Raw genomic sequence first — 56,936 nt, forward strand, 5'->3', positions numbered from 1 at the left:
AAGTTAGGAATTGTGGGGGGCGGGTAGGCGGAGAAAACTTCCAAAGTAGAATTACAACTTTTCCTGGGCCCCACTCCCCTCGGGCATCCCTAAGGAGGCACACTTGCTTTCCGAAAACTTCGCTTGGTTCTTTATATCGCCTAAGTGTAAAGCGCGCGAGGACCGCATCGCCTCAGTCCAGCCGAACGCGAGGACCCCGAAGTCTACCGGAAAAATCAGGCGCTAAAAGCAAGCCTCTTCCAGCCCAAGGCACGCTTAGACTCGCCCCTCCCCGCAGGGTGTACCTAGGCGGGTCCATCGCCAGGTGGGGAGAGGGGTGTGGGCGGAGAGGGAACAGGTGCGCGGCGGCGCCCGCCTCCCTCAACAGGTGAATCACTCCAGTTGAGTCTCGATTCTCGGTGATTCACACCCCGCGCGGCATGACCTGAGCAGAAGGGGGCCGGACGGGATCCCTAGTCTGCAGGCGCCCTCCCGGCAGGCTGGTCACTTGGTTCCGACCCTCGGGGGCCGGAACGCACCTGGGTCAGCCCACTTCCGGGGAGGGAGGTGGAGGAGCCCCTCCCCGCCGCCCACCCCCTAGCCCTGCCCTGTGTTCTCACCCTGTGTACCTGGGCCGATCCATTCCCCAGAGCCACGGGGGGTGGAGTGGCTCGGAGATCCACAGCGGGTCAAGCAAGTTTCTCCCCGAAAGCTGGAAGCATGCTCTTCGTCCACGATATGTCCTCTAGTTAAAATCCTAGAACAGGGTGGGCTTGGAATAGGAACAAGGAACGGAAGGAGGAAGGGGAGGAGCAGGCACCCCTCCCAGTCTTGGTGCGTGCCGCGCCCCCTACCCTCCGGGTACCTGGGAGGGGACGCTCGGGCCCAACTCGCCCAGACCGGCGAGATGGCGCCTTTGGCCCGCCGGCCCTTCTGGGGGCGGCTGGGCTCCTGCCTGGCCACGCCGGGCTGGGGTACTGTCGTCTTCGTGTGGCTCTTTCTCAGCACCTTGTGCACAGGTACGGAGAGCGGGGTCCCTGGTGCCGCGGAACGGCGGGAGGGCACTGTAGAAGGGCGATGGATGGAGTTCTCCACTGCCCAGGAGGCAGGAGAACTGGGGGAGGGGGAGCGCAGAGACTAAGACCTCCTGATCCCCAAGTCTCCGGAGATCCCTTGTGTGCCAGAGAAGAATTCTCTATTCGTGCCTGAGAGCGCTCCCCCGCCCTTGTTCAGAGATAGCAGGAAGTGAAACTCCCGGGACAGCGAATCCGGGAGCGGCAAGGAGAATGGGACCCTTTGTGGGGTAGGGGTGAAGGACCACCGATCACTGGGAAAGGCCGGGATGAGGACTCGGTAGCCCGCCGAGATTTCTAAGTCTTGGGGTAACGGGGAGAAGGCACTTGAGCGTTGGAGTAGAAGATTCCTAGGGGGAGAGATCAAGAAACAGCGCCCAGGCATTGGGTGGGTGCGGTATTGGAAACTCCCCACCCCCCAACCCAACCATGTCCGAAGTATCTGTGCGTAGGAGTCTGGTGGAAGGGACTCAAGGACTTGTTTGGAAACCATCTTCTGCTGGATCTGATGTTTGTTTGGGTGGGGGTATCAGAGGTACTTTACTTTTCAGCAGGCACTTTGGGCGTGTTCATTTGAGATGCTTTTGGGTGGGCCGAGGTGGGAGGCTGGTGGAGACATTACAGGGGGGCTTTAACCATTGTATGCAAAGCAGTCCAAACAACTCCAAAATCCCCCCCTCCAAATTCACAGAACCCGGAGTAACTTGGAACACTTGGTGGTTGTTTTTGAAGGGGGGCCTTGAGCACTGTGGGCTTTGTGGGGGGCCATTTGGGCTTGCCTGCACGGGCCACAGAGAGGCCCTTTCCATGACAGAATGGGCAAGGGAAGAGGGGGCAAGGGCGGTTCCGAGGTCACACTCTGGGAAGAGGGGTGGACAGGATGTTCCAAGAAATCTGGCCAATGTGACCTTGCACCGGCCGCTTCAGCCCCCTGGGTCTGTAAAATGGGCATGATTATCGGAGCTATCTCACCGGTCTTGGGGATTAAGGAACAATGTGTGCCAGGCACTTTGTAAAACCGTACACTTGTAAATGTCAAGCTGGTGACAAGTAATGTTGCTCCTTCCTGCTGAAGCACCTCCTTGAGCTCACAGCGGTCCCTCTGCTGACTCTCCTTGCCCTCAGCCCCTGCCAGCGCCATCCAGGTGACTGTGACAGACCCCTACCACGTGGTGATCCTATTCCAACCCGTGACCCTGCCCTGCTCCTACCAGTCGACCACGACCCCCACGGCGCCCATCGTGATCTGGAAGTACAAGTCTTTCTGCCGGGACCGCCTTGCTGACGCCTTCTCCCCAGCCAGTGTTGACAACCAGCTTAACGCCCAGCTGGCGGCTGGTAACCCGGGCTACAACCCCTACGTGGAGTGCCAGGACAGCGTGCGCACCGTCAGGGTTGTGGCCACCAAACAGGGCAATGCCGTGACCCTGGGAGACTACTACCAGGGCCGGAGGATCACCATCACAGGAAGTACGTGGGGTCGGGAGGGGGGAGGCAGGGGGTGGGCTGGGGCTGGACTGGGTGGTGGTGCTGGCTTCCTCATGTCCAACCTGGAGTCCCCACCTGGAAGTTCGTCAGCGCCAGTGTCTGAAAGGATTGACAGAGGGAGGGATCCTTTCTTCTACCCATCCGTCCCTTCCTTTATTTAACAGCAAAGGTTTATTGAGCACCTAACATATACCAGGCACCATTTGAGGCCTTGGATATACAGCAGTAAACAAAATCATCAAATCCCTTCCCTCCTGGAGCTTGAATTCCAGTGAGGGAGACAAATAAGATAAACACAACACATACTATCAAGTGCTTGAAGATAAAGAAAAGTGGGTAATGGAGGGAGAGGCGGGGTTCTATAATAATACTAGTAGCATCAGCAATAATAAGTAGAACGTATATAAGTAACAACTCTTAAAGAGCCTCCTGTGTGCCGGGCTCTAATCCAGTTTGACATGGATTAACTCATTTAGACCCACAGTAATTGAGTGGCTGGATTCTGTTATTGTCATTTTACAGAGACCCAGAGAGGTCAAGTGACTTGCACAAGGTCACACAGCTGGTGGGAGTCTAAGTCAGACACTTTGGGTCTAGTCTTCAAGCTAGTAACCCCTTTGCTTGCCCAGGGAGTTCAGCAAAGAACTCACTGAGGCGGTAACAGGAGTGAACCGAAGGGGTGAGGGATTTTAATGGAGAAAGCCTACAACTTGCCAGGTGCTGTATGCCCACATTTTACACTCAGGACAGCTGAGGCACAGAGAGATAAAGTAGCTTGTCTTGGTGCACAGCCAGTGAAGGGCTGGCGCTGGGATTTGAATTCAGGCAGCACTGAGAACCCTTGTCCTTCACCATAATGCCAGCTGCTGATAGGAGGTGCCTGTTGGAACCGGGTAAAGGGCAGTGGGGAAGCCGTTCATTCATTCATCCATTTATTTGGTATTTATGGGACATCTTCTAAGTGCCAGAAGCTATGGTAACCAGTGCTGGGGCTGCAGGGGTGATCAGGGCAGCCAAGATCCCTGTCCTCAAGGAGGTGATGTTCTCGTGGGATGAGACGGGCAACAAACAAGCAGATAAAGAAGGAGTAAGAGAATTTCAGAGAGTCCTGCAAAGTGCTACAAAGAAAACAGACCTGGGTGATATGTGATAATGACTCGGGGCTCACCCCTTAAAACCGCTGCAAATATGATTTGAAGAGGAACTGGGACTGTGCCCTAAAGAATCTAGCCGTCAGAGAGGAGGGTGATGGGCAGCAGTGGGTGAGGGACGAAGGCTCACCTGCTTCAACAAGGATTAGAGTTTCAATCATGGGCATGGGGGCTGAGGAGGGAAGGGGGCATCCCTTTACCAACTCCAAGAGACCAGGCCTTGGAACACAGTCCTCCCCACCCTCTGTCTAGACCATGGGCAGGGACCTAGCGTGTCAGTCTTGTTTTGGGGAGGGACCGGCCCTGCTGGCTCTGAATTTCCACGGGCAGCGAGCCCAAAGCCTCCTGCTGTTCTCGTGGATAAACGGCTTCTTGCGGGTTCAACCTGTGTAGGCCCCTACCCCATAATCCAGGGACTTCTCCAGCCTGGACCAGGTTATGACCGGACAGCCCTGTCAGGACAGCTTCAGTCCTGAGAGTGCCCTTGAAGACTGGCTGGAACTGTGCCCCATTTGCTGAGTCCAGAACTCAAGTGACCTTCAGGCTGTATCTGGGGCAGATTCTTCCTGCTCCAGAGGCCCCACAGGCCCAGGTCTTTCAAGTTGCCTTGACCTGGGCCCATGTTTGATATAGGCCATGATTTGTAAACATCCATTGTGTGTATGTCCTTTCAGGAAGCCCAGTAGCCATGGGAGCTTCCTCCATTTCAGCTTTGAGGATGGAGAAAAGCAGAGTTCTCTTTGGAATTCCTAGGGCCACCAACGGCCCAGGTTTTAAAAGTGAAAGTCATCCTGGGAAAACCAGAGCAGTGTCCCTCAGCTTGGGTGGGTCCCGCTTCCCCTTCCGTTCTTCCGTCCTTTGGGTGATGTGGGCGCCTGGATTGGGGCCCTGTTTCTACCTCTTCAGGCTGTTTGGGGCCCATGTGCCCCCAACTCAGTAGCGCTGGACCTGAGAGCTCATGGGACCCCCTCCTGAGATCACCAGGGCCGCCTCTGCTGTGTGCAGATGAGGAATTAGAGGCCCAGGGAGGTGGAGGAAAGCCCAGCTCCTGTTCCCAAGTGGAGGCCGGGCATTTTCTCCTTGCACCTAAAACAATTAGAGCAATGCCCAGCCCAGGTGATGTCAGGACCAGACATAGACTGGGAACAGGGTGCGCCTTGCAGGAAGGAGGTGGGCCCAGGCCTTAGAACTGATCAAAAGAAGCCGGAAAGTGGTATTTTTCATGGGTTTTGAAAACATTGTGCAGGCCAAACAAAACGCATTGAGACCCAGATCCGGCCCGCAGGAGCCCAGAGTTTAGCTTCTGGCCTAGGAGCTCTTGCTGGCCTAGGGGCTGCCTTCCCGCCCCCCTCCAGCTTTGGGCGGGGCCCTCCTCTTGGGTTCTGGTTTTGGAGAGGCATTTTGAGAGTCTGATTTAAAGATACAAGTGGAAAAAATGATGGGCCAAGAGGGTGTTATGGAGAATCTGGAGGATTTGGGAGAATGTAGGTTAGAGTTTTAGGATGATTCCATGAAAGAACATATGCAGAGGGACCCAGCACATAGTAAGAGATCAATAACTGGGGGCTGGATACGTGACCACGAAGGAGTGTCTGCGCCCAGGGTCACCCTACCTTTCGGGTCACTTAAACTCTGCACGGTCCCCACCTCTACAACAGAGGCACTTCCTGTCTGCCTTCTATTACTGCTATCACCATCTGATCCTCGATATGTTTAAATTTTTTATTTGTCACTCTTTCCCAGTTAGGATCTGAGCCGTGTAAGGGCAGGGGTTCATACCTGTCCTCTACAGCAGTGGTTCTCAAACGTGTGGGTCTTAGGGCCTCCTTACACTCTTAATTACTGAGGTCCTCAAAGAGCTTTGTTTTTACAGCTAGAAAACTGAGAAGATAAAAAACATTTTTTAATGACGATAATAAACTCTATAGATTAGTAGAAATAACATACTTTTATGAAAAAATAACCGTATTTTCCAAATGAAAAACTCTAATGAAAACGTATGGCATTGATTTTATGTTTTTGCACATCTCAGAGTCTGGCTGAATAGAAGCTGGCTTCTCAAAGCTGCTTCTGCATTCGATGTATTGTGATAACACACGCGTGCAGCCTCTGGAAAGCTCCGCACTACACTCACGAGATTAAGTGAAAAAGGCAACTATCTTACGATTATTATGAAAATAACTTTGACCTCAGGGATCCCCTGCAAAGGCCTGGCGGAACCCTGGGTCCCACGGATCCCACTTTGAGAACTGTTGCTCTTCAGTACACCAGGTGCCTCATTTACTGCCTGGAACATCATCAGATGCATTCAGTAATCGTGTGTCGCATATTGAATGACTGTATCGGGCGCCTATTCGGATATAGCCACATGCCCAGAACACTAAGGAAGGTCAGCATGGGGAGGGAAGGGGTTCGTTCCCAGATCCTGGCCAGGCCCCGGAGGACTCAGCAGCGACCAGGACAGACCAGGCTCTGCTTGCCGGGAGCCCGCTTCCTCCTGGAGATGGGATCGTGGCCAGTCAGCCCCTAAGCTGGCTGATACAATTAGGCAGTCTGGCAGGGGAGCTGTGCCAGCAGGATGGAACCAGCCCCCCGAGGGTCTGTGAACACAGAGCCAGGCAGAGGGAACAGCAGGAGTGCAGGCTGAGGCAGTTGTGAGCCCAGCACGTGGGGGGACAGTGAGGCGGCCAGTGTGTCTGGAGTCTAGTGAGTGAGGGAGAGTTGGGGGGATGAGGCTGGTGTGGTGACCAGTGGCCGTGTGTCACTGCAAGGGCCTTGTGAGCCAGGGTGAGGCGATTGGAATGGTGTAGATAGACATCGAGAGGAGGTTTTTCTATGGATGTGAGGGCTTCCTTCCGAAGAATGAAGGAGGCTCCGGGTCTTTCGTTCCTTTGGCAGTTGACTGATGCCCAGGTGCTGTGGACTGGGGCGCACGCAGTGGCTGCCCTCGGAACTGTCCTGGGGAAGGGCAGGGGTCCGTGGGGCAAGGTGGTAGGCAGGTCTGAGGGAGCCAGAGCAGCTGGGGAGAAAGGCTGTGGGCCTCTGGGGGTGCTGTCTCTGGCCTGTTCCTACCTCCTGTCCTCCGGGGGGCCTAAGGTGGAGTTGCCCCGCAGCCCCATCTCACACCCTGTCCTGCCCTGGTGAATGGCTGGAGGGATTTAACTAATTAGGGCCTGAGGAGCAGAGAGGAAACTGGATGTGCCGAAACACTTTCTTTTCTGGTGTAATTAACAGGCTCCTTGCCCCGGGCTGCTTCACAGAGCGTCCCCAAGCCCTGGGCCTGACCTGGAAGCGGGGTGCCAATGGTGGCCGGAGGACGAGGGAACTAGTCTAAGAGACTAGTCTAAGTCTCTCCCTCACATCCCCGCCTTCTCATGCCTGGGTGACTCCTGATTCCTGGAATCTGGCCTGTTTATCTTTGCTTCCTTATCCAGGCCCCAGGCCCCTGGGTCTGCACTAGGCTCTGTGGTGGGTCGTGTCTTGGGGAGTCGACTTTTGCTTTGGGACATGGGACAGAGGAAGGCGTAAGTCTGAAGTGTTGGCTCTGGAGTCAGACCGTCCCAGCCCCACCACCCCAGTTTTTGCCACAATTGTACAGCTCATCAGTAATTTCACCAGACCTCTTTCTTTTCCCTACAAGACAGGGAAGGTAACAGCGCCATCTGACAACCTTCTTGAAATTCCCCGCATTAAGTGTTTAGAACCAAGCCTAAAAGGTAGAGCACCCTTGGTATGAGTGATTCAATTTTCACTCGTCTGTCTGCAGCCCCCTTCCCCATGTGCTCATGGCAGGGGCTGCGGGCATCAGGCACCCCTCCCCCGAGGTGCCCTCACGCGTCTCCTCCTGACGCAGATGCTGACCTGACCTTTGAACAGACGGCTTGGGGGGACAGCGGTGTGTACTACTGCTCTGTGGTCTCAGCCCAGGACCTCCAGGGGAACAACGAGGCCTACGCAGAGCTCATCGTCCTCGGTGAGTGGGCTGGGCCCTGAGGGACAGGGTCGGGGGCTTCTTCTGCCACTGCTGTATCTGCTCTCTGCCCTCCGGCTCACTCTCTGGGCTCTGTCGCCTGCTCTGTTCTCCCCTCACAGCACCACCAGTCACTTGGGCACATTTGTACCCTGCACCCCAGGCAGGGTAGGGACCCCTCGCCCGCCGCAACATTTCAAATAAACCAGAGCCAGAACTAAGAGTGGAGAGAAATGGGGACTCTACCTCTTCCCAGTCTCCGTTTTTAAAAGTACAGAAACGGTTAGAGTTGATGGGCAGTGAGCGAGGAGGGTTGATGGCGTATATAATTGAGAGGAGGCTTCTGCCCCACCCCCAGAGCCACCTCTCACCCCGGAGTCCCTTGCCAGAGCACGGGAAGCCGGCCCTCTGCCCTGCTGGGATGGCACTGTGTGGCTTGTGTAGTTATTGCTCCCCTTAAGCTCGGCTGCCTCTACAAGCTCAGGGGCAGGCTGGGGTACCCGCCAGCAGCCTCCGCCCGGCTGTGAGCCCCCACCCCCCCGCCATGTGTGGAAGGGATGCTGCCGTTAGCCAGATGCTCTGTTCTAAGCCGACACATACAGTCTCGCGTGGTGTGTGCTCTATGTGAGATGTTGCCATCATCACATGCATGATGCAAGGTGACGCATGTGTGCACGAGCACAGGATGGGGGCGCACGCCCCAGGGTGCTCAGATCATGCAACAGAGTTCATGTCTGGGTGACAGAATGCATGCACCAGTGACCCAGAGAAATCTGTGTGTTCTTTGGTAAAATGCACAATCTACATCAGCATGTCTCAAGTTTAGTCACAGGACCCACGTAAAAGATTATTGAGGAGCTCAAAGAAATTTTGTTTACGTTTCTGTGGGTTATATTTATAGTTGTTTAACATATTATAAATTGAATCCGGCACACAGTCGATTACCATCAGAGCACATGACATCATCACATGTGATGGAGCCTGTGGAAAGCTCCCCTGCCTGCACCTCTACTGGCGAAGGAGAGTGAGAAGGGCAAACGATGGCTTAGTGTCATCAGGAGAGCGGCTTGGCCTCCCAGACAGGACCACACTTTGAGAACCGCTGGTTTATATGCTAGAACCTTCTCCTGGGGGCATGTGGCATGGGGTGCTGAGCTCTGGATAGAGCTTTGTTGGTGTACAGCCAGGTGTGTCGATGCCTCTGAGACACAGCACGCGCGGGGCACAGAGTGCCGGGCGGCACCTAAACGAGACACGAGCTGTGCCGTGAAGCCTGCGTAGGGGACCCCGGTGGGCAGAGAACCAGGGCCACACTGTGACTTTTATGGGTTGTAGGCACTTTCGCCTTCAAGGGCCTCGTCCTCTGGATTAAAAAAACACATTTTATGATTGTGTTGTTATAAAGACAAGTCATTGTTATATATTCAGTATTGTCGTATTTTTTTCTTCAGATTTTAAAATAAAACATTTCTATGGGCCCTAGCATTACTGTGCCTCTTGTGCCTGGTGGAACAGGGACTGCCCCTCTCACCTGGGATGGAACCCTTTGGGGCAATAGGACCTGTGTGTGTGGAAGAGATGGAGTCCCAAACTAAGGTCGATCCTTCAGAACCCATGGGATACATCCTGGAACCCTTCTGGGCAATAGAATCCCCCATGGCGGGAGAGAGTGAGTGAATTACGTGATGGAAATCTTCTGGAAAACAGCACCCACATAGGATGGGGGGATGGGGGAGGAACCACATGCTCGGACCCTGCTAGTCCACCGACCCCACCTCTTCTGCAGGGCATACCTCCACCCTGATGACCCCGGAGCTGGGCTTCAGGGCAGGGGCAGCATAATCTGTCTCTCTTTTGTCCCTCCAGGCAGGACCTCTGGGGTGGCTGAGCTCTTACCCGGTTTTCAGGCGGGGCCCATGGAAGGTAGGGCGGGTGGAGTCCCCCATGTACCACTTACCGCTTCTGTCCGAGTACTCTCCCCCGCCCTAAACGCCGCTCGCTCAGACCCCACTAAAAACGCCGCCTGACTCCGACTCCGGCGCATCTAGTGACCTGGCTCTGGGCCGTGGGGTGGGCTGGGCTGGCTGACGAGGGGCCTGGGGTGTAGGCAGGGGGCTCCTGTGACTGGTGCCTGCAGTGCCCTTCTGGGGGTCGGGATCTGGGCAGCTGGCTCTCTGTCCTCTCTCAAGGCTACAGCCTATCTTGCTCTGGCCGGGTCGCCTTGTGTTCACTGCCTCGTCCAGATGAGCCTGGGGCGAGCTCCCTAACTTTGGGGCCGGCCCGTGTTGTAGAGGAGCGGGCGTCCCTCTGCAGCTGCGCCCCAGCCCCTGGCGCGGAGACTCCAGCAAGAGCTGCAGCTTCCCGGAGAGCTCTGCAGACAGCCCCTGCCCCACCCTCACTCCGCACTGCCCCCGGTGCCCGCATCCCTGTGCCCTCCCCGGCCTCCCAGCTCAGGGCCGGCTCTTGTCTCTCCACAGACTGGCTGTTCGTGGTCGTGGTCTGCCTGGCTGCCTTCCTTGTCTTCCTCCTGCTGGGCATCTGCTGGTGTCAGTGTTGCCCCCACACCTGCTGCTGTTACGTCAGGTGCCCCTGCTGCCCCGAAAAGTGCTGCTGCCCAGAGGCCCGTAAGTGTCCCTCGCCCCTCGCCTGTCCGCCCCCGCTTGGCCTCCCTCCTGAGTCCAAGGAGAGGAGGTGGCCGTCTGCCTGCCTCCCGGGACGGTGCCACTCACCGGTCTGGAGGTTTTTGGCCCTGAGGCATGTGGGCCCTCAGATCCGCGACCCGCACTCTGTGCATTGGAAGGCAAAGTCTTAACCACTGGACCACCAGGGAAGTCCCGGTCTGGAGGTTTTAAGGGGAGCAATTTGGGAGAAAGTGGGCCAAGGAGGACCTGCTGTTTTAGATTATCATTTACATACTTCAGCTCTTCACTTATTTTTCACCTTTCATTTATTTTGAGTCTTTGCTTTTGAAAGTATAATTTATGCACGTGGTAAAAAAAAAAAAAATTCAAATAGTACAAAACATTATTCACCGGAAAGTAAAACTCCCTTTAAAAACAGATTCTTGGGGGCTTCCCTGGTGGTCCAGTGGTTAAGACTCCACGCTTCCACTGCCGGGGGCACATGTTTGATCCCTGGTTGGGGAACTAACATCCCACATGACACGCGGGGTGGCCAAAAAAAAATAAAAACAAAATGTAAGTGAAAAAGGTGAGAAACCAAACAAGGTTGACAGCCCCAGCAAACTCAAGCATCTTTTAACAACCCACATCCACACAAGCACTCCGGATTTCTCACGGATGCCGTTTAAGGACACACCCAGTGCCTCAGAGTGGGCACCTGCAGGCCTGGGATTAGATGTGGGACCAGAGATGGAGGGAGAAGCAGCAAACAAAACAGGGGTGGAAAGGAAGAGAGAGTCTCCCTCCTCCAGCTGCCCCATTCCCCTTCCTCAGGGACCTCAGCACTGCCGGTTCCCTTCCAGAGAGCATCTGGGTGAACCAGCACCTCTGCACTCAGTTGTTGGGAAGTTCGTATGACTATTTTCATCAACTCTGACATGGAAGTTTACACTGGCTACTTTCTTATATTCAGACATATCTGCTCTCTTGTTCCTTGTATTGAAAGTGGGCCATGAAAGCACACTTCCCTACTAGTTCTTAGTGAGGACACCTCACCTTTTCCTTCATCATTGTCAAGTTCACCGTATCTTTACTTGATGAACAGATGATGTTGGTAGACAGAAATAAATAACTTTACGTGTTAGGAGCACCTAGACTATGGGAGACCAAAAGAGGGACGGACCTGCCCCTCTCCTGGCACCCGCTGATTTCTAGGCCAAGGTGGTGGAAAGAATTACCCGTGTAGCTCAGATGGCTGTGTGTTGGCATCCGTATATTTAAGGCTTCCACGTGCCATAACTGCGGTGTGATATGGTCCAGGGAAAATCATAGGCAGTCGTTGCAAGCTTGGGCAGGTAGAGGTTTGAGTCCTGGCTGGACACCTTACCTGTTGGGAAGCCCAGTGAATGACCTCCCCTCTCAGCCCCAGTTTCCTCCTCTGTAAAATGGGGCCATGGTAGAGCCCGCTGTACAGGGTGAGTTGGGATCCGGTGAACTGGTGTGTCCCGCATTAACTGCGGGGCTTGGCCTACAGAGAGGGTTCCCCGCCCACTAGCTGTTGGACATTGCTGCTGTCAGCACTGGTAAATCAGAGCCCTGCCACTCACACCACGTGACCTCAGACGAGCAGCTGGTTTCCTTCTCTGCAAGGTCCTGCCGTCACGGGGGCGTCGTGAGCATCAAGGGAGCACTGTGTATGCAGGCCCAGCACGGGGCCGCATCTCAATCCATGCTGGCTAACTTTACAGTCACTGAATTCAGCGGTGGGCAACCTGCTTCATCGCGGCCCTGAAAAAAGAAATCCACTGCTCTCTGGAGGCCCATGCTGGCCATCCCCTCTCCCTCTCATCATTTTTAGTGAGAGCTTCTTGCTTATTGCTCGGGCAGTGGGTGTTAGTCATTTCACAGGTCGCGTGGAATCCTCAAGGGCTGCAAACAAGTTCGCAGTTACCCCACTAACTAAGGCTGGGACCAGGACTGCAAATGCCAGGCCCAGGGCCCCATTTCCTCCATCCTGAGACCCTGTTACCCCAAAGCGAGGTCCCATTAACTCCCTGCCGGAGGCCCTGTCGTTTCTGTCACAGCCACAGGCCTGCTGAGCTGTCCTGGAGCAGCATCTCCCACAGTTAATTGTAAAAGGGCACATCAGCTGAGCCGCCGAAGGGCTTCTTCAGGGCTGGGTGGGGTGGGGCTGAGCACTGAGCCTTCTGCCTCCCAACTGAATCAGAGGTGAAGGGAGCTTTCTGAGCCCATCTCCCCACTCCATCTTCCTGTTGGAGTCCCGGGGAGGAAGTGACTTGCCCAGGCCCATGACTTTTGCCTCAAAGCAGCCACCAGAACCCAACCTCTTGCCTGGGGAGGAAGGTGGCAGGGCGAGGAGGAGGATTTGCCCTTGAGTTGTCAAGCCTAGAACCAGGCGGGGGCGGGGTGGGTGCGGCCCCCAAGTGGGAAACACTAGAGGAGACGCTTTGCTGCTTCGCTGAGGCAAGTGAACGCTGAGGCTCCCAAGATCGTGCCTCAGACTGAGTCCCATCACCTTTGGGTCTGCAAGACCCTGTGGGGAGGACGGAGCAGGCGTGTGAGGGGAGTAGGCATGGGATTCCCCCCGCAAGATGATCCATTTTTCTAGAGCAAGGGCTCAGCTGCCAAAGGGAATACTTGTTTACCGGCTATAGGGCGCCTCTGCCCCTGTTGCTCTGTAGGAATGCAGGTCCAGGGTGGCCGCATCTTGTGATAAGCTGGCAGGAGAGTTTGATGTAAAACCTTGTCAGATGTTGGCAAACCATCAAACTGTCTAAAACATACTGGCCTACCAGATCGGGGCCGCCGGCTGCCAATATGCACCCCCCCATCCTGAAACTTCTGTGAGGCATGGCACAGGAGGTGTGGACTCCATGAAGCTGATGTCCCCTAACCTCAGGGACCCTGCAGAAACCAACCAAGCACCTAGGGAAGCTCCTCAGCCTGGGGTGGCGGGAGGTGGGGTGGCGGGGGGGGGGGGTGGCGGGGGGAGGTGGGGTGGGAAGAAGGCATGTGGCCCCTGGGGGCCTTCTCATGCTATGCGTGTCCTCCCCAGTGTATGCTGCAGGCAAAGCTGCCACCTCAGGCGTCCCAAGCATCTACGCCCCCAGCACCTATGCCCACCTCTCCCCTGCCAAGACCCCAGCCATGATTCCCATGGGCCCTCTGTACAATGGGTACTCTGGAGACTTCGACAGGAATAGCTCAGGTGAGGTCGGGGGGAGCCAGGAGCAGCTGGGGCAGGGGGTAGGCTGGGTATTTGGCCATTAAGGGGTCTGGGGCTGGAAGGGGGGCTTGGGGGCTGGAATGCAGGGTTTTCCTCCTGACAGCCAGTCTCCCCCAGTTGGTGGCCACAGCTCCCAGGTACCCCTGCTTCGTGACACAGACAGCAACGTGACCTCTGGTGAGAACCAATCCTTATGAGGTTGGACATGCCTGTAGGGGAGGGGGCTGGGTCAGCATCCAACCTCCCGGAACTGATCACCTCCAACTCCTGTCCCCAGAAATCCGTAGTGGCTATAGGATTCAGGCCAACCAGCAGGACGACTCCATGCGGGTCCTGTACTACATGGAGAAGGAGCTGGCCAACTTTGACTCTTCTCGACCTGGTCCCCCAAATGGCCGTGTAGAGCGAGGTGAGGAGCCTTGGGGTCTGAGGGATTCTTGCGGGGGTTGGGGGAAACATGACTCCCTGATACCTGCTCCAAATCCTGGACACAATCCCTCATTCCCTACCATGGCCACAGTGAAGTGTACGATCATCACTAAATAGATGAAAAGCCTAGGGCCCCCTTGAGAGTATATGAGCCAAGTGGGTGACATTGCTGGACCACAGGGCTCCTGACATTAGGTCCTGACCTCCTCCCACCAGTGACACCTTCCTTCCCACAGCCATGAGTGAAGTCACCTCCCTCCATGAGGACGACTGGAGATCCCGGCCTTCCCGGGGCCCTGCCCTCACCCCGATCCGGGATGAGGAGTGGGGTCACCACTCCCCCCGGAGTTCGAGGAGGTGGGAACAAGAGCCCCCCCTGGACCGGCCAGGGAGTGGCTGGGGGGCCGGGCGGCCCCGAGCCCGTTCTGTGGATGCTCTAGATGACCTCGCCCGGCCGGGCTCCGCTGAATCAGGGAGGTCTCCCCCAAGTGGTGGGAGGAGAGGCCGGGCCTGTGCACCCCCCCGAAGCCGCAGCCGTGATGACCTCTACGACCAAGACCAAGACGACTCAAGGCACTTCCCGCACTCCCGGGATCCCTACTATGATGACTTCAGGTCTAGAGGCCGCCCTCATGCTGACCCTAGGGCCCGCTACCACCCCTCCCGGGACCCTCCAGGTGATGGCTCCAGGTCTGGGGACCCCCAATATGATGGGCAGCTACTAGAAGAGGCCTTGCGGAAAAAGGGGCCAGCGGAGAGAAGGAGACCTTACAGGGAGGAAGAAGAGGAAGCCTACTACCCTCCAGCGCCTCCCCCTTACTCTGAGACTGACTCCCAGGCCTCACGGGAGCGGAGGCTTAAGAAGGTGAGTGAACGGCCCTACCTGGCTCTAAGAGCCTTCCTGGACCCTCTTCTCCAGTCCTCCCCAGCTCACATGCTTCTTTCTTTTTCCCTTGCAGAACTTGGGCCTGAGTCGGGAAAGTTTAGTCGTCTGATCTCAACGTTTTGTATGTAACTTTTGTACTTTTTTTTAAATTTGAGGAATTATTGATATTCTCCTCCTAAGACTAATAAAACTTATGATCACAAGTCCCAAGTCTGGAGGGAAGCGTTTGTTTTGCTGCGCGAGGTGGGGAGCCCGGACAGCTGCTGTGTGTGTCTGCAAAAGGCCGCATGTCCAGTTCTCTCTTGGGACTTGCGTCCCGACCCAGGAGGAAAGGACCAGCTCTGCCTTCTCCGTCTCTCGGCGGCCAGGAATACGTGCCCCACGCTGGCTCCGCCCCGCCCTGCGTGCGCGCCCCCGGACCCGCCCAGACGTGCGCATGCGCCTCGGGCCCCCGCCTTCGCGCACCACAGCGCGGCCGCCGGGGGCGCGCGTGCGCGCTCCTCTCCCCTTCCACCCCATCCACTCTTCCCCCCGCCCACGACCTACTTTTCTGTCTCCAAACCCCGCCGCCTGCCTCGTTCCCGGCGACCAGAGCCCCTCCTCCGGGTTCCCCGGCGTTCCATCCGGGCCCGCGTTCCACTCGGGCGGCCCGCCGGCGGGTGCCGGGGCGGCGGCCGCGCTGGCGGCGACGGCGACCTCGCGCCCCGCCGACACCCGGGCCCGCGCACCCGCCCTCCATCGGAGACAGACAGCGCGCGCGCTCCCCGGGGGCTGCCCTCCCCCCGCGCGCGTCGGCCCCGGGCTCGCGCCGCCGCCGCCGCCGCGCGCGCGCAGCTCAAGTAAAGGAGGAAAAAAAAGGGGGAAAAAATAGAAAGCGGCGGCGGCGGCTGCAGCAGCGATCCGCCGCCGCACTGGGCCAGGCCGGGCGGCGGACGCGCGAGCCGGCGACCCAGGGGAGAGGCTGCGGCCATCCAGGGCGGGCCGGGTTAAAAAAAGTCGCGGCGGCGGCGGCTACTCAGGGAAGGAGGCCCGAGGGCCGCGAAGAGCGGGCGGGGGGCGGCTGCGCTGCGTCCCGGAGCCTAGAGCCGCCGGGAGCCGGCCGGCGGGCGAGAGGGCGGAGGCGGCTGCAGGAGCAGCGGCGGCGGCGGCGGCGGCGGCGGCGGCATCTCCTCCTCACATGACCCCACTGTTTGTCCCCGTGATCAGCGCGAGCGGCTCCCGTGTCTCCTCCGTCCCCTCCTGCCGCGCGGCGTGAGCGCCGGGCTCGGGGCCCCCCCGGCCGCCCGCCCCCTCCCCTCCCTCCCTCCCCTCCCCTCCCCTCCCCCCCGGGCCCGGCGCCCCCCCCGCCCCCACCCCCCCCATGGACATGCTGGACCCGGGTCTGGATCCTGCTGCCTCGGCTACCGCTGCTGCTGCCGCCGCCAGGTAAGGGAGCCCGGCCGATCCGCGCCCCCGCGCGCCCTGGCCCCGGCCCTTCGGCCTGGCGGCCGGGCCGCCATGATCCCGAGCGGCCGCTGGGCCCAGCTCAAAATGGAGGCCGCGAGGGAGGGAGGACCCGCGCGAATATCCCTGGCCCCCGGACCTGGCGGTGCCGCAGCCCCAGACTGGGGCGGGCGGGATGGGGGCCCTGCACCTGGGCGAAGGGGCGGGGGCGCGGGCAACCTTGACCCCCTCTTCTTCTTCCCGTCCTCCCCGCAGTCACGACAAGGGACCCGAGGCAGAGGAGGGCGTCGAGCTGCAGGAAGGTGAGTGCTCGCGGGGCCCACCGGGGCCGCGACCTGCGCCCGGGAGGGCACTGGGAGCGCTCTGGCCCGCTCCACCTCTGACCATCCCCCCTACCCTCCTCCGACCGCAGGCGGGGACGGCCCTGGGGCGGAGGAGCAGACGGCGGTGGCCATCGCCAGCGTCCAGCAGGCGGCGTTCGGCGACCACAACATCCAGTACCAATTCCGCACAGAGAATAATGGAGGACAGGTGAGCCTGCGGGCCCGGAGACCGGCGGGCAAGTGGAGGGTTGAGCCCCGGGTAGAGTGGGCGGGCTGGGAGGGGCTCGGACCTGGCCCCTACCCGGGCCCCAGCGCGGGTCTTCCTTCTCTGCCGCCCCCTGCAGGTGACATACCGCGTAGTCCAGGTGACTGATGGTCAGCTGGACGGCCAGGGCGACACAGCAGGCGCCGTCAGCGTCGTGTCTACGGCTGCCTTCGCGGGGGGGCAGCAGGCTGTGACCCAGGTGGGTGTGGATGGGGCCACCCAGCGCCCCGGCCCCGCTGCTGCCTCTGTGCCCCCAGGTCCCGCAGCGCCCTTCCCACTGGTAGGTGCCCAGCAACCCCCTGGGGGGATGGAGAAGGGACACTGCCTCTGTTCTTGGGGGAGCCCCAGGGGGTGGGGCACGTGGGACCAAGATGCTGCCTTCAGGCCCTCAGGTGAAATTTCTGTTCTGCACAGTGCAACCTGGGGCAAGATCTTTGGAACATTTTTTTTGTGTGAAAGGGGCATCACGGTAACAGGAAAGTCTCTTAAGAGTTAAAAGTGGGTCACTTCACTAAGTGATTGCTGAGTATCTGTCGAGTTCCAGGGCTGTGAGGCACAGGGCAGAGTGGCACACACAGAGGGGTTTCCCACTCTCCCTAGAGAATGCAGTAAACATCAAATATGGCAACTAGGGGATGGATTGGGGAACAAAGATGGCTAAGGGTGGCCTCTGTCCTCCTACTCCCTAGGCTGTAATCCAAAATCCCTTCAGCAATGGTGGCAGCCCGGCAGCTGAGGCTGTCAGTGGGGAGGCACGATTTGCCTATTTCCCAGCGTCCAGTGTGGGAGATACCACGGCTGTGTCCGTACAGACCACAGACCAGAGCTTGCAGGCTGGAGGTAAAGGAAGGAAGGGGCCAGGGCGGAAGGCAGGGGAGGCAACAGGCCTAGCAGGGAGGGAAGCTCCCCCGGCCAGGTCTGACTCTGTCCCCAGTTTTAGCACTAACCCCTGCTTTCCCTGCAGGCCAGTTCTATGTCATGATGACGCCCCAGGACGTGCTTCAGACAGGAACGCAGAGGACAATTGCACCCCGGACACACCCCTACTCCCCGTATGTGCAGGAGACCTGGTCCCAGGAGTAGGGGACACTGGGAGGGCCTGGTGTGGGGGCCCAAGGAAGGGAATGTGTTTCTGAAATCGGAGCCAGGCAGTTGAGTACACGGCAGGCAGTTGGTGTATTTTTTGGTCGGTTTTTGTTTCTTTAGTTTAAGTAAAGAAAATGCCATATTCTCTCCTCTCTCTCGTTTTTTCTCTTTCTCTCTCTGCATATGGATACATGTTGCAAAGATCATTTTTAAGTTTGACTCCTTAATAAACGTTTGGACCAATGGGCTGGAGGTAACATGCACCTATTTTTTTTTTTCTTTTCTAGGAAAATCGACGGAACCAGGACACCACGGGATGAGAGAAGGAGAGCTCAACATAATGAAGGTAAGGTCAGGGTGGAGCTGCTGGGCCTCACGGGCACAGCCTGGCCCGGTGCTTGGAGTCACAGATCAGCAGGCATGCGACAAGTACGTGAGAGGTGCTTGTCGAATGCTGGAAAAGCAGAAATGTGGAGGTTCGCTGTCGTGAGCAAATAGGCAGGAGGTGTGAGCTGCAGTGTGTTTAACATCCTGGCTAGTGACTTTGAATTAATTACTAATATTTTAAATGGCAAGTTTCACATTCATGTATGGATTTCCTGCTCCTTTTGGAAAGTTGGGTTGGTCTGGCTCACCTGGACCTGCCTTCCCACGAAGCAGCTGTTTTGCTCAAGCCCTCCCACGCCTCTGCCAGCCTAGCTTCCAGGAGTAGCTCTGGTCTGAGAGAGAGTACATCTGAAGATGAAACTGCGAGAAGTCCATGTCTCTGGCTGAGGCCAGAGCATGTCCAGGGGACACTTCCACCCAAATAGCCATCATTCAGCGGATATTTCCTGAAGGTGGATATTAGGCTGGGCAGTACATGCCCCGTGCCACTAGTCTGGAGTGTCCAGGAAGCTCAGAGTAGTTCAGGCTGTTTGATTGAACACTGACTGGGGGATCAGGTGACGTTTCCCCCAGGGAAGTGGCCTTTGGGAGTGCCTGTCCAGCAGAGGGAAGCACAGGAAGGCAGGGTAGAGTGAGGTTGCTTCGTGGGTGCTGGTTTGGTTAAAGCAGAGGTTCTATGTGGAGTACTTGGGAGGAGAGAGTTGGGAGGGTCAAGGAAGGCCTTGAACGTCAGGGTGAGGACCTGAGAGTCCTGAAGGTGTTTGATTGGGAGGTGGGCTTATGCGGCTGTGATCTAAGCTGCTCAGTGAGTTCAGGCGTTCATTCAGCACATACGTACTGTGTGCCAGCCCCTGTTCTAGGCCTCAGATACAGCAGCAGATAATGGAACAGACACCTTGGCTCTTGCAGGGTGTTCATTCTGGTGGGAGAGACAGAAACTACAGAAAGCTACAATAAGACGTCAGGGAACATAAGTCATGTGTCACGTGAAGGAAGATAAGCCCGGGTAAGGAGATGGAGGGTTATGGCGGCAGTGTGCTCTGTAGGCCTCTCTAGGAGTGACGGCTGAGCAGGGGCCTGAATGGGAAGAGTCCCAGGCAGCGAGGGACAAGCAAGTGCAAACACCCAGGCCTGGGCTGGAACAGACTTGGTGTGTCTGAAGAAGAGCAGGTTTCAGGAAAGATAAGAGGAAGTTGGTGGGGTCGTGGGTGGCCTGGCCAGGGCCAGATCACGTGGGGCCTTGTCAGAGGCCTTCCTGGGGTCCCCATTCCTAGGTTTTTATTCTGCTTCGAGGGGAAGTAAGCAGAGGGATTGTGTGTGGAGGCTGGATGGTGAGGGTGGTGGGGCACCAGAGGTTAGGGAAACGAGAGTTGACTGCAGCTGTGGGCCTCAGACAGGGTGGGGCCTGAACGGGGCTTGTGGGGGCCCGAGCTGTGGGGCGGAGGAGCACAAGGCTGCAGAATCAGGATTTCGTGAATCAGGCTTTCATGACGGGGTCAGGTTCATTTAAAGGGGAGGGTTGAGTGTGAGCTTGGTTTTGGGTGTGATGGGTTTCAGGGGTCTCCAGTTGTCTACCTGGGCAGTCCTGGCTCTACTGCGTACTGGTCGTATGACCTTAGGCTGGTTCTTAACCTCCGCGCCTGTTCAGTCCTCTTAAGAACGCGTTAACGCGACTGACTACCCCAGAGGCTCGTAGTGAGGGTGCAGCGCGCTGAGTCGTGAGCCCCCAGCAGGGTGGTGTGCCGCCTGGTAAGACCACAGCTAACGATCGGGAGACCAGCCAGCCACCCTCCACCCTCCTCGCACTCTGCCTCTCACTGGATTAATCCAGCTCCAAAGTCGTGACTTCTCCTCATCCTGTAAAAATCAGTCTCGCTGCGACCTTGCCCTTGCCCTCCAGCTGTGGCCTGCCCACTCTCTCCTAACCTGCAGTGTTTGACCCACCCTCTGCCTGGCCTCCCCGTACCCTTGGCAGTCTGGCTCATTTCTCTATCAAAACGGCTCTATTTAAGGTCACTCGTGATGACCTCATTGCCAAATCCACTGGCTTCCTTTCCTGTCTGCGCTCCAAGCATCTGACCCTGCCCGTTCCCCTCCTTTCGGGAATGTTCCTTTCTGCTCTACCTGCTCTGATTCTCCTTTCCAGCCTGCTCCTGAGGGCAGGGCTTCACAGTCACGGCTGTCCTCACGAGGTGCTGAATGGGTAGGTCGGAGGGGGAGCTTGGGAGTCCGTGTTTCCACAAGTTCCCCAGGTGACTCTTCACGATGGGCGAGGTTTGGAAAGTGCTTTGGCTGTTAGCGTTTCTGGAGGTCCAGCCCCTTCTTCTAGCGGTCTCAGGAGAGTGAAACATCAGGCCCAGGGATGGTCAGTATCCCCGAGACCCTATCCCCGGTTGTCGGTGTTTGTCATTTCTCCCGGGAGTGCGTCTGCGAGCTTTATCCAGAAAAGTATGTGATTCCAAAAAGGAGAGACTGCCCCCTGATGCCCTCCCAGGGCTTCCCCTGCCCCCCGCACTGCACAAAGCTGTCTTTCTGCTCCATCTCTCTGGATCTCCTTTGCACCCATATTTTGAAGTGCCCGTTCAGAATCTCCATTTTTGGTTGTCCTTGAAACACCTCACACTCAACTTGTCCAAGACAGAACCTTCTGTCCCTCCTTCCCAAAGCCTCCCTTTTCCAGAGTAGCAAAAGGCACCCCTGTCCTGATTACCGCAGCCGGACTTGAGAGCCAGGCCATTTCGGCTCTGCCCTGTTCCCTCCCATCCACAAGCCCTGAGACGCTGTGCCGAAGTGGACTTCAAATCAGCTCTGTCTCCTTTTTCCCTCTTTCCCACATTTCTTGGTACCGCAGGGGCCCATCTCTGGGCCGCAGATGCTTCAGGGGCCTGAGGGAGTCAGGATACTTAGTGTGGCAGAAAGGGGAGTGGTGATCCCTGTGGAGAACTGGGGTCTGTGTGTCTGTCCTGCCTGAAGGGTGACTGCATGGTGCCAGCCATCGCTGCCGTGTCAGAATTTGGGCCCACTACTGCCAGAACCTCTGAGGAGCCAGAAATCTAGGTCTTTATATGAAGTCTGATTTTTGAGTTGCTTTTTCTATGCATCGGTTTCCCCTCGTACTGTTACTAATTTATTTCTTCTGCTTAATACGGGTTTAATTTGCTGCGGGTTTTCCCCGTCTCTCAAGATGATTTTAAGCCTGCCTTTTTTCTCAATTTAAGCCTTTACAGTTGCGAATTCCAGTCCAATGCTGCTTTAGCTCTGTCCCATTTGGATAGGTTGTGCTCTCTTGTCATTCAGTTAAAGATATTTCTAGTTTTCCTTATGATTTCTTTGAGCCATGGCTTATTTGGAAGTGTGTTGTTTAACTACGAATGTTTATGGATTTTTTGGCTATCTTTTTGTTATTGCTTTTTAAGTGAGTTTTGTTGTGGTCAGAGAACATACTCTATGTATATAATTTCAGTTATTTGAAATTCGTTGAGACTTAGTTTTACGGCCCCAAATACGGTCTATTTTGGTGAAAGTTTCTGCGTGTGTTTGAAAAGACAGTGTATCTGCTGCTGTGTGTGGAGTGTTCCGTCGGTGGTATAGGTCAGGTTGACTGACAGTGTTCAGGTTTTCTATCCTCATTTTTTTATCTACTTGTCCTGTCAATTGCTGAGGAGTGTTGATGTCTTACATTTGTGGATTTGCCCATTTCTCCCATTAGTCCTGGCAGATTTTGCTTCTAAATTGTGTTTTAAATGTTGTATGGGTGTGACTTAAGACTTCTGAGAAACGGACATGGCCTTGGTTTTAACTGCTCTTCCTCCATTTCGGTTGTGCCGAAGTGGTCTTCCCAAGCCACAGGCCTGACCGCATTGCCAAGAAAGGCCCTAGACTCGAGGGCCTAGACCCCTAGGGGAAGAGAAGACAAGGTCCAGACCTGCTAGCAGGGCATTCAGGGGTTCTCAACCTGTTTCTGCAATCTATTCCTGCCACCCTGCGCCACCCCCTGCACCCTCCAAGGTGTTTCCATATCACCGTTTCTGGGTTTCTTGATGCCTGTCGGCCTGATGTCCTTCCTCTCAGAAACCAGCCCAAATGTTTCCTTTCTAAATCCTTCTCTGAAGATATGCCCCACCTCACTCCATGCAGAATGCATCATTCCCCAGGCACTCGGTACAGTCTTCAGTTATAACACACAGTCCTGTGGCGTCGGTGTCTCCTGTTCACGTGCATGTCACGCTGGTGCTGTGAGTGCCAGCAGGACAGAGGTTGAGTCCACCATGGACTTCAGCCTCGCGGAGTGCCCTGCACACAGTAGGGCAGGCGGTAAATTTTGAAGAAGCAAATGCGAACTGCTGTCCCCCGCCCCCGCATCCCTGCCCCCGGTGGCTTGAAGTGAGGAGTGTGTGTGGGATGCAGCTGCAGCACGGAGCCCAGGCTCAGGAATGTCGGGCTGCGGGAGGGTAGAGGAAGGAACTGGGCAGCCATCTGCTCTAGAGCTCCTCAGCTGAACCCCTAGAGTGGAGCGCGCTGCTGAGGGACATGGTGGCCAGTGCTGCCAGACCTGGGCAGACCCTTAGCTCCGCTGCTGTTTTGGACCACAGAGTCCCCAAAGACCGTAAGACAGGGTCGTCCTCGCTGGGAAAGTTCGCTCACCACGGTAGTGCTGGGGCCCAGGTCTGCACTCGCTGACCCCAGGGCCAGGGTCAGGTGAAGCTCAATACTGGGCATCATCTTACCGTGGTAGGGGGAGGTTTTGGCGGAAAGAGAGGAGAGGGAGGGAGGAAGCGAGTCCACGTGGGAGGATGTTGTCACCGAGGCCAAAGTGGGGGGCTCTTGGAAGGACCGGTCAGCAGCGAGTGGGCAAAAGCAAGTACCCGGAGAAGACAGCTGGATGTGCCTGTTAGTGGCCAGGCCCACCCTTTGAGGGAGAGTCGGGTCGGGGGGTGGGGCTGGCCTCAGCGGAGGAGAGGAGTCAGGGGCAAGCTTCTGGCCCACCCCATCTTTCTCACGCTCACCCGACCCCTCTCCCAGTCTCCCAACCCTGAGAAAATACCCCTTGGCCCTCCTTGCCAGGTCCCACCTACGGTCCCCGCTCCTCTATAGACACCACCTGCATTTGTCCATGGGCTGCCCTGGCAGGGGGATGAGAGTGTGTGGGTGAGAGTCACAGGGGCAGCTGGGCTTTCTTGTGTGTCCCCAGCAATTGCCTAGTACGAAGGGCTGGGATAGCTTTGTTCAGTGAGCCCCAAACCAGGGGTCTCAGGCTGCCATGCAGGCAGACCCCAGGCCGCCGTCATAGGTCACGACGGGCCAGATGAGAAGACAGGGCAAAGACACATACGAGTCCTGCCTGAAGGGGGCAGCTTCCCCGCAACTCAGCAGACAGAGTGAGGTTGTGGTGTTTTATGAAATAAATCACAAATCTGGACTTTTCAAGTGAAATATGCCAGTAGTTTGTCAAACCTGGCCTTCAAGAGAGGGTTCGTAGCGCTTCTTCCTGGGTGACCCAGTGCCCTGATGGGCCAGGCCCCTGAGAGCCGCAGTGCCAGCCAGGGAAGCTGAGACTTGCTGCGGGGGCCCTGGAAAAGGACTTCCAGTGGAGGTGAGACGTGGTCAGACCGTGATTTTAAAGATGAAAAGAGAAATAGGATCACGGGGCCCAGAGCTGTGGGGAGACCTGAGCACCATGGAGAATCAAATGCAGGGGCTGTGGGGACTGGAGAAGGGTGCCCGGGTCCTGTGTAAAGGGCTCTGGCCCATTCTTGCCTGCCAAGAACACGTGCCCACTGTGGCCACAACTCCAGTTTTCAAAAGAGGCCAATTGTTAGGTGAAGTCTCCTAATTTTTAAATGTTGAATCAGATTTTTGAAAACACGCTGGACGGGTAAAGCGAACCCTGCAGCCCCCCAGCTGTCGATTCTGCCTTGAGGTACGTGTGGCACTTGAGGGTTCCTCTTGAGGAGCGATGTGGAGTGGGCTGGAGCCAGCTGCCTGGGTTCAGATCGGAGCCCCGCACTTGCTGGCAGTGTGACCTTGGGTGGCCTCGGCTCTCATGGCACCTGCCTTAGGAGGTGAATCGCCCGGGCACAGAGGGAGTGCTGTGAACGTAGCCTCGTTCTTGCTGTTCTTGCTGCAGTGGAGCGGAGGCGGAGGGACAAGATCAACAACTGGATCGTCCAGCTTTCAAAAATCATTCCAGATTGTAATGCGGATAATAGCAAGACAGGAGCGGTGAGTGCCCTCCGGCCCTCAGTGCTGTTGCGGCCTGTCCCCAACCCCTTGCGGAGAGTCTGCCTGGCCGCCAGAGGCGGGAGCCGCCCGGGGCCGAGCCGGTGGGCGGCGGGCGGCGGCCAGCGGGCGGTGCTGACGCTCATGCCCACCCCCCAGAGTAAAGGAGGGATCCTGTCGAAGGCCTGCGACTACATCCGGGAGCTGCGCCAGACCAACCAGCGCATGCAGGAGGCCTTCAAGGAGGCCGAGCGGCTGCAGATGGACAGTGAGCTCCTGAGGCAGCAGGTGAGCGGCAGGCCTGGGCGGGTGGCGAGGCGCGCCCAGGAACCCCAGGACGCGGGGAGCCAGCCCCGGCTGCCTGTGCCCCGTCGTGTCTGGCAGATCGAGGAGCTGAAGAACGAGAACGCCGTGCTCCGCGCCCAGCTGCAGCAGCACAACCTGGAGATGGTGGGCGAGAGCGCCCGGCAGTGACGCCGTCCGCAGCGTGCGGCGCGGGCCGCCTCCGGGCCCCTGCCGTCCCTTTCCCCAGCCCTTAGCACAGAGAGGGACAGACGCCCCTCCCCCAGCTGCGTTTTTTATAGTAGATTTTTAACAAAAAACGGGGAGAAATAATGAATTTCTGTGGATAAGCACCCACTGCTCTCCTCAACTTGGAAACAATATCCTCCCTGCCCGTCTGTCTGTCTCCCTTCTCCCGGCCCCTACTCAGCCCTGGCACTTCTAGTGGCCTCACCTGGAGGCAAGAGGAAGGAGGACAGAGCCCCTGCCATACCCCACTGCCTCCTTGGACTCTAGAGGTACTGAGACAGGGTGCTTATGGGAAGGAGGGGAGCCTTTGGGGGGCCAGCCCTGGGGCCTGGACCTAAGCAGGGAGGCCATGTCCCACCCCACCTCTTGTTTCTGGAACCCTGCTCCCCTTTGGGTGTGTGAGTGTGTTCTAATTTTCTTTATGGAAAAAAATGGACAAAAAAAAATAGAGAGAGAGAGAGGTATTTAACTGCAATAAACTGGCCCCATGTGGCCCCGCCTTGTCTGTCTGTGTATCTGTCCATCTCAGGTGTGGGGAGGGAGTCTGGGGTCTGTGCAGGGCTCCTGAGGGCAGGGCTTCCCTCTTGTGTTGGTGGCTGTGTGCTGGTCCCTGCCGTCCAGTACCGCCTGGTACCCAGTCTGTTGGTTGTGTGGATGAAGGAATTAAGGAATGAATGGCCTCGTGGAGGCCCCAGGTGTTGCATATGTGGTGTGGGGGACAGGGGGAGCCAGGGTCAAGGACATGTCCCATGTGTTTGGAGGAGAGGCTGGGGTCTTCGTGTCACCAGTTCCTAAACAGGACTGGCTCCTGGCCCTGCTCTTCTGGGCTGACGCCCTCCCCTCTGCATCAGCCAATGGTGGGGCCTGGCCTTGAGCACCCCCACCCCCAGGGAGGGCAGATGGCCAGGAAGCCAGGCTTGGCCCGTCAGCCTGTCGCCTTGCGCTGCAACTCTGGCGCCTGTGCTGTGACCCCTGCCCCTGGTTGATGATGAAACCTGGCCTGAGTTGAGATGCAGTGATGCCTGGCAGTGCTGGGCGATGCTGCTGTGTCTCCCCGTGCAACTCCAGCCACTCCCAGCATCTAGGCCTGGTCACCTGACTGAGCTCGCCACGCTGCGCCCATCCCAGATGCCCCCAGCTGGTTTCTTCCTTCCAAGGGCCCCGTCTCCTCTCCTCCTCTGTCTGAGAGTGAGGTTGTGTGCAGCTGGAGGGGCCTAACAGAATGAGTGGGGAGGCAAATGGCAGGGAACAGCATTACTTCCCAGGGGCCCCCCACTTTTGTGCTCTTTGAGTGGGCCCTGGCAGCAGTTTGGGGCCAGGAAGAAGAGTTCATTCCTTGACAGCACCATCCCCAGGTTCGTAGGGTTAACACTGGGTGGCCCTAGAGTGAGTCGGAGAGGGAAAATGGCCAAGGGGCCATCTCTGGAGTCAAGGTTTGCTGTTCTCCTGGGCCGTGTGCGCTCTAAGATGGTTCAGGTCATGGGTAGCAATGAGGTTGCCGCAGTCGGGCAGCCTCCGCTCAGCTCCCCTTCGCATGGTGGGCAGGGAGCCGGCCCTCTGAAGGAAAGCCTGGGTTGTCAGTGTTTGCCGACGTCTGTGGCGTAAGGACTCCCACATCAGTGGTTTCAAGGTGCCAACACGATGCCCCTAACTTTGGAGTTGGGATGGGACGCGCACAAGCTGCTCGTTGAGCCATATGGGCCAGGCCCGGCAGACCCACCGTGCCCTCCTGTGTTTTCTGGGAGGCAGGAAAGCCTGGGGATGAGGGCACAGGCCCCAGTCAGGCTGCCCGGGCTGAAGTCCCGACTGCCTCTGGCTGGCCGAGCTTGGGCAGCGCCCTCACCTTTGCCTGCAGCTCCTCTCCTGAAAAGTGAAGAAAGTAAGTCTCAGGTGGGCATGGTGGACTCCTCTCTCAGGAGCAGGATCTAGGAAGCCTGGCCCCTGGGGTCAGTGGCTGAGAAGGCAGCTAGCACCCTGAATACAGAGCAGAGCCCAGGATGGGTCAGGTAGGAGCTGCCCAGAGGATAGGTGGCACAGGCCGAGTTAACCCAAAAGTGAGGCAATACACCTGCCGGCTCATGAGGTGCAGTCAGATGTTAGCTATTACCGTCACCACTGTCTTTTTTGGCCAATAGTTCGCAGGAACATTTCCCAGATACCAGGGCCACATCTTAAGTTTCTGACACTTGAGAAACCCTACAGGTGGGGCTTCCCTGGAGGTCCAGTGGTTAAGACTTTGCCTTCCAATGCAGCGGGTGCGGGTTCCATCTCTGGTCGGGGAGCTAAGATCCCACAGGCCTCATGGCCAAAAACCAAAACAAAACAGAAGCAATATTGTAACAAATTCAATAAAGACTTTAAAAGTGGTCCACATCAAAGAAAAAAAAAAAAGACCCCATACGTGTTCTGGGGGCTCCTGTCGACACAGACTCCTGCACGTGGCCGTCACGGTGTTCCCTGCCCGGCAAGTGACAGCCATATGGCATGTGAATGAGGAGGCCGGGGAAGGGTGGGGAAGGAGGGCGCCTCACTCCTGCTCATCGACCAGTTCAGCTGCTGGGGCAAAAGGTGGAATTTTTTCTGAAATCAACAGGGTGATGTCATGTTGGGGAAAGTGTTTCCCAGGTGGCTGGCAAGAGGCGTGTGTCTGTGGTCGCGTCTGTCCCACCTCCTGGACACACCTCTGCTGGCTGAGGGTGACACAACCCTGTTCCCTGTCACTCTGTTCCCGCTTATCTCTCCCGCCTTTTCGGCGCCACCACCTTCTTGGAAATGAGTTGGGCCAAAGGGGAGGGGGCTTAGCATCCCCGCCCCCCATCCCCCAGGAGGCCCCATAAAAGCAACTGTAACTGGGCTCCCAGACACCAGAGCAAGTCCTAGACGTAACAGAAGGACAGCCAGACGGACGGCACAATGGCACTGAACGCGCAGATCCGGGCCACCTGCCTCTTGCTTCTCCTGGTCAGCCTGACCAGTGGCTTCGTTCTCCCACCCCAGGTGAGAGCCCACAGGGTCTGGGCCCAGGAGGGCAGCCAGAATCGCAACGGAGAGCCAGGCCCCTGGGAGGGGACAGCGGAGGGCAGCAGGAGGCCCCAGCACGGGCCAGAGCTCAGGGCAAGCAAAGGGGGACAGACAGCTGCTCGAAGTGCAGAGATGGGGTACTGAGTAGCAGGGACTGGGGGCCCTGATCTAATTCCACAGTTATTTATTGAGGGCCTACTCTGTGTTAAGTCCTCTTCTAGACAGTGATGACCAAGCAGTGAACAAGGTAGATGAGAGAAGAATCTCGTGGCACTTGCATCCTGGTCAGGGAAATTAGTCAGTGAACTTAAAACAAGTGAACACTTGTGTTCAGTAAATGCTATTCGTGAATAACATAAAAGATGGTGGAAGAGTGGTGATGTGGGTTGGCTTCTTTACCTGGCATCAAGGGCTGGCTCTTTTGTGAGAAAATGTTATTTGACCTATGACAGGGAGGAGAAGAGAAGGGGGCAGCCAGCCAAGACCAAGGTGGGGCAAGCATGGTGTGCCTGAGGACTAGAGGGCTTGGTAAGGGAAGGAGATGGTGCTTCGAGAGGAGACCGAGGGGTGGCCATGCCACGTCTTGTGGGCAACTGTGCAAACGCTGATCTTCCTCCAAGCACAGGGGAAGCCCTGCAGGCTTTTAAGCCGAGATCTGACGGATAACCCATGCGGAACGGGTTGTAAGGGACAAGATACAGGCAGGGGCTGGCCTCCAGGCCACGGAGAGTGCTACGCAAGAGTGAGCAGCTGTGGAGAGAGAAGACAGATCTGGGATGTTTGTAGGCAGGAGAACCACCCGTGGGAAGGTGCGGAAAGGCCACAACGTAAGGCCACTCCTAGGATTCCAGCTGAACCAGCGGACCCAACCCCTGGGGAGGAGCTGGTCGGTGGGAGCGAGACTGAGAGCTCTGCCGGGGCCCTGCCGTCCTCAATTCCCCTTTTGCTTTCACAGACAAGCCAGCTCGCAGACCTCCAGACCCAGGACACAGCAGGAGCTGCAGCTGGCTTGACGGTGAGGTCCCCTGGCACTCCCTTCAGAGCCTCCCACGCCTTCCCATGCCTACGCCCCGCTCACTGCCCTTCTTTCCCACAGCCCGTGCTCCAGAGGCTGAGACGAGACACCCACATCCCCATCTGCACGTTCTGCTGCGGCTGCTGTTTTAAAGCAACATGTGGGTTATGCTGCAGAACATAGAGCAGCCCCTGCTGCCCTGCCCCCAGTCCCTTATTTATTCCTGCTACCCTCCAACCCTCAGTGAACGGTCTTGGAATAAAATGTCCGGTTCTAGCTCTTATTTTCCAAACCAGAGTCTATTGTCTTTTCTCCCTGCCAAAGGCCTATGCCAGAGGCTCGTTGTGGCCCCTGTCTTGGGAGGGCCAGTGCTCGGTGGGGTGTGCGGGGTTGGTGTGTACTGGGGCTTGCAAGGAAGCTTGTTGAGGGATATTTGGTTTCTGTTCTTCCCATCTTTCCCCACTTCAGAAAACGTCGAATTTATGTTGCAACAGCAGGGAATGAAAGTTAAAGTTTCCTCCTTACAATCTTCTGCAATTTACAGGGGTAAATTCACATGCCTAGCAAGGGTTCTCAGAGTAAGGTCTGGGGACTACTCCAGGGCTCCACAAGGTGGAAACTACTAAGATGTTTCCCGTCTTTCTCACTCTCATTCCCTCGTGAGTGGACAGCGAGGCCCCATGACGTGTGAGGACGTCATCCTTCTGACGTCTGGTAGATTGTGTGCTTGTGTATCTTGTGCTTTAAAAATTTCTGTTTCAATTTCTAATAGGTTAAGCATCTATAGATACAACTCACTAGAACACAAGGTTTTTGAAGTTCTCAATAAGCTTTCAGAGTATAAAGGGGTCCTGAGACCAAAACACTTGAGAACCACTGGCCTTCAGGGACCACTAGGTGACGCAAATGAGTGAGATGTGATGGATTTGTTTCACAGGAGCATCTTCACTTATATTCTCTCAATAACAACATACTTTGCATAGGAGATACGTAGGGCAATACTGTTCATCTCCACAAGCGGTTGAATTCCCTCCCTTGCTTCTTGAAAACTGTATCCCTCTCCATTTATCTGATTTCCCCACTTTTGATAGAAGAAATGCAAGATGCATTTCACTATCATCTTAGCCCATGAGAACACCTCAGCGCTAGCGTGACGATAAAGGGCCTCGGCCATTTGGCCTCAATGTTGCATAAAGATAGGGAGTGGGGAGGCCTGGGGCCCCATCTAAAGAGGGCTAAAGAGGGCTGCCAGGCATAGCTGCCGTGCCCACAGGCAGGCGACACATGGCCAGAGCGCCTTTTCAAGAGAAGGTGGCGGGCTTCCCTGGTGGCGCAGTGGTTGAGAGTCCGCCTGCCGATGCAGGGAACGCGGGTTCGTGCCCCGGTCCGGGAGGATCCCACATGCTGCGGAGCGGCTGGGCCCGTGAGCCGTGGCCGCTGAGCCTGCGCGTCCAGAGCCTGTGCTCTGCAATGGGAGAGGCCACAACAGTGAGAAGCCCGCGTACCGGCCAAAAAAAAAAAAAAAGAGAAGGTGGCAATCCTTATTTTATGTGAAATTTCCTGATCTTTAAAATATTGACAACTGATGAAAGGAATCTGATTTTTTAAAAATCAACACCCTAGGAGCCAAACCAAACCCAGCTGGGAGCCAGATCAGGCCCGTACACTACCGACTTCTGCCTCGGAAGCCACGAGAGGTTGGTCCTCTGGGAGAGGTTTTCCTGAACAGAGGCCGAAGGATGGGGAGAGGAAGACTTGGGGAGCTTGGCGTCCTTTTAGCTGCGGGATCTCACAGGCATCCTCCTCTTGCTCTGAAACCCCACTTCCCCATCTGTAAAAGGACAGAAGCCTCCACAGTACTCAGATCGTTGGGCTGTTGAGATGCTCAGAGAGGGAGGAGTGTGAGTGGAAACTGTCAAATACCTCATCAATGCAAAGGATTCGTATTGACAGAGGAGGTGGGGGCCTCTCAGACCCTCCTGATGAATAAACACCGGGAGGTGGGAAACCCAAAATTGCTAATTGCACTTGATGATACCAGTGCTCTTCTCTCACCTTAGCCGGTCCTTCAGGTGGTCCTAGTGATGTGAGGCGGAGGCACCCAAACATTAGCGTGCACCCGACTCTCCTGGAGGGCCTGGTAAAATGCAGATTTGGCAGGTCTGGGGTGGGGCCTTAGAATGTGCATTTCTAACGAGCTCCCAGCTGATACTGCTGCTGCTGGCCTGGGGGCCACAGTTTGAAGACTCCTGCTGTTGAAGCTGCCAACTCTGGCTGAGGGCAGAGAGCGCCTCTGGGTTGGACCAACCACCCACTACCCCTCAAGAGCACGTGCAACGAGTGGGCCTGGGAAGGCTTGATTCTGCCCTGAGATCAATTTTGCTTGGTCTGCACAATGTTTTAGACAAAAATTGGGCTAATATCTAAAGATAGAGGTATTTCACATAAAAATCTGAACTCCTGCTGTTATGGGCTGAACTATGTCCCTCTAAAATTTATACGTTGGGAATTCCCTGGTGGTCCAGTGTTTAGGACTAGGTGCTTTCACTGTGGTGGCCTGAGTTCAATTCCTGGTCGGGGAACTAAGATCCCACAAGCCGCATGGCAAAATAGAATAGAATAGAATAGAATCAAATAGAATAGAATAGAATAGAATAGAAAGAATAGAATAGAATAGAATAGAATAGAAAGAATAGAATAGAATAGAATAGAATAGAAAGAATAGAATAGAATAGAAAGAATAGAATAGAATAGAATAGAATAGAAAGAATAGAATAGAATAGAATCAAATAGAATAGAATAGAATAGAATGATGTATATGCTGAAGTCTTAATCCGCAGTGCGATTGTGTGGCATTTGGTGCTAGGGTCTTTACAGAGATAATCACATTAAAAGGAGGTCATTACGTTGGGTCCTAATACAATAGGACCGGTATGATTATAAAAAGTGGAAATTTGGACACAGAGACCCGCATATAGGGAAAATACCACGTGGACATGGAGACTTCTATCCTCCAGCACTGTGAGACAATAAACTCTGTTTCTTCAGCCACCCAGTTCGTAAGACTTTGTCACAGTAGTCCTAGCAAACTAACACACCTGCCTCGCCTGGAAGGGCCCGGTGATCAGGCAGCACTGGTAGCGGGATCTGAGTAGCACCTCTCCTTTCTCCTGGCACATGCTCTCCGGTCCCCCAGTCCTCCCTTGGGCTGGAGACCCGAGTGCAGATCCCAGCGATAGAGCCCTCTGTGGGACTCACTCATGTGTACATCCCGCCCCCAGGGACAGCCGTCATTCAGTTCACACCCGGAGAGACGATAGACCCGCCCCCCTAAAATGCTCGGGCACAAGACCCCAAGGCGGCTGGCGTTGATGCTGAAGGCTGTGACATGAGTCCCCTAGGATCTCCGTGTCCTCTCCCAGAGCCCAAGCACCACGCCACGCTCTGGTCTGGAACCCTGGCGTTCAAGCCCCAGCCCACTCTCAGTGGGCCTTTGTCCCTGACTGGGAAAGGCACGGGCAGAGTCTGACATCATGAAGCCCGAGGTGGGGGTGGGACTCCCCATCCCCCTCCATCCCCAGTCTGAGGGATTTCCCCACCCATCACCCTCTGCATCTCACCCCCCCACCCCCGGGGCCGGGCTCTCCCTTGGGAGAAAGGACCCTCCCCGCCTCCCTCCCTACTGCCCTGGCCTGAAGGAGGACAGAAGATGCCCCAGTGTGACTAAACAGCTCATGATCAAACCACTACTCCACTTCATCACACCACCATCACCATGCAAAGGTCATGACCAATGGGAGGGGCTGGGGTGGCAGGAGGATCACCGTGGACTCTGCACACAGAGGGTCCCTACCCAGCTCAGAGAGTCAGCACAGCCCTGGCTGAGCACCCTCTGTGCACCAGGCACTGTTCTAGGGGATACAGTGGTGAACAAGACAGACAGACAGGCAGGCGGAGACCTGAGCTCAGATGCCAGTGGGGAAGCAGCTCACTGAGGGTGCAGGTTGGCAAATGGCGTGCTGAGGGCCATAGAGGGACCGGGCAGCATTTAAACAGAGGAACTTGGCTTGGTGAGAGGGGCCGGGCAGGCTTCCAGAGGAAGCAGCGTCCAAGCTGGGAGCCAACAGGCCGCACAGGCTACGGCCAGCAGCGGAGCGGGGAGTGGGACGGGGCAGGGGAGCTTTCTAGGAGGAAGGAAGAGGCGTCAAGGCCTCCGCTCAGGGCATTTGAGGATCACACCCGTGCACCCACTCTGCGTTGACGAATCTTAACTCTGCCAGGAGCCAGCCTCCCGGCAGGCTAGGTTGGGCATAAGCAGCCCATGGCCTGTCCTCCTGGAGGTCATGTTATCACGGGAGGAGAGAGTCAACACATAAGGTTGTTTCCGATGGCAAGAAGTGGCTGGAAGACAATAGACCAGGATGTGGGTACCGAACGCGACACCCTCTAGAGAGGGTGGACGTGACTGGAGCCGAGGGTGAGATGTCCTGCCTCCTCCTCCTGGCCACACCGGCCTCTGTGGCCTCTCAGGCCCGGGGTTATCCCTAACACTGCCACCAAGATCCCCTAGACGCTGAGGACAATGCCTTCTGCTTCTCAGCCTGAGACTCCAGAGATCTTAGAGCATCCTCCCAGGGACCCAGAACCAGGGTACGCAGTGATGGAGGGGGGAATGAGTGAGGCAGCCGCCCCCAGCCCCTCCAGGAAGGAGCTCGTAGAACCCAGGCATCAGGCTGCCCAGTTCAAGCAGCGGTGACAAGGGCCCTTTGTGCCCCCCTCCCCCGGGGGCAGGGAGGAGCTGGGCCTTGGAGGCAGGCGGCCCCTGGCACCCAGGGGGAGGGGAGGGGCTGGTCAGTGGGGGCCTAGACCCTGGGAGGCCAGGGGACTGCGAGCGGGGCCTGCGGAGCAGAGGGTGCAGAAGCAAGAGCATCAGGTGAGTACTGCAGCCGAGAGGGCTGTGGGACGGGGAGGAGAACAGAGGACTGGGGCTGAGAGCACGGGGCAGGGCCGCCCGGGGCATGTGCAGTGCGAAGCGGTCTGGGCCGTGGATGGTGGCTGGGAGCTGCCACTAATTTAGGGTGGGGGAGGGTGCTGCTTAGGATTGCTCTGGGCGTGGGCTGGGACCGTGGCAGGGACAGTGACGGGGCCTTGGGAAGAAACCACAGAGAGAAAGAATGAAGAGCCCTCCTCAGCACCCCTCTGGTGGACGTTCTGCCCTGGGGCTCCTAAGTTTGTGGCAGATGGGGTGGAAGTCATCCAGGGACAGGTGAAGAGTGGAAGGATGCCCGGGTGATCAGACGTCTGCCTCCTGCCATCTGGGAGGGTGCGGGCACAGGGGGCTGTGAGTGAGCAAGTTCCAGCACCTGAGCACCTGATGGGGGCGCGTGTGCACATGCACGTGCACGTCTCTTAGTGAGTCGTAATCCACATCCGTGTTTCTCCACCTTTATTTACACCCCACTAAGGAAAGCTTTTAGACCTGTTTTTCCTAATCCAGCTCCCCCCGTGAGATCTTAATATTACGGATAGACTGTATATGTTTATATACCGTGGTCCTTTAGAGAGCCACAAACCACTGTAATAACTAAGATTTTTCTGGACCCCACCCCAAGAACCAATTTTCACCCCCATTCAGATTGCATGGTCTACACACTTGTTTCACACGTCTGCCCAGGCCCCGTGGCCCTCACCTGTGTCTACCTCCTGTACCTTCCCGTCGCAGGTGCAAAGGTGGCATCTGCCGCGTGTCCATCCGCATGTGTCTGAGTGGGTCTGTCCATAGCCGGTCCGAGTGTCTTTGCGAGCATGGCACGCAGGCAGGTCCGTGTGTATGCCCGATTGCCATGCCTATGCCCGTCCCGGTGTGTGGTGGGCAGGAGGACGCAGGTGTGTGTGTGTCTGCCGCACGGGGGTCTCGGTGCCTGTCGGCGTGTGCAGAGCCCTGACGGGTGTTACGGTGCGAGGCTGCTTCTTCTGGCTGCGTCCAGATCCGTCACATTTCATGGCGGCATTTGCATGTGTCTGACCGCATGCGTCTGTCCGTGGGAAGAGAGTGTCAAAGGCCAGGAAGAGCAGCCACTTGGAAACACTGGGTCCAGCCCTGAGGCGACCCACAGAGGAGCTGGGTGCCAGGGAGTCACTAACCCCAATCCCTGGTCCTTCCTGGCTCCACTCAGAGCCCAGCCAGGCTCGCCCAGCTCTTCCCTCACCCCCATCTACCCCAGAAGCCCCCCAGGACGATGCACCCTCACCCTGAGGGAACAGGGCTCTTTTGTACCGGGCTCTCGCCTCTGGAGGGTGGGGACGCCAGGGGCCATCTGTAGGGTGGGAGAGGGCGGCAGGAATTCACGTGGCATGTTGGGAATGCTGATGATGTGAAACCCAGTCATTGATGGGGCTGGGTCCCTGCCTCCCACCCCCAGGCCTCAGCCGTGGGACATGTGCTCCCTCACCGCGTTCACTGCCCCTGCCTCCCCCCACCCCCAGAGCTCTGCTGCTTCCCTTTCCTTCCCGAGAGTTCTCCTCCATCGCAGTTTGCCTCGGGAGGTGACCACAGAGTAGCTTTCAGGCTGTGTGGGAGGGTCCCAAGCGTCCATGGGCCACAGAGACCGTGTGGGCAGCCTGCAGGATCTACTCACAGTAGATCCGGAAAGTGGACGGGGAGGGGCAGGGGACCCTCAGGCCCCCACCTCCTTGCGCCTGTCTGACTCTTGTTCCAGGTTGGCCGGCTGACAGCTTCAAGTGGGACCAGAAGACATTCCCAACTCAGGGAGACGGAGGTGAGGGGGAGGGTTCCAAATTCCCCTTCCTCCTGGCTTGCCCTGCTTCCTGATGCTGGTCCAGACTTGGCTCTATCCTTACTCTTTGGAGATCCCCAAGGGCAGGATGGTGATGAAGACAATTATTAGCACGTCACTACCACATAGAGTCAGGACAGTTTGGTGGTGAAATCTGCAGACCTGGACAGGCAGGCAGGGCTTGAATCCTAGCTCTGCCACTTACGTGCTGTGTGGCCTCGGGCAAGTTACTCAACCTCTCTGGACCGCAGCTACAAAGTGAGGATAATAATTGCACCTACCTCAAAGAGATCAAATGAATCTGTGTCGTAAAGTACTGGGGGTGGTTCATGGTTGATGCCCATAGATGTGTTTGTGATTATACATAATAATAGCAGCAGTGGCTAACATCTGAACAGGCTGCTTCCTAAAGCCTTACTAGAAGCACCCTTTTCACTTCCCCTGGCCTTTAACCCTCTCCTCTCTTCTCCCCCATCCAGCTGTTGCTCACTTGCTGTACAAAATGATATTCCTCACGGCACTGCCTCTGTTTTGGATCATGATTTCAGGTAATGCCTGGGGGTCTGGGGCTCCTGGGGTCTTGGCCCCTGAGCAGGCTGGGGTTGATTTTGTGGGTCCCTGGACCCCGCCCCCGCCCCGCAGGGCAGTGGAAGCTGATGGGAGCGGGGGGATTGGGGGCATCCGGGCAGGACATGTCCCTCAGCCTCAGCGGTCCTGCTTGCCCACAGCCTCTCGCGGGGGTCACTGGGGGGCCTGGATGCCCTCGTCCATCTCGGCCTTCGAGGGCACGTGTGTCTCCATCCCCTGCCGCTTCGACTTCCCCGACGAGCTGCGGCCGGCCGTTGTGCACGGCGTCTGGTACTTCAATAGCCCCTACCCGAAAAACTACCCGCCGGTGGTCTTCAAGTCACGCACCCAAGTCGTCCACGAGAGCTTCCAGGGCCGCAGCCGCCTCCTGGGGGCCCTGGGCCTGCGCAACTGCACCCTCTTGCTCAGCAACCTCAGCCCCGAGCTGGGCGGCAAGTACTACTTCCGCGGGGACCTGGGGGGCTACAACCAGTACACCTTCTCCGAGCACAGCGTCCTGGACATCATCAGTGAGTTCCCGGGGGCTGTGCAGATGCCGTGGGGCTGGGGCCATGCAGGGGGCGCAGGGGGAGCAGGAAGTCCTCCTGGCACCTTTCCAGGGAGGTCTAGCTGGCAGGACCAGGGACTTGTTGGTTTGGCTGGGGGGAGGGGTGCAACCCCCCCCCTGCCCACACGGCCCAGGCAGATGACTGAAACAGGCAAAGCAGGGCTCTCAGAGGAAAGCAGTGGTCTTACTCTTCCAGAAACACCTGGGGTAAAGGCAGCGGGCCCAGGGGTTGGAGCCAGGCCTCTGGATTCCTATGTTAGCTGGGCTACTGAGGGCAAGTTACTTAACTTCTCTGGGCCTTGTTTTCCTCTTCTGTAAAATAGGGTTAAGAACAGCACTCAAAGTTCAATGAGGGAACAGTTGTCAAGTGGGCAAAGCAGTGCCTGGTACATGACGCCCAGCTCCGTCTAAGTGGTGCTGGGTGAGAAGGCAGGGTCATTGCTGTCAAGCATTCTGAGTTTTCCATTTGTTTGTTTGTTTGTTTTGTTTTGGTTTTGGCTGTGCTACACGGCATGCGGGATCCTAGGGACCAAACCCGTGCCCCCTGCAGTGGAAGCACAGAGTCCCAACCACTGAAACGCCAGGGAATTCCCGAATTTTCAAAGGGAACTGTATTTTTCTATGTTTTTTCAGCATCAGCTGCTGATTCAGATATTTTTTTAAAAAAATACCCTAAATTTAGGTCAAATAAAATGCAGCTCCGGGCCAGTTTGGGCAATTAGAGTAGGGTCTACTGCCTCATTTCTGAGAGGCCCCGAGAGGCATGGAACCCTTAGACTCAGGTTTGCCATCAGCTCTGAGTCTACATGAGGGGCCAGATTACAGCCCTGATGCACAGAGAGGCCCCGCTTCCGCCGCTAGGCACAGCCAGACAGCTCCAGGACACACCACACACACACACACACACACACACACACACGCACTCACGCACGCACGCACGCACACACGCACGCACGCACGTGGAAGCTAAACCAAAGCAAACGTGGGAAGGAGAGAGGTTTCTTGAGGAATATAACGTAGTGTCCAGAGCACAGACGATGAAGCCAGAGCGACAGGAATTGAAGCTCAGTTTTACCCCATGCGCGCTGTGGCCTCAGTTTCCTCATCCGCAAAATGGGCAAAATAACATTACCCACTTTCTACTTTCGGCATGGCTGGAAGGACGGGCAAGTTACACACAGTAAAGTACTCAGACCACTATATTGTTGTTTCCGTTATTATTACATCTGCGGTTGGATCTGCGGAGGGCTTCTGGGTGAAGGGTACCCAGGAGGAGAGAAGGTTGTAGGGAATTCTGCATCCAAGGATGGGGAGGGGAGCGGGTACCAGGACTGGAGTCGGACAACGTGGGGGTCCGATGCTGCTTCCTTCACCCTCCATCTCCCCGTCTCACTTAGACACCCCCAACATCATGGTCCCCCCAGAGGTTGTGGCAGGCACAGAAGTGGAGGTCAGCTGCATGGTGCCTGACAACTGCCCTGAGATGCACCCAGAGCTGAGCTGGCTGGGCCACGAGGGGCTCGGGGAGCCGGCTGTGCTGGGGCGGCTCCGCGAGGACGAGGGCACCTGGGTGCAGGTGTCGCTGCTGCACTTCGTGCCCACCAGGGAGGCCAACGGCTACCGGCTGGGCTGCCAGGCCTCCTTCCCCAACACCACCCTGCAGTTCGAAGGCTACGCCAGCCTGGACGTCAAGTGTGAGCTTGGGTGCGGGCCGGGGTGCGGGCCGGGGGCGGGGTCTGCGGCACGTGCCCGCTGACGTCCTGTGTCTCCGGTGCCGCAGACCCCCCGGTGATTGTGGAGATGAACTCCTCGGTGGAGGCCATCGAGGGCTCCCACGTCAGCCTGCTCTGTGGGGCCGACAGCAACCCGCCGCCGCTGCTGACCTGGATGCGGGACGGCACGGTGCTCCGGGAGGCGGTGACGGAGAGCCTGTCCCTGGAACTGGACGAGGTGACGCCCGCGGAGGACGGCGTCTACGCCTGCCTGGCCGAGAACGCTTATGGCCAGGACAACCGCACCGTGGGGCTCAGCGTCATGTGTGAGTCGCCGCCCCTCCCCGGGGCGGAGCTGGGGGCCCAGTGGGGGCGCGGTCGGGACCATGCCCGTGGTTGAGGTGGAGATGGAGAGGAAGTTGCAGGTTAAGGAGTTCCTTCATTTTCCCCACGAGTATCTGGTGAACACCTACTCTGCACCACTCTCCTCGCTAGGACGAGATGGGAAGAGGCAGAGGCAATCCCTGCCACCCAGGAAAGCCTGTTAAATTCAGTTTCCTGCGGGTAGAGCTGGGCCTGGCTCCGGGAATCTGCATTTTAAAATAAGCCCCATTGCAGTTCTGATGGGAGGGCTGAGGAGAACCCAGGCCTCTCCCAGCCCCCGAACATTATGGGGCCCCAGGGAGAGGGGGCCCGTCAGACAGGATTCTTAACTAGGAGCCAAGGAGAGGTCATTCATTCATTCATTCATTCACAAATATTTATTGAGGCAAAGTGCCCAGGGCTGGGGATAATAAAAATGACAGCACCGGCCAACATTTACTCAGCAGTTTCTGAGTGCCTTCCAGAAATACTCTTCCCCTGGGGCCTCCCCACGGCTGGCTCCTACTCACCTCCTTCTAGGCTCACTGCAGCCCTCCCTCACCATCCTAGTGAAAACCGTCAACTACCCCGATTTCCCATCCCACCTTTATTTTTCTGCAAAGCACTTATCCCCGTCTTGCCAACTATATGTTTGATTTCCTTATACAGCATCTGTCCACACGGGCAGGGATCTTCATCTAACCTTGTTCAGGCTAAAACAGTGCTTGTCACAGTTGGTTCTCAGTGACCCCTATGAGGTTGGGAATATTATTAAGCCCATTTTCCAGATAAGAAAAATGGGGCCCAGAGGGGTTTCGACATGGGTCCACACACAGCTGGGAAGGGGTAGAGCCGGGATTCAAACACAAGCGCTGTCGCTGCAGAACCCCCGTCTTTGTAAACGAGACGCCCAGGCCTGGGGTTACCTGAGCCATCCTGAGCTGGTGTGCCCTGATTAGGGCGTCGGGGGTCACATTTGGGGGTGGGAGCTTCTGACCATCGGCCCCCTGTCCTGCCCCCCAGATGCACCCTGGAAGCCGACGGTGAACGGGACAGTGGTGGCCGTGGAGGGGGAGACAGTCTCCATCTTGTGCTCCACACAGAGCAACCCGGATCCCATTCTTACCATCTTCAAGGAGAAGCAGATTCTGGCCACGGTCATCTATGAGAGCGAGCTGCAGCTGGAGCTGCCCGCCGTCGTGCCCGAGGATGATGGAGAATATTGGTGTGTGGCCGAGAACCAGTACGGTCAGAGGGCCACCGCCTTCAACCTATCCGTGGAGTGTGAGTACTCCCCTGCATCCGCTGCCCCTGCGGAGGGCGGCCGGGCTTGACTCCTGCCCACCCACCCCTGTGGTAGACGGCTCAATGGGGGACACCCAGGTGACCGGGAGGTACCCACGCATCCCAGCCAGGGGTCAGATAAGGATGAGGAAGGGAGGAAAGCGGAACCCACAGCAAGAAAATAAAAGCCCCACCTGAGAATACGGTATCCCCACATCCTGGTGTGGGCTTGTGACCAAGGAGATTTCTGAATCCTGTGGCCACAGCCCCTTTGCATTAACTAAAAGAATAACCACGACCTCCGACCCTTATGGAACGTCGCTAGGCACCAAGCAATGTTGGAAGCTCTGTACAGGGACCCACTCTTTCGTTTTTGTTACATCCGATGAGGGAGGTTCTCTTACTGTCTCCAGTTTCCAGAGAAGGAAACTGAGGTCCTGAGAGGTTATGTCACTTGCCCAAAGTCACACAGCCAGAAAACGGCAGAACTGAGATTCAAATACAGTGGTCTGGTTCCACTCTTCTGTGCTGCCCATTGACTTCATCCTATGTTATGACATCAGAATACATTGATCAAGCCGTTGTTACATGCACGGCCGTGTGGCTCAGTGGGAGGTGGGGGGTAGGACCGAGAGGACACGAAGCCGAAGCGTATTAACAGATAATGGTACAGCCAGAGAGATGAGACGGATGCATATAAAAAGCCAACTGTCTTGGGAATGAAGCCCATTGTTCCACTGCCAACCAGAGCCCTTCCCAACCTTCTGTGGACATCACCGCCAACACCCCACCCCCACCCGGCCGTCACTCGGGTCATAGCTCCCAAGTCGCAGTTTCCACTCCCCCTCCTCCAGCAACTCCCTCTGGAATGTCACCTTTGTAGTTCCATTCCCCCTGCTTCCTCCCCAGCTCCAGCCTGGCCTCTGGCACTTGTCTCCAAATGATTCCACCTACAATGGTCCCTACCACACAAGCTTGCCAGAAGGTTTTGGGCACAGTCCGTATATTCAATATGGCATGTGGCCGTAGTCAGCAGAGACAGATTATTCCTGGAATACCATCTTCCAGGGCAAGGTGATGGCCACCACTGCCCTGCTAACCCTTCCTCTTTGGGCACCTTCCTTCCCAGTCTCTGCTCGCTCGCGGCATCCAACGTGATCATGCATATGGGTGTGCGGGTACCCCGCCTACATGCCCACCCTTCTGCCTCACGCCCACCCTTCTGCCTCACGCTTTTCTCCGTTAAACCTATATCCCAAGCCAGGGGTTCTTAGGTGTAGAGTCAGAGAACCCCCTGAGGATCCGGTGGAAACGTCTGATCATACACGCATCTCCAGCTCACGAATGTTTTCAGTCACAGACCCTCCTGTATAATAAGAGTGGTGGCAGCAAACGATCATTAAGGGCCTACTCTGGGCCAGGATTGCATCCCCTGCACGTGTTATTTTGCTGAGCCCTTGTGGTCGCCCCTTGAAGCAGCTACGTGTTATCGTCATCCCCTTTGAGGAGAAACTGAAGGTCAGAATTCCCCAAGGCCATGCAGCTGGAAGGCTGGCCAGTGCCAGGATTCTTCTGGACTCCTGTCGACCCAGTTCTTAAACCTCTGGCTGCTTCATCTCCCCTGCAGTCCTTGGTACCCAAGGTACTCAAGGCCTTCAGTCAGCCGGAGGGGAGGAGCAGCTGTGCCTCCCACCCCACCCCTGCTGAGCCGGTCACCGGGCTCCAAGGCCTGTGTCGCTGTGCTTACCCTCTGGGCGTCGGGCTTCAGGTCCTTCTCTGTCCCCAAAGTCTGCGTCCCCTAGCAACGGGGCTTCCATGCTCGCTGACGATGGTGGGTGCTCCTGAGCGGGGAGGGGGCGGGGGGGGGCTGTTGGGTCCCAGCACAGCGTGGGACCTGCAGGGCACTCTCCTCACTGAGACCCTGTGATGACTAGAAGACTGGTTTCAGCCCTTTGTGCATATTGACCTATTTCATTCTCACAACAACGTGATTGGGGGCAGGGAGTGCCCTTCACCCATTTAATAGGAGGAAACAGAAATGTTACTGGTGCCCAGTACCCGACAGAGCTGAATCGACCTGGGTCCGAATCCCAGCTCTATCTCCATCTTGTGATGGAGATGTGCTGTGTGATCCCAGACAAGTGAGTTCACCTTTGCTGAGCCCCGATTCTCTTCTCTGAAAAACGGATATGACAGTATAAGGAAATTATGGTGAGCGCCCATAGTGCCCGACATGTCCCATGTGCCCCGTAAGTCTTAGACATCCTCTTAGCTTCCCACTCATCTCTCCTTTGAACTCCTGGCTGGGTATCCGCCTGCCTTCCTGCTGCCAAGGCTTTGCTCACTTGCTTCCTCTGCTGGAATGGTTCGATCCCTGAATGGGATGTTAAGCTTTCTTTTTCTTTTCTTTTCTTTTTTTTTTTTTTCCGCTGCATGGGGTCTTTGTTGCTGCGCGCGGGCTTTCTCTAGTTGTGGCGAGCGGGGGCTATTCTTCGTTGCTGTGTGCAGGCTTCTCATTGCGGTGGCTTCTCTTGTTGCAGAGCACGGGCTCTAGGCGCACAGACTTCAGTAGTTGTGGCTCTTGGGCTCTAGAGCGCGGGCTCAATAGTTGTGGCGCACGGGCTTAGCTGCTCCGTGGCACGTGGGATCTTCCCAGACCAGGGATCGATCCCATGTCCCCTGCATTGGAAGGCAGATTCTTAACCACTGCACCACCAGAGAAGTCCCTAAGCTTTCTTTTCAACAAGCTCATGTGCCCACTTCAGAACAGAGTCCCGTAGCCCCTGGCAAGTCAAGGACCATTACCCCTCTTTGCACACATGAGAAGTTCATCTCGGAGGCCCAGGAAGCTGAGTGGCCTGATCGGGGCGACCGGCCAGTAGATGGCAGAGCTGAGATTCAAGCCAAAGCTGTCTCACCCCAAACTCCCCATCCTTTGTGGGACCTGGGGCTTATCTAGTGTCAATCAGGGTTTCATAGGTCGCGAGGCTGCCGGCAATGCTGCAAAGATGCTGAGCACATGCCACAGGGTGTCAGCGTTCCCGCAACACTGTCACAACAGTACCAGTGGCGCAGTATTGAATGAAAGGATTTTTAAAAAATTAATCACTGTCCGTTCATGTTTGTCATTACTAATTTACTCTGTGGTGTGTTAATTTGTCAATACTACAGCAAGCATAGTGCACGTCTGCCTCAACAGAATTTGGAATATTTAACTGTTCATTTACTAGACGTAGAGATATGTACACATTGAGGTTCCAAATGGGATGATCCCTATTGCCACTACACGGCTCATGTGACTCCCTGCTCCGTCGCTGTTACCTGCATATTCTTTTTTACTGGAAATTGAAAATAAGTGGGGTAGGTGGGCCAAAGATCTTTTGCCCGTGTGGAAGTGGGTTTTGCTCAGGGCTGAGAACCAGAGGTCAGTCTAGAGCAAGCAGAGGGGAATGCCAGACTCTCCATGAGGGAAAGAGAACATAGTTTAAAAAGCAACATTCAATGTTCTATTATAATTTCATATTTTGGAAAATGAAAGGAAAAAAAATACCAGTATCGTTTTTGTAATTTAAATGGCAGCAAAGCAAAGCTCAACAAAATGATATTGGGTGGAGGGTGGTACCTGGTACCACGGGGAATCCTGCGAGGGAGGGAGGGTCAGGATGCAGGGGGCTCCAGGGAGTGAGTAGGGGCATCTGTAGGATGGCCTGGAAGGGGAGCTGGCTGAACGCAGTAGTTCATCCAGCAAGTCTTCCCAGAGCTCCTGCCGGGTGAAAGGGATGTTCTAGGGACTTCCCTGGAGGTCCAGTGGTTAAGAATCTGCGCTTCCACTGCAGGGGATTTGGGTTTGATCCCTGATCAGGGAACTAAGATCCTGCATGTCGTGTGGTATGGCAAAAAAAGAAAGTCATGTTCTAAGTGTGGGGGACAGAGTGGAGACTGAGTAAGAGCCTGTCTCGATGCAAATACAAGACCAGCCACATCAGTGTATAACCCGGGTAGGGATAAGTGCTGGGGAGAAAACTCGAGTGAACAGTTATTGAAGCGAGGTGCAACTTACATGGGGTGGTCAGAGAAATAGACATGGTCTGCGCAGAAGCTGCCTGGAGTGAGGGCGTGAGTTTGGCAGGTGTCAGGGAAGTGTTCCTAGCGGAGGGAGAAACGCAAGACCCCCCCACCCCCGCCCCGGCTGTTGGAAAAAGCTCCACAAGTATGAGAAACAAGCAAGGAGGCTCGTGTGGCTGGAAGGGAATGAGCCAGGGTGACAGCAGGAGATTAGAGCGTGGCTAAGTCCTGCAGGGCCTTGCAGGCGAAGGCAAAGAATTGGGGTTTTATTCTAAGTGACACGGGGAGCAATTGGAGGGGGGGGGGCTTTGAGCAGGCAGCACCGTGATCTATGTTTCACAAGGTGAGCAGAGTTAGAGAGGACGTAAAAGAGAGTGCAGAGGGGAACAGGCAGCTCATCTCTGCGACGGCCAAGGAGCCCCCGAGGCCCTGTCTCTAGCCCGCGGGGTCTTGGTCTTGCCCCTGCAGTTGCCCCCGTGATCCTCCTGGAGTCCCACTGTGCGGCGGCCCGTGACACGGTGCAGTGCCTGTGCGTGGTGAAAGCCAACCCAGAGCCGTCCGTGGCCTTCGAGCTGCCCTCGCGTAACGTGACCGTGAACGAGACGGAGCGCGAGTTCGTGTACTCGGAGCGCAGCGGCCTCCTGCTCACCAGCATCCTCACGCTGCGGGGCCAGGCCCAGGCCCCGCCCCGGGTCATCTGCTCCTCCCACAACCTCTATGGCACCAAGAGCCTGGAGCTGCCCTTCCAGGGAGCCCGTGAGTGGTGTGGCCTGGGGCTGGGCGTCAAGGGACAGACAGGACCCCTCTTGGATCCAAGCTCCCCTCCCCAAGGCTGATCACCAGCGGCTGCGCATGGGTCAGGCTGCGCAGCGGATCGGGTGGTAGAGATGCCCTTTCCAGCCAGTTAGGAGAGGCTGCCCCGAGCTTGCCTGTACTTTACTGGCCCCTCCAGCAGCAAAGGCCTTCAGGCTAGCCAGTCAGTGCAAGGATATGCCAGCGGTGTAAATATTTTCCCTCTCACCCCTGCCCCAGCCTGTCTCCTAAGAACCCAGGTGTCCTCACTCCCACCGGCAGCCCTGAGGGCGCCTGGGTCTTCTCTTTCCTCAGATCGCCTGATGTGGGCCAAGATCGGGCCCGTGGGAGCGGTGGTTGCTTTTGCCATCTTAATTGCCGTCGTCTGCTACATCACCCAGACGCGCAGAAAGTGAGTAGCCTTCCGGGCTGAGCTGGGGCGGGGTGGGGTGGCCTCCAAGGGCAGGGCAGGGGCAGAGCAGTTGGAGGCGGGGGGTGGGCAAGGGAGGGAGGATTCTGCTCTGAGAATGTTCAGCTGGATGGAGGAGAGAGGGCCCCGGCTAACGTGGGCCGCCGTGGTCAGGTCACGCATGCCAGTGCCTGGGCCGAGCACTTCTCACCAGTCGATACCTGTGCCCCGCATCCTGTGCTGTGGCCTCCTGCCGCTCCGGTGTGATGGGGAGAGCCGGTACCCCTGGCTTGCACCCAGAACATCCGTCACAGTTGGTTCCGGAAGCCCCAATGATTACACATATCTGTGGTATCAAAAACACTCCTCAGGGACTTCCCTGGTGGTCCAGTGGTTGGGACTTCACCTTCCAGGGCAGGGGGTGCAGGTTCGATCCCCGGTCGGGGAGCTGGATCCCACATGCCTCGTGGCCAAAAAACCAAGACGTAGAACAGAAGCAATATTATAACAAATTCAATGAAAAGACTTTAAAAATGGTCCACATCAAAGAAATCTTAAAAAAACAGAACAAAACAAGACAAAACAAAACGCTCCGCAGTCCCAAGCCACAGCCACCTGCCACAGGTGCGCCGCTGTTAATTTTCTGCCTTGTGGTGCGCACATCAGCTCTCCTGACAAGGAGTTAACCCCCCGCTCCGCATCGTGGCGGCAAGGGGGTGTGGATAGCCCCAGAGCGAATGAGGAGAGCCTGGAGCAGCCAGGCTGGGGTCCTGAAAGTGGCAGAGACCAGGGCCCAGGTGGCTCATCCTCAGCTGTGAAGCAGAGGAGGGATGGGCAGTGGTGGACAGGAAGAGGCTGCTCACCAAAGGGCCTGCTGCCCATCTTAGAGAGGCGGGTGGGAGCAGCTCTGGGGTCCCTTGGGCCATACTCTTAGGTAGATGGGGTTGCAGATAGAGAGGGGAGTGGGGGGACCTGGGGGTCCCACTGGAGCTGACACGTCTTGCCCTGCAGAAAGAACGTGACAGAGAGCCCCAGCTTCCCGGCGGGGGACGACCCCCCCGTCCTGTTCAGCAGTGACTTCCGCATCTCTGGGGCGCCGGAGAAATATGAGGTGAGGCCAGAGCCCTGTGGTGCGGGGCTAGCTGGAGATCCTGTGCGCCAGGGGCCCCGAGGGCCTGGCGGGGGGCCTGGAGACCCAGGGGCAGAGGGGGCGCCGGCCCCGCAGAAGGGAAGCAGGGGTCGTGCGGAGGGCTGGCTCGGCCCTGGGCTGGGAAGGGGCGCTCAGGCCGAGGCCTGGCGGGGGGCTGTGGAGCTCGCGGCCCAAGGGAAGCCCTCATCCACCCCGCCTGCGTCTATGACTGCATTTCCTTCTCCAATAGTCCAGAGAGCTCTCTACCCTGGAATGAGCACCCCAGGAGGTAGGTTCCGGGGGCCTCAGTGTGCCCACCTCTGGGCCCGTGTTGGGCCCTGGGGTTGGCGTGCATGTGTGTGCGTCCCCGTCAGGCGTCCAGGTTGGTCCCCACTTCAGTCTGGCTCTGCCCAGCACTCCTGGCCTTGTCTAGTCTGTCCCATTGCTGCTCCCCTCTGTATGTCTGTGGCCACTGTCCTGTGTGTGTGTGTGTGTGTGTGTGTGTGTGTCCAAAGGTGGGGGGTAGGGATGGAAAGCGTGACAGGGAAGCCGAAGTTGCACCTGCAGGATCTCCCAGGTGGAGGAGGGGGACCACACCAGACCCAAACGTACTGAGTCGGGCATTTACAAAACTTGGGGAAGGTGGGCACCCGGCCAGGTGGCTTTAATCTAAGGGCATGTTATGGACTGAATTGAGTGCCCCCCCCAAATTCCGATGTTGAAGAAGGCTTCCTGGAGACGTTGCATTTGTGGGCGACTTTCAGGCTTGGCAGCGAGGAGGTGGTTTTGCGTAGTGGGGATCGGCACAGGCAAGAGCTCCAGAGGGGGACTGGGGACCGTGGGGCTGGCTGGGCTGGTGGTCCTCACACAGGACTCAGCTCTGGGAGGCGCAAGCGACTCCAGCCTTTGCATCTGTCAAGGGTGGAACAGGACCTTCTAATGGGTTGGTTCCCTTCATAGAGTGAGAGGCGCCTGGGATCTGAGAGGAGGCTGCTGGGCCTTCGGGGGGAGCCCCCAGAGCTGGACCTGAGCTATTCTCACGCGGACCTGGGAAAACGGCCCACCAAGGACAGCTACACCCTGACGGAGGAGCTGGCCGAGTATGCTGAAATCCGCGTCAAGTGAGGGAGCCGGGGGCAGCCCGGATGGCCACCACCCCTTCAGGACCCTCACTGGCCCCCACTGGCTGTGGGCTTCCTTCCTCCCCAAAGTAGTGGGGGCTGGGGCAGGAAAGGGACGGGGCAGGTGACAGTGAGGTCCTGGGGGCCTGGCCTCCCCCTCCCTCCCAGCTGTCCCCGCCCTGCCAGCGCCCCAGCTCCGCATTGTGGCTCCCCTGTAACCTCCTTTAACCTCATCTGTCTGGAGGGGAGCCCGTCTGTCCGTGTTATTTATTGCTACCCCTGCCTGGTCTCTTGTCCCCATACCTGGCCCCAGGGCCTGTGCGGAGGAACACGAAATAAATGCCCTGAAGTCAAACACCCGTCTAGATCCTGATGATTTCAGACCCGTCCTTGGGGACCCTGCCCCCCGCCTCCTTGCCCTTCCCTGGGTCCTCAGGGATCCTAGCCCTGAGTCCAGGCCAGCCGCCCTTAAGTTGCTTCCACTCCGAGCTGGCAGCTGGTCCACAGCAGGTCATGTTTGACTGCTGGGTGGCTTCACATCACAACCCTCACCCCTGCTCCTGCCACAGGTGGAGCGACTGACAGCCCTGGGCTTGCGCTTACACGCTGCCACATCTCACTGAAAGAGATGGTGGCTGCTTCCTCTGAAGGGGCCTGGCTCCTGACTTGCCACACTGCTCACCATTTCCTGTTGTCCCACACCTGGCTGGCTTCACTCACTGACATCCCCCCCTGTGACCTGCGGGTCGCGGCGGGGGCCTCAGATCTCAGTGTTTCATGAGCCTGTGTCAGTTTGACCGCCGTGCCTCACGTTCATGCTGTACTCTGCAGATTCAATCTTTTTTCCTTTCCTTTTTTTTTTTTAAAAAAATTAATTAATTAATTTATTTTGACCATGCTGTGCGGCATGTGGGATCTTAGTTCCCTGACCAGGGATCGAACCCGTGCCTCCTGCAAGTGGAAGCGCAGAGTCCTAACCACTGGACCACCAGGGAATTCCCAATCTTTCAAACTTCACTTGGTTCAAGAAATATCCATCAGGCATCAGCTGTGTATTGAAGCCCTTTAGGAAGCTCAGGCTATCCTGGGAAGGGACCTCCAGGACAGTCCTGTGAAGATGAGGACGCTGGGGCTCAGGGAAGCCAGGTGATTTTCCCAGGGTCCCAGGTCCAGGAAACAGTGTGGCCAGACCCTGGACTCAGGTCTCCTTGAATTTAAAGAAGGCCGGACTCACTGGCATGAACTGGTATCAACAGCTAACGTGTTTGTTGAGCGCTTACTACGTGCCATGTGGTTCTACCCGGTTTATATGAATTCATCTCCATCTGCTTTCCCTAACGACTACGACAGTGCTTCTCCAAGTGGGGTCCCTGCACCAGCGGTAGCAGCCTCGCCTGGGCACTTGTCAGAAAGGCAGATTCTCAGGCCCCACCCAGACTGCAGGAATCAAAAGCTCTGGGCTGGGGCCCAGCAGTCTGTGTTTTGACGAATCCTCCTGGGGACTCTGATGCACTGACGTTGAGAATCTGGAGGAGGCGAGGCATAGAGGCTGCATCACTTCCTCGAGGTCCCCCAGCTGCAGCCCCGACTTAAGCCCCCGGGGCCTGTCTCTGCAGCCCACGTGCTGACCACTGTACGTCACTGCCGTTTCAGTGAGAAGCAGAGGAAGCTCGTGGGTCTGAAGATGCCGAGGGGGTGGTAAGAATAGAGCCGCAGGGCTGAGGGCGATGCCAGCGAGGTTCCTGAGGAAGGTGGTCCTGCCCTGGTTTTTGAAGAGGGCGGAGGATACAACAGAGGCCAAAGTCAAGGTGTAGAGGCAGAAATAACCGAACTGTGTTGGAAAGGAAGGTGACGAGGCCGCTTCGGCTGGAGTGGGTTGTCCACGTGCATGAGAAAGGAAGGGAGGTCTGTGGTAACAGGGCTGTGGGCAGCGGGGCGGAACCCCACCCTGAGGCCTGCCCTTTCCTCACCGAGCTGGCAGTCATGCAGGGAGAAGGATATTAAATAAATGACCTTAGGCAGAACGGCTGGCTGCAAAGTGGGACCCCTGCTCCCAAGGAGAAGCACAGGGAAGGTTGGTAGAGCCTAGAACGGAAGTGTGACTTAGGGTCTCGGGGTCGGGGAGGCATCCCTATGGAAGGAAAGCCACTCGGGGACGCCCTGTGCGAAGGCCCCAAGTGGGAATGTGTTTGGCAAAGTTCCAGGAGCTGAAACAAGGCTGGAGTGGTCAGAGCCGGTGGCAGAGAACAGCAGGGACTTCACAGCAGCCACACTAGACATTTCCACCAGAGCTCCTGCACACGTGCAGGGGCCCCGCCCTGACACACCTGTCCCCCAACAACAGGCACCTGGCTCCAGCAGGTCTGGCCTGGGAGGAATGACCCGAAGGACTTCACCCTGAGAGGCAGAGGAGTGTCAATAACCAGGGACGTACAGTCAGAGTAACCCTGTGCTGCCCGCGGTGCAGCCCGAGCGCCGCCCGGGTGAGCTGGGTGTCCCCAGGAGGGTTGTGGAGTGACTTTTACATGAACAGTCATGCTTTATTTAGTCTGTATCAGAGCAAAAGGAAAGCAGCACGCCAAACATGATTTTTTGTTTTTTGACGAAAGCTTAGGATGAGACTGAGTTAAAACACCAATCAAGTGTATTGATTTAAAGAAATGTATGAAATAAAAGTGTTTCAGGTGGTTCACAGACAGGATAAAAGTCCTGAAGGTCCCAGGCAAACCTTTAACGTTTGGAAAGCAGTGATGTGATCTGACACAAAGACCATCTCTTAGGAGGGACTAACGTTCAGTGATGACCCACAATTCAGCTACCACACTCCGCCCAGCGCCTGGACTCCCCAGAATTCTGTCCACAGCGCCTGGACTCCCCAGAATTCTGTCCACACGTGGTTACTGAGCACCTACTCTGTGCCAAGCCAGTGCTGGGCTCTAGGGATGCCGCATGGGCCAAAAGAACCACACTCTGACCCGGTGGAGCTGACATCCTGTGGAAGAGATAGACAGAGACCAGATAAACACATGGTCAGATAGCGAGTGTGCTAAGAGAGATAGAAGGACACAGTGTGCTTGCAAGGCGGCCGACTTAGAAAGCGGTCATCTGAGTAGAGACCAGAAGGAAGAGAGGGAGGGAGCTCTGTCGATTTCTGAGGCACGTGGGTCCAGGGAAAGCCAAGATCAGGTGCAAATGCCTGGAGTGGGAACGTACTTGTTATGTTCATGGAATGAGAAGGAAACCAGTGTGCGTGGAGTGGGACGTAGGAGCCAGAGCGGTTGCCCAAGGGAGCCCGATCACAGAGGGGCTTTAGGTCACAGTCAGGACTCAGGGTTTTACTCTGAGTGACCTGGGGAGCTGCTGGAGAGTTATAGGCAGAGGAACGTTATGGAGGGGCCGGAGGTTTCAGAGACCCTGCTGGCAGCTGTGTGGACAGTGAATGCAGGGGATCAGCAGATGCAGGCAAGGGGCTCAGGAGGCCACGGCTCTTGTACAAGAGAGAGGAGAAGTGGACATGTGAGAGGAAAGAGCATCAGGACCTCCTCTAGAGGGGGAACTTATGGGACTGGCTGGTATGGAGGGGAAGGAAGAGAGGAGTCCGAGACACTTAGATGCTTAGATCTAAGGACACTTCCTTGGATGCTGGAGAGGCCGAAGGGAACTAGTTTGGTGGGGAACACAGCATGCTCTGCTCAGCACGTTCAAGGACAGGCAAGGCTGACGGGACCCCTCCCTGGGGATATTTCAAGCTGAGGACGAGTCAGAGTGACTCAGAGGGATGGGGACACGTGCAGGAGAAGAGGTCTGGCTGCGCTGGAATAGAGGCGAGCAGGTCTCACAGTTGTAGCTGTCGGGAGGGATGGGCCACCCGATGCAGGAGGGAGGATGGCCAGGCACCAGGCATGACAACATGGACCACTTTGTCCCTCGCCTCCCGCCAACATCCTGGGTCGCTCCTGGCTGAGAAGAGCCATCCCTGGTCGCCCCCCACGCTGTCCTGAGGACCGGTGCCTGGGGTGGGCAGCTCCATTATCACCATCAATGAAAGGGCTCCAGGCCATGCTGGCTACTCCAAGTCTCCTCCTCTGGGGAGGGGTCTGGGGGGACTCACAACTCTGCCCAGGAGGATCCAAGCCTCCTCCTTTCCCCACCTTCTTCACTCTCAGTTCCCGTCTGCTCCCTGGAAGGGAGGTGACAACCTCAGCTCATGGGCAGGGCAGGAGCCGAAGAGAAGACCCCTTCCCCCACCCCTCCCATCCCCAGAGCTCGGTCTGCCCAGAACATCTTCGCTGGAGAGCAGGAGGGGAACCACTGTTTTGTCTCAAAGGGCCTCTCTGTCAAACTCAGCCTGGAATCGAGCAGCCAAAGGTATGTGACGTCATGTCACCATGGAGTATTGGTCAAACAGAGCAAGGGACTGTTGGTAATAACGACAGCTCACTTTTACAGAGTGCTCATTTCACGACGGCCACGCTGCAAAGCGTTTCACACGCTCGCGGTTGCACACGGCCCACTCAGGGAGTCAGAACCGCCAATGTCTGCATCATCCTTAGACGGGAAACTGAGGGAGGTCACAGCTGACAGATGGCAGGACAGGGATTTGAGCCCAGGTGTGTTTACCAGGTGCTTGTCATTCATATGCGGCTGAGTGCAGCACGTGTGTGACCTCACTAACCCTGTGAGAAAGGCACTGTCATCCCCATCTTTCAGCCTGGACAGTGGGCTCAGAGGGGGCACACAGCTAGGTGCGGGAGGCAGCCCAGGCCTCACGGTGGTGCTCCACTGCTTCCAGGGCAGGGTGGGGACAGCCCAGCCAAGTGACCCAAAACAGAGACCATCTACCTCTCTGGAGGGAAAGATGTGAAGGCACCAGAGCTACATTCTCAGGAGTCCTGCTTCCCCACCCTTTCCTCCTCCGTGCAGCCCTTGGCCTCCAGAAATCACGGCACGTCCATGAACCCCCTGCCCAGTTTCCTCCTGTAGCGGAACCATCAGCAATGCCTGGAGCTGTACCAGCAGAGGCCTCAGACGCTCCTTCTAGGTGATGAGCAGGACTGTGGGTCCCCAGTGGGTCCCAGAAGACTTTTGGGATCTTGTCCCTTGGCCTGGGAGTCCCCCATTGAGATCGCTGGGGTTTGGGTTTTTTTTTAACTTTTTCTTTTGAGATAACTATAGACTTACGGGAAGTGACAAAGATAGAAGAGAGGAGTCTGGCGTGTGCTGTGTTGAGCTTCCTCCCATGGTTACTTGTTACATAATTATGTTTAGTACAACCTGTGCATAGTTCTAAGTCCTTTTATCTCTCGTCTAGATGTATGTAACCCTGCAGTGAAGATACAGAATTATTCCATTACCCCAAAGATCACCCTTGTAGTCACATCCACTTCCCTTTCCTCTATTGTCTCTAACCCCTGGCAACCAGTAATCTGTTCTCCATCTCTACCATTTTGTCATTTCAAGAATATTACATAAAAGGAATCCTATGGTACATGACTCTTTAGCACTGGGTTTTTTTTAACTCAGTAAAATGCCCTTCAGAATTTTCCAAGTTGCTGCCTGTTCAATATCTCATTCCATTGCTACACAGTACTCCACGGAATGGATGTATCACAATTGTTGAAACATTTAACTACTGAGGCACGTGTAGGTTGTTTCCAGTTTGGGGCTGTTACAAAGAAAGCTGCTATGAACGACCGTGTACAGGCTTTGGTGTGGACGTAAATGTTCATTTCTTGGGCATCAATGCCTGGAAGTGCGATTGCTGAGTCATTCGGTAGGAATATTTCATTAGTCTTTCAAGAAAATGACAAACTGTTTTCCAGAGGGGCTGTACCATTTTACATCCCCGCCAGCCATGCGCGAATGATCCAGTTTCACTGCATCCTCACCAGCATTTGATGTTGCTATTATTTTTTATTGTAGCTGTTTCGTTGGTCTGCAGTGATTTGCATGGTCTTGATTTGCATTTTCACTAATGGCTAATGGTGCTGAGCACCTGTTCACAGGCTTATTCGCCATCTGTGTATACTCTTCGGTGGAATGTCTTTTCTTGTCTTTGGCCCATTTTCGAATTGGCCATGCAATCCACCTACTTAAACTGTACCCTTTGATGGTTTTAAGTATATTCACAGCGTTGCACCACCATCACCACAGTCAGTTTTAGAACATCTCATCACCCCAAAGAGAAACCCGAGTCCATTAGCGGTCACTCCTGGTTTCCTCTCGACACCGCTACCCCAGCCCTAGGCAACAATTAAATCTACTTTCTGTCTCTACAGATTTTCTTTTCCTGGACATTTCATAGAACTGGAATCATACAATTTGTGACTTTTCGTGTTGACTTCTTTCACTTAATGTTTTCAAGTTCATCATTTTGCAGGATCTCTACAGTACTTCATTTCTTTTTATTGCCAAATAATATTTCATTGTATGGACACGCCATATCTTCTTTATTCGTTCATCACTTGATAGACATCTCGGTTGTTCCCATTTTTTTGGCTTTTATAAATAATGTGCTATGAACATTTGTGTTCAGATTCCTGGGTGGGTGTGTTTTCATTTCTCTTGGGTATATACCCTAGGAGTGGAATCACAGAGGTAGATGGCAATTCTATGTTTAACCTTTTGAGAAACTGTCTTGAGACTGTTTTTCAAAGTGGCTGGAAAATATTACATTCCCATTAGCAATGTATAAAAGATTCCATTACTACACATCCTTTCCAGCATTTGCTATTGCCACTATTTTTTAATTTTAGCTGTCTAATAGGTGTGTAGGAATGATAGCTCATTGTGATCTTAACTGGCATTTCTCTAAAGGTTAATGACATTGAACATCTTTTTATTGGATTACTTTTTAAATTGTATTTATTTATTTTATTATTATTTATTTTGGCTGTGCCAGGTCTTAGTTGCGGCACTCGGGATCTTTGTTGAGGCATGCAGATTTCTTACTTGCGGCATGCATGTGGCATCTACTTCACAGACCAGGGATCAAACCCGGGCCCCCTGCATTGGGAGCACAGTGTCTTACCCACTGGACCACCAGGGAAGTCCCTATGTGATTATTTTCTATCCGTATAGCGTCTCCAGTGAAATGTCTCTTCATGCTTTTTGCCCACCTCTTTTTTATTTTGCCCATCTTTTTTTTTTCTTTTTTTTTTTTGCGGTACGCGGCCTCTCACTGTTGTGGCCTCTCCCGTTGCGGAGCACAGGCTCCGGACGCGCAGGCTCAGCGGCCATGGCTCACGGGCCCAGCCGCTCTGCGGCATGTAGGATCCTCCCGGACCGGGGCACGAACCCGCGTCCCCGGCATCGGCAGGCAGACTCTCAACCACTGCGCCACCAGGGAAGCCCTCTAGAGTATTTTTAATTTCATTTATTGTGTTGTTCATCGTTGCTTGTTTCATCTTTAGTTCTTCTAGGTCCTTGTTAAATGTTTCTTGCATTTTCTCTATTCTATTTCCAAGATTTTGGATCATCTTTACTATCATTATTCTGAATTCTTTTTCAGGTAGACTGCCTATTTCCTCTTCATTTGTTAGCTCTCGTGGGTTTTTATCTTGCTCCTTCATCCGCTGTGTGTTTCTCTGTCTTCTCATTTTGCTTAACTTACTGTGTTTGGGGTCTCCTTTTTGCAGGCTGCAGGTTCGTAGTTCCTGTTGTTTTTGGTGTCTGTCCCCAGTGGCTAAGGTTGGTTCAGTGGGTTGTGTAGGCTTCCTGGTGGAGGGGACTAGTGCCTGTGTTCTGGTGGATGAGGCTGGATCTTGTCTTTCTGGTGGGCAGGTCCACGTCTGGTGGTGTGTTTTGGGGTGTCTGTGGACTTATTATGATTTTGGGCAGCCTCTCTGCTGATGGGTGGGGTTGTGTTCCTGTGTTGCTAGTTGTTTGGCATAGGGTGTCCAGCACTGTAGCTTGCTGGCCGTTGAGTGAAACTGGGTGCTGGTGTTGAGCTGGAGAGCTCTGGGAGATTTTCGCTGCTTGATATTATTTGGAGCTGGGAGGTCTCTTGTGGACCAGTGTCCTGAAGTTGGCTCTCCCACCTCAGAGGCACAGCACTGACTCCTGGCTGCAGCACCAAGAGCCTTTCATCCACACGGCTCAGAATAAAAGGGAGAAAAAGTAGAAAGAAAGAAAGAAAGAAAGAAAGAAAGAAAGAAAGAAAGAAAGAAAGAAAGAAAGAAAGGGGATAAAAGAAAATAAAATAAAGTAAGGTAAAATAAAATAAGTTACTAAAATAAAAAAATAATTATTAAAAAAATTTTTTAAGTAAAAAAAAAAAACCGACAGATAGAACCCTAGGACAAATGGTGAAAGCAAAGCTATACAGACAAAATCTCACACAGAAGCATACACATACACACTCACAAAAAAGAGGAAAAGGGGAAAAAATCATAAATCTTGCTCTCAAAGTCCACCTCCTCAATTTGGGATGATTCGTTGTCTATTCAGGTATTCCACAGATGCAGGGTACATCAAGTTGATTGTGCAGATTTACTCTGCTGCTCCTGAGGCTGCTGGGACAGATTTCCCTTTCTCTTCTTTGTTCGCACAGCTCCCGGGGTTCAGCTTTGGGTTTGGCCCCACCTCTGCGTGTAGGTCGCCGGAGGGCGTCTGTTCTTCGCTCAGACAGGACAGGGTTAAAGGAGCTGCTGATTCGGGTGCTCCGGCTCACTCAGGCCAGGGGGAGGGAGAGGTACGGAGTGCGGGGCGAGCCTGCGGCGGCAGAGGCCAGCGTCACATTGCACCAGCCTGAGGCGCGCCATGTGTTCTCCCGGGGAAGTTGTCCCTAGATTCCGGGACCCTGGCAGTGGCGGGCTGCACAGGCTCCCCGGAAGGGAGGTGTGGAGAATGACCTGTGCTCGCACACAGGCTTCTTGGTGGCGGCAGCAGCAGCCTTAGCGTCTCATGCCCGTCTCTGGGGGCCGCGCTGTTAGCTGAGGCTCGCACCCGTCTCTGGAGCTCCTTTAAGCAGCACTCTTAATCCCCTCTCCTTTTG

At 56.0% G+C, this 56,936-nt stretch overlaps 4 protein-coding genes across 9 annotated transcripts; all 4 read left to right on the forward strand.

Moving 5' to 3' along the window:
- The first annotated feature begins 864 nt into the window (after positions 1–864).
- LSR (lipolysis stimulated lipoprotein receptor) lies at positions 865–15,049 on the forward strand. Of its 4 annotated transcripts, XM_073796530.1 has the most exons (10): positions 865–998; positions 2,178–2,522; positions 7,545–7,664; positions 9,528–9,584; positions 10,139–10,285; positions 13,359–13,511; positions 13,647–13,706; positions 13,807–13,938; positions 14,195–14,823; positions 14,918–15,049. In XM_073796530.1, the coding sequence occupies exons 1-10, from the start codon at positions 887–889 to the stop codon at positions 14,951–14,953; spliced, it is 1,791 nt and encodes a 596-aa protein (XP_073652631.1). In that variant the 5' UTR covers positions 865–886; the 3' UTR covers positions 14,954–15,049. The 4 variants fall into 4 exon arrangements, with proteins under 4 accessions (XP_073652631.1, XP_033700814.1, XP_033700812.1 ...); XM_033844923.2 differs by lacking the exon at positions 9,528–9,584; XM_033844921.2 differs by lacking the exon at positions 7,545–7,664.
- Positions 15,050–16,106: 1,057 nt separating this feature from the next.
- On the forward strand, positions 16,107–25,603 carry USF2 (upstream transcription factor 2, c-fos interacting). Of its 3 annotated transcripts, none has more exons than XM_033844972.2 (10): positions 16,107–16,269; positions 16,543–16,589; positions 16,700–16,818; positions 16,955–17,155; positions 17,565–17,715; positions 17,840–17,927; positions 18,249–18,307; positions 24,408–24,570; positions 24,727–24,855; positions 24,952–25,603. In XM_033844972.2, the coding sequence occupies exons 1-9, from the start codon at positions 16,205–16,207 to the stop codon at positions 24,845–24,847; spliced, it is 1,014 nt and encodes a 337-aa protein (XP_033700863.1). In that variant the 5' UTR covers positions 16,107–16,204; the 3' UTR covers positions 24,848–24,855; positions 24,952–25,603. The 3 variants fall into 3 exon arrangements, with proteins under 3 accessions (XP_033700863.1, XP_019796620.2, XP_033700864.1); XM_019941061.3 differs by having other exon boundaries at positions 24,476–24,570; XM_033844973.2 differs by having other exon boundaries at positions 16,955–17,074; positions 24,476–24,570.
- A 132-nt stretch (positions 25,604–25,735) lies between these two features.
- On the forward strand, positions 25,736–29,553 carry HAMP (hepcidin antimicrobial peptide). The gene is made up of 3 exons (XM_033845031.2): positions 25,736–28,095; positions 29,075–29,134; positions 29,216–29,553. The coding sequence occupies exons 1-3, from the start codon at positions 28,012–28,014 to the stop codon at positions 29,315–29,317; spliced, it is 246 nt and encodes an 81-aa protein (XP_033700922.1). The 5' UTR covers positions 25,736–28,011; the 3' UTR covers positions 29,318–29,553.
- Positions 29,554–36,680: 7,127 nt separating this feature from the next.
- Positions 36,681–48,296, forward strand: MAG (myelin associated glycoprotein). Its single transcript, XM_033844916.2, has 8 exons — positions 36,681–37,028; positions 38,464–38,760; positions 38,847–39,104; positions 40,165–40,425; positions 44,959–45,246; positions 45,598–45,694; positions 46,703–46,802; positions 47,781–48,296. The coding sequence occupies exons 1-8, from the start codon at positions 36,689–36,691 to the stop codon at positions 47,943–47,945; spliced, it is 1,806 nt and encodes a 601-aa protein (XP_033700807.2). The 5' UTR covers positions 36,681–36,688; the 3' UTR covers positions 47,946–48,296.
- The last annotated feature ends 8,640 nt before the right edge of the window (positions 48,297–56,936 follow it).

This window comes from Tursiops truncatus, chromosome 19, assembly GCF_011762595.2.
Source record: "Tursiops truncatus isolate mTurTru1 chromosome 19, mTurTru1.mat.Y, whole genome shotgun sequence".
NCBI classification, from domain to species: domain Eukaryota; kingdom Metazoa; phylum Chordata; class Mammalia; order Artiodactyla; family Delphinidae; genus Tursiops; species Tursiops truncatus.

Excerpts from the sequence above, each read along its gene's own strand:
- LSR (XM_073796530.1), top strand. The coding sequence starts at position 887 with ATGGCGCCTTTGGCCCGCCGGCCCTTCTGGGGGCGGCTGGGCTCCTGC. Across the intron at positions 999-2,177 it reads TCTCAGCACCTTGTGCACAG|CCCCTGCCAGCGCCATCCAG; the intron begins GTACGGAGAGCG and ends CCTTGCCCTCAG. Across the intron at positions 2,523-7,544 it reads GAGGATCACCATCACAGGAA|ATGCTGACCTGACCTTTGAA; the intron begins GTACGTGGGGTC and ends CTCCTGACGCAG.
- USF2 (XM_019941061.3), top strand. The coding sequence starts at position 16,205 with ATGGACATGCTGGACCCGGGTCTGGATCCTGCTGCCTCGGCTACCGCT. Across the intron at positions 16,590-16,699 it reads GGGCGTCGAGCTGCAGGAAG|GCGGGGACGGCCCTGGGGCG; the intron begins GTGAGTGCTCGC and ends CTCCGACCGCAG. Across the intron at positions 24,571-24,726 it reads ATAATAGCAAGACAGGAGCG|AGTAAAGGAGGGATCCTGTC; the intron begins GTGAGTGCCCTC and ends CCCACCCCCCAG.
- HAMP (XM_033845031.2), top strand. The coding sequence starts at position 28,012 with ATGGCACTGAACGCGCAGATCCGGGCCACCTGCCTCTTGCTTCTCCTG. Across the intron at positions 28,096-29,074 it reads GCTTCGTTCTCCCACCCCAG|ACAAGCCAGCTCGCAGACCT; the intron begins GTGAGAGCCCAC and ends TTGCTTTCACAG. Across the intron at positions 29,135-29,215 it reads GAGCTGCAGCTGGCTTGACG|CCCGTGCTCCAGAGGCTGAG; the intron begins GTGAGGTCCCCT and ends TCTTTCCCACAG.
- MAG (XM_033844916.2), top strand. The coding sequence starts at position 36,689 with ATGCCCTCGTCCATCTCGGCCTTCGAGGGCACGTGTGTCTCCATCCCC. Across the intron at positions 37,029-38,463 it reads CAGCGTCCTGGACATCATCA|ACACCCCCAACATCATGGTC; the intron begins GTGAGTTCCCGG and ends CGTCTCACTTAG. Across the intron at positions 45,695-46,702 it reads ATCACCCAGACGCGCAGAAA|AAAGAACGTGACAGAGAGCC; the intron begins GTGAGTAGCCTT and ends CTTGCCCTGCAG.